The sequence below is a fragment of the Papaver somniferum genome, chromosome 7 (assembly GCF_003573695.1).
Source record: "Papaver somniferum cultivar HN1 chromosome 7, ASM357369v1, whole genome shotgun sequence".
Lineage (NCBI taxonomy): Eukaryota > Viridiplantae > Streptophyta > Magnoliopsida > Ranunculales > Papaveraceae > Papaver > Papaver somniferum.
In genome coordinates this window covers 100,314,671-100,386,759 of record NC_039364.1, presented here as the reverse complement: position 1 = coordinate 100,386,759, position 72,089 = coordinate 100,314,671, and the positions used below count along the sequence as shown (strand labels likewise).

At 37.4% G+C, this 72,089-nt stretch overlaps 4 protein-coding genes across 4 annotated transcripts; 3 read left to right on the top strand and 1 right to left on the bottom strand.

Annotated features, from left to right (window-relative positions):
* Positions 1-14,175: 14,175 nt before the first annotated feature.
* On the top strand, positions 14,176-43,042 carry LOC113294986. The gene is made up of 7 exons (XM_026543350.1): positions 14,176-14,676; positions 14,810-15,415; positions 41,390-41,583; positions 41,704-41,828; positions 41,883-42,058; positions 42,321-42,344; positions 42,524-43,042. The coding sequence occupies exons 1-7, from the start codon at positions 14,176-14,178 to the stop codon at positions 43,040-43,042; spliced, it is 2,145 nt and encodes a 714-aa protein (XP_026399135.1).
* Positions 43,043-48,114: 5,072 nt separating this feature from the next.
* Positions 48,115-51,235, top strand: LOC113292849 (succinate dehydrogenase subunit 7B, mitochondrial-like). Its single transcript, XM_026541683.1, has 4 exons — positions 48,115-48,275; positions 48,383-48,454; positions 50,578-50,680; positions 50,837-51,235. The coding sequence occupies exons 1-4, from the start codon at positions 48,216-48,218 to the stop codon at positions 50,869-50,871; spliced, it is 270 nt and encodes an 89-aa protein (XP_026397468.1). The 5' UTR covers positions 48,115-48,215; the 3' UTR covers positions 50,872-51,235.
* A 3,660-nt stretch (positions 51,236-54,895) lies between these two features.
* Positions 54,896-57,425, top strand: LOC113297967 (LIM domain-containing protein WLIM1-like). Its single transcript, XM_026546592.1, has 5 exons — positions 54,896-55,234; positions 55,992-56,088; positions 56,178-56,212; positions 56,320-56,409; positions 56,836-57,425. Exons 1-5 carry the CDS (start codon positions 55,097-55,099, stop codon positions 57,031-57,033), a joined length of 558 nt encoding a protein of 185 aa, XP_026402377.1. The 5' UTR covers positions 54,896-55,096; the 3' UTR covers positions 57,034-57,425.
* Positions 57,426-57,505: 80 nt separating this feature from the next.
* Positions 57,506-58,709, bottom strand: LOC113294985 (probable glutathione S-transferase). Its single transcript, XM_026543349.1, has 3 exons — positions 58,684-58,709; positions 58,068-58,335; positions 57,506-57,968 (listed from the first exon to the last, which is right to left on the bottom strand). The coding sequence occupies exons 1-3, from the start codon at positions 58,707-58,709 to the stop codon at positions 57,591-57,593; spliced, it is 672 nt and encodes a 223-aa protein (XP_026399134.1). The 3' UTR covers positions 57,506-57,590.
* Between the last annotated feature and the right edge of the window lie 13,380 nt (positions 58,710-72,089).

Genomic DNA, 72,089 nt, shown 5'->3' with positions numbered 1-72,089 from the left:
AGAACACTAAATAACGGACAACAACTTGAGAATTTCTCTTGTTTTGATATAGAAGAGAAAATACTATTCTCATGTGATTGATGCCACTGAGAAGTGTGGTAGAGATTTGACCACGTCCCACTAATAGGACTCACGTGCCTGGCAAACAAGAATAACCCTTTGCTCCCTTGAATCACATCTCAGGGCCTCTGGCTGTGTAATGATTTCAATGATGCTGATATATGAAATACCAGGCCAGCCATGTTTTGTTATGTTCGTCACAAACGCCATTTATCTTGTTTACGCTCCGGATGATCAGAATTATTTGTACTTTCTGTAAAAGCACTAAAATGATATTGTTAGCCAAATTATCGAGTCCTAGCTAATATAAATATGGGTATAAAATGAAGCATTTATGTTCTTATCAACACCCCCACACTTATATTTTGCTAGTCCTCGAGCAAAACAAAGAATAGACCCGCTCAACAGCTGATCATGATGATTTTTTCCCTTTCTTTTACCCCGCTCAACATCTGGTCATAAATGAATAAAAAAAAACAAAGAACAGACCCGCTCAATAGTTGATCATGATAAATTTTTTCCCTTCTTTTAGACTCGCTCAACAGCTGGTTAATAAAAAAAAACAGACCCGCTCAACAGCTGGTCATAAGAACCCTACAATAGACCCGCTCAACAGCTGGTCATAATAATTTTTTTTTAGACCCGCTCAACAGCTGATCATAATATGCAAATTTTAAAGCTTGCAGAGCATCCACGAGATGGTGACTTTGCTGCTATTTTGTGGTGTTGAACGGACAAAACTTGGTAACTTCGAGAACCGGTGTACGTGAATGAATATGGGGTGTGTGTGATTTGCGACTTTGTAGGTCGAATGAGCTATAAGAGGGATCTCATAAAACCAGCTGAAGTATACCGGAGGACACACTGAAGATGCACTTCTAGTATTCGTAGAAAGGCCTGAAAGAATATCAGATTTGGTTCATAGAGATGGGTTTTGTGTGTTGACTGGGTTGGATTCAATTGAGAATTGGCAGTGAACAAAGGGACTGGTGTTGGCTAATTTGAATGGAGTGCAGTAAACTGCTATTATTTGTGACTGTGAAGACGAGTTTATGAATCCAGATGAAAGCAAAGAAGATGATGGAGGTTTTAGCTGAATTCTCATGAGGAGTTGAGGCTCGAATGGTTCTGATTTTGGAAGATTATGCCGATTGACGAAACTGAGATGGTCACTGAGTTGTTGTTGTGGCCAAGCTATGGTTGAGCGATGCAGTCGATGGAGTAAGCAACTTTGTAGCGGCAGCTGTGTGCTCGAGTTTATTTGGAGTCTGTGTGGTGAATTCGAATCCGTTCTTGGAGATGATGTTAATGGTTGCAACTACAGAACAGTGGGGCTCCCGAAATTGGTGTCTAGATTGTTTGCAGGGGACGATTGAATTGTAGTTATGATTACAGGAAGTACTGGTGGTAATGGGTTCTGAATTTGTTATGGCAGCAGTGATCGTTGAAGTAAATAAGTGCATGTGAATCTTATCGGCTGGTGGTGTAGCCGAGGGGGAGAGAGTTGGCATTCGGTAGTGGCCAGGATAAGATTAGAGTTGCTGTGTGGAGGCGAGTTTTCAAAGTGTGGATTTGGGCCTGAATTCGGAAATGGATTTTGGTGATTGAAGCGTGCCTCGAGCAAATTATTTTCTAGGTTTTAATGAGTATTCTCACGACTTGAATATATTGGAATGAGAGAAGAATGGACGGAGGAGGACGGACTGGGATTCTTTTGAAGAGGCGCGGCTACACAGCCGTTTAGGGTTTGAGATTTCATTTTCTCTTTTGATTAGCTATTGATTTTACATTTGTTTATAGCTTTCGGGAAATCCATGTCGACCTAATCCATTTAGGGTGAAAGGATGAAGTTGTAGGTTGATTTATTTTGTGTTCTTGAATAAGGTTTCTACAAATTGAACTTAATGATAATGTTTGTGATTCTCTTTCAATGTTTTACCTTCTAGCTACATTTTTCATGTTCTATGCCATGTATAGTCCATAGTTAGATTAGTAGAAGGACTCATCGATTTTTGAATATCTTTTGACTGTTTATGCCATGTATACTTAGTGCTTTGGAATGCTACTTTAAGGTGAGAACAAACTACCGTAACGATAATTCTTGTCGATGATTCTTGATGAAATGTCTTCGTACTAATAGCTAGGTTTGGTATTTTACATGAGTTAATTCGAAACCTTTGTGATTGAATACAAATAACTTACCTACAATGGATTCCCGGATCCTTAACACCTTCACATCTTTGGTTACGTTTTATTATTTTGCTATAATTCCCTAATTGTCTGAAAATATTGAATTTGATCCGTTGTTCTTGGTATTCGTTAGTAGTAGTATTTTCACACTCCTCGTGGGAATGACCTGTACTTGCCATTGTTCTACTAGTTAGACACTGTGCACTTGCAGTATATTTATTGTAGGTTTCCGAACCTACCAGAACTGTTACAACATCCTCCGAGAACTCCTGGAAAGCTAACAATTTTGTCCTCCAAAATTCCTTATACTTGGTGGTTACCGTCGTATTTCTTCCGATGGGAAAGAAAGGAAGGCTCTACACTGACGAAAACGTGTCAGCATTAAGAATATCTGGGAAAAGTTTTTTTGGAGCCTCCAACGGGCGAAGAAATGGAACACCCTGGTCAAATCCCATTTGCCGAGCAGCTCTGTCAATATTGTACGGAGTCACAGTAAATGCTTCGTCAAATAAAGACGGGACATATCCCGGAATGCAGCTTCGCAAGTAAATGAGTTCTCCAAGACTTGCGGTTTCAGCATCAGTACGTAGCACGGCATCAGGAACAGTAGCAAAAGTCTTTGGATGCACAATGAAGGGATGGATCGGTCCCCATAGACGAAAATATATGGAGAGCACATTGTCGAAGACATCCACGAGCTTCACACCGGTTTTGGGACGCCTCTTCTGCCAACGAAGTATTCTCGAACTACCATACAAACTGCTGAGTGAAGTTGCAGGAACAGGAGCATAGCTTTTGAAATGTTCCCACAAAAACGCCTGAAGAAAAGCGATGTGGATATGCGACTCCACCTTCTTATACCCATTGAAAGCATACATATTCGTCGCTAAGGCGTCCAGATGAGAATACAGTGATCCAAGAAACAAGGCACCTAGGGGAAGGACCTCACCTTTTGCTAGCATTATCGCAAACATAACAAGGTCACCTCTTATAGTCTTCCTTCCAGAACCGTCGTCAAATATGTCATTGGATAACCACAAAGACAGGAATGCAATCACGCTGAGCTCGTCTTCCAACTCCTGACCGGGTTTCGGGTCTGCAGGTGACCACTCTGACACCCACCAAGTGTAAAAGCATTTCGTGTCTTTCTTCTCCTTCTCCAGATCATCGAATTCTCCCGTCTTTCGAAGCATAGCATTATAATCACGACGTTTTGCATCAGAAAATTTATAGAAGAAGCTTCCAGCGACAGACAGGTTCATCAATCCAGCTACGCTTTCCAGAGTAATGGTCATCTCTCCCCATCTACATATGGTTGTATGAGTAGAGGGACGCCACCGAGAAATGAAAGTGATCAAGCCTGCAACATCTTTCTTAACTTGAAGAGTGGCGGATGCCATGACCGCATCAAGGATTTGCGCTTTGATCAAATTAGCCTTAATACTTTTATTATTCATCATGCGTCTCATCCATCCTTCATAAGGACCCAGCGGGGTATGACAAATCTTGAAGTCAATAGGTGAAGGTGGATACTCATTTCTCCGAAAACAGAATCTCAGCACAAGTGCTGAAGAAGAGGATGGATCAGCTTCCATATTTTCTGAACAAGAGAGTAGGACTATCTTGTGAGAAGGATGCTTTCTAATGTTTGGAAAAGGCACGGTGAACAACTCATCATCTATGTTTGGCATATCTTTGAAGTTGTCAACACTCCCTGACTTGGCATCAGCATTATCCCCAAAAAGACATCTTAACAGGAGCCCTTTTGTTCATTCTACAATAAAAGGCAGGGGAGTCAGTACTTGCATGAAAACGCATGGGATGTGTAGTCACACACGACAGAACACACATTCACGTTGGAGCACACAAGGATGGGACAATCACACAAGCAAGGCGGGTATTGGGTCCAAACAAGGCTGGTATTGAGCCACATCAGCAAACGAGGCCGGTGTTGGTAATTCCACGAAGCCGGTCGAGATTACAGGGCTAATATCCCCAAGCAAGACTGATATCACGTCAGTCAAACAGGTATTGGGCCACGCAAGCAAGACTGATATCATGACAGTAGGCTGGTGTTGGGTCACGTCAAGCCGGTATTGGTCATCAAGGTCACAAGTCTGGCATTGGGCCACGCAAGTCGGTATTGGTCAGGACTAATCAAGGTCACAAGTCTGGTATTGGGCCACGTCAGCAAGCAAGACTGGTCGAGGTCACGAAGCTGGTATAGGGTCGATGTTCAATCAGGCGTACATAGTAGGACTCACGTTCAACCGAGCATATATGGTGGGGCCCGCATTTGTTCGTATTATAACACGGTTTTCTTTATTCATGGGACTCGTGTCTATGAAATTCAAGCCAAGGGTTTTTCAAGCTATAACCTAAAAATCTAGGTTTTGCATGCAACAATGGAAAAAGAAGCAAAAACAACATATTCATGGATTCACGACTTGTTTTACTAAACAATCCTAGCAATATCAGCGGTTTTGCTATCAATTTCATCAAAAATTAATCATATGAAGAAGTTTCGTCTACGATGAGATGTTTTTATCAAGAGTGGAAGAGGTTTACCTATGAACTAGGGTTTTACCTCTAAAAAAAACAAAAAAAAAAACGTGAAAGCAAGGAAGGACGAAGTACCTACCTCATACATGTGCGGCAGCAGCAACGAAGTACGACAGCAAAGAGCGACGGCGGCAGCAGGTCCGACGACGTCAACAGCGGCGGGAACGGCGGTGGAAGTCGCGGACGGGAGTTGCTAAACAAAAAGAAATATGTGATAAAAGAAAAGGGTCGGTCCCCTTTTATAAACAAATAATTGGAAGAATCCCAATGGAAAAAGGATTCCTCTTTTGATTGGATTCCTCTTTTGATTCAAACGCCCAAAGAAGGAAACCGGTCCCACCAAAAGAGTCCATGCTTGCACGGCGGCGTTAACATGGACAATTACTAACGGTCAAAGTTCGTTCGGGTAAACTTCCTTTATCTTGTCTTTCTAATATATGTATGTCACCATCTCATTCCTACCCCACAATAGTGTAACCATTATGCGCTAGGCAGGGGACTTAATGTTGATGGTGGATTTTTATTTAAGGCTAAAATTATAAAAGCCAAAATTATGCGCTGACATCTTGTAAAGGATAAAGCCATTAATGAGTGATGAATACTTCTTCACTTTACTAATTCACCTAGAATGGAGCATGTAGCAACAAATCCCATATACCCTATGAATTTATAGCATTATCAATAAATGCATGACCATCCTTGTATTTCCTGTGTTGTTCCTGCAGAACTCTCATTATTAGTGCGACATGACGACTGAGTGTTACTCTCAACAGAGTAACACGAATCTCCAAGTATTAATAGTGAGGCATGCACGAAATACGCGTACTGGCTACATCTATCGGTGTGTTATACTAACCCGATTGAGAATATTTGAATCTGAACTGTCCATATCAGTCTCAGAAACAATCATGACCACGCAAGATGGCCGCACGATTTAACCAGCCTAGACGATCCTCAGCAGGAGCAGGCTACTACATTAATGACCACCAGCGGGCCCACTTATGCCCTGGTCGGTCGAATACCTACCATGCCTCCCAAACTACCACCGAACACCAACCTGAAGTTGGATGTACAGACTGGTATGGAGCATCTTGGAGGAGTCGTACAAACAAAGGCCGCTTATGGCAGTCTCAAGTTCATCACGTCCGTCCAACTTCACCGGCGTGGTTGGACGGCGTGGATCAGCCCAAAGTCGGTCGAACAAGCGTCGTAGTGTACACCGACGGACCTTCTTCCTACCTGCATGACCGACTCTTCCTTAACCTGACCATATTGAAATACACGATTGTCCGAAGTTGTGTCAGCGTGAAGAATTGAGGGTCGCAGGAAAGTCCACTAAAAACCTAAAATTGATCACGACCATCCAGCTTCACCAGCACGGTCGGATGGCTTAGATTAACCCTGAGGTGGTCGGACACATACCACCGGCCTAATAAGTGCCCCGCACAATCGGCCTCTCCAGATGAGGTGTATAGCATGTATTTTCGATTGTCCAAACTAGCTAACACGCGGCCGGCAAAAACCCTAATTAGGGTTTATGTCGCAAATCTATCACGAGCGTTCATTTTCTCCTTCTCGGATGAAGGGTCTAGGAATAGACTAAGCAGGTCCGGTGAGTATCAACACGATCACCGTGGGCCCACCTATCTCCACGCCCGATCGGCCAAGGCAAACCATGGTTGGATGCCTTGGTTCGCACGCCCTAAAGATGCCTCTTTAAAAATTCTTTGCGGCACGAGAATTCTGTCGCAAATCGATCTCAAAACTCCTCTGCACCGGTCGAATTGAGTGGACTAGATCGCACTTTCACAGGACAGTGAGGTATGGACATATACACCGGCGTGCCGTCCACACGCATGCCCGGTCGGTCCTGCCAAAAAATGTCCCTAAGCTTGGTTTCGACCAAGCTGAAGAGTGATGCTTGCGCACCTCTGCAAAACCCTAATTCCACTAACGGTCGCAGATGAATGTCACAAGATCATCTCGTCCGTTCAACTTCACCTGCTTGGTTATACAGCCATGGTCAGGAGTTAACTGGTCAATGAGGTGTCATGGTGATTATCATCCGCCACTCTACCACACCATATGGTCGGCCAAGGGAGGACTTGCCTGCGCAGCCTCCAAACCATCACATGAAGATGGCTAGACATGCATCTATTTTAAGACGCTTAAATCGCAACTCACTCCGTTAAGCCTTAAAAACAACGATGCTTTCTCCATATTGAATATATTCAATGTATTACATGCATATAATTCACACGATGTTTCATAAATATCGACTTCCTAAATAACTTAGTTATTTAACCTAACATCACATGCTTTCTGTGGGTCCCACGATCCACACACTCGAGACATTAATCATGCCACAAACTGGGGGATACATAGTGGGGTATTGGTCTGCCGGTTTACACCGTGCAGCGCACAACGCGCCATCACAAGAACGTGTCAGGAAGACATGGACGGTTAGTGATGATGGGAGAAGTGGGCAAGACTGATCGTGTGACACTAACACATGCAACTCCACTACTCCATCACTCCACTTTCTCCACTTCCCACGAGAGACGTGGGTAAGGCTCAATGACTTGTATAAATAGGTTTTCTTCCCTATTTCCAAGAACAAGACAACATAAACCAAGTGTTGATACAACCGTATCCAAACACCAGAATTGATAGCTTACATTCTGCAAGCCAGTTCAGCTTTCTGATATAAGTCATACACAGCCAACACCTCCACAATCTCAACACATTCTTCGCTTCCCTCCCTAAGATCAACCCCATATCCTTCACTTTGTGACCGAAGCAAGTCTGGAACGGCCATTTCTTGGTTTAGGCCGGAGTTGTACAGATTGATTTCTCGAATCACAAGCACTCCCGTGCAGTGCATTTGTTTAGGGTTTAGATTCATTTCTCATCCACACACCCCAAATTACCAAAACCAGCAGAAATAGTTTTCACCCATAAACAACTACGTACTTGATTCCCTTAGCTGATCTCACCCACAACTAAGAGTTGCTACGACCCAAAGTCGAAGATTTTAATAAACAAATCAGTATCATACAGAAAAGTCAACGGTAATAGATAAATCTGTCTCCCACGAATATACCTACGAGTTTTGTTCAGTCTTTTGATAAATTAAGGTGAACATGAACCAATTGATAAACCGGACTTATATTCCCGAAGAACAGCCTAGTATTATCAATCACCTCACGATAATCCTAATCGACGCAACGAAAAAAGATATTATGGAATCACAAACGATGAGACGAAGTGTTTGTGATTTCTTTTATATCTTGCCTATCAGAGATATCAATCTCAAGGCAATTATTACAATTGTACTCGTATGATAGAAACAACAAGATCAGATAACACAACTACGAGAAAGTAGTATCGGTCTGACTTCACAATCCGAATGAAGTCTTTAAGTCGTTAACCTGGTTTAGAAGAAGAAACCAAAGGTTAAAGGAGAATCGACTCTGGCTTAGCACAACTAGTATCACACACAAGGTGTGGGGATTAGGTTTCCCAGTTGTTATTGTTCTCCCTTATATAGTCTTTGAAATCAGGGTTTGCAATCAATGTTAGCTTGGTAACAAAGCATTCAATATTCACCATTAGATGAAAACCTGATTTAGATTCAAGCTAATATCTTTCAACCGTTAGATCAAAAACTAGCTTGTTACACACAAATGAAATGCACGTTTCTAGGCTTGCGTAACCGTACCCAAACTTGTACATTTATTGGTTCAACAATAGTCAACCAAATGGTTAGCCATATGATCACTTTCATATCAACCATATTCTTCTTCACCATAACTAGTTCAAGTGACTCAAATGAACTAGTTAGGGAGTTGTTCAATTGCAAGGAAATCTTATGTAACTACACAAGACACCGGTTTTCATTTGCATCCCTTAGTTTATATAAGAATAAGTTCACAAACATCGTTTTTAGATATAACCTGCTCAAGTTCGCGGACTGGGTTCGCGGACTTAAGTTCCCGGACGAAGTTCACAAACTCCAGCAGAAATTCTCGGGACAAGAACTTCCGCCAATTCGCGGACTTGGCTCACGCCACCATTCCGGTTCTCTTGATCAACAAAGTTCGCAAACTTCGGTTCAAGGAATAAGGACTTATACATATATGTGTTTCCACAACAATGCTTATATCCTCCAATGATTATATAATCTAAACTCTCATTTCAATCATTGGAACATTCTTAGAGGACGTTGATATTCTATAGTTGTTATTCACAAACTATTTTTCGTCAAAGTAAGAAATTTCCAAAGTGATTGAAACTTGTCATGACTTTCGTCACTAGGTAAAGATGAACTTGGTTAAAGCGAAAGCTTACCAACACATATTTCGAGAAATAGATAAGCGAGATAAACTCGGCTCGAAATAGCAAATGTGTATAATCTAAGTCTATATAGCAAAACGACTTTTGTCTCAAGATAGGAGATAGATGGACTTTTGAGTACTTTTGAGTGATAGATAAGTTCAAGTCTCCACATACCTTTTATTCGATGAAAATCCACCGGTTCCTTGAGTAGTCCTTATTCTTGTATGATGATTTCCATGGAGTTCTTGAGCTTAACTACACTTTTTATCCTAGTCAGAGACCTTAGCTATAGTAGACTAGAAATCAAAACTTATAGTTTTGATCACTAACATTGACAAACATGCTTGAGATAGCAACGCATGCGAGTTCGACCGAGAAATGCTCTAACAGTTATGTCCCTAAAATTGACAAAAAGTGATATTATTAGATCACTGCTCGGTCGAACTCGCAAGTATTGTTGTCTCAAGCTTGTTGTCAATGTTAGTTGCACAAAATTATATCTTGATTTATAGTCTACTAAAGTAAAGTCTCGGACTAGGTATAAATGTTGGTAGTTCAGTATCAGTCATCACTGAATAACCCTCGAAGACTGAAGATCGACTAAGAAATTTGGAGAACTTCATCAACAAAAGAGGTATGTTAAGACTGAACTATTATATTTACTCACATGCATTCCATTCTATTTTTCTGACATTATATCATATAAATTCTAGTATATTTAATATTGAAAATAAGAAATGTCGAGTCAAGCTTGTTTTGTTAAACATCTCGAAATATGATTTAAGCAATGGATGTTTATTGGTCCTTAAAAGAAGTAAATATTGACTAAAAGGGAGAACATATCATCGTAGTATTGCGTCAAAGTTGTGGTGCAATTGAACTTTGATGAAGGTTTGCCTAATAGGTAAAACCTATAGATTATAAATCACTCCCTCTTACATAGTGCTTCAAAAATCCATATGTTATAGTAAGATACTACTTACTAATTCTCCCCCTTTTTGTCAACAAAGTTGGCAAAGGCGAAAAACAAAGACCATAATGAATCAAAATTTTTTTTATCAAGACTAGAGAACACAAACCAACTTTTATTTATACGATTTCACTAAGAATACTTGATGTTTCAAGGAGATATATAGGTACAAGTATCTCCTACAATTCCACAACCGCACTCCCTACAAAAATATGACAATTAAACAAGTTCAAGTTGAACTTTCCCCCATTTGATGTCATTCCCGAAAGAACAACATGAGCGGCCTTTCTCTAATCACAAGAGAAGGATTTTCTTGAACATTAACAAATTTACTCTCCAGTTACAAACAAAGTATATTTGTATCCCAATATTTTTATCTCTTCTTGCTAGTTACAAACAAAGAAGTTAAAAATAGTGATCTTAATGTTGAGGCACTAAGATTCAAGATTTTCGTGAGAAAATATAATCATCGACAAAAACTATTCTCTAGGCCAGCTAAGAACAAAGAGGAAAATTTATGTGATATGAATCAACATAAGAATTAATCTTCCCTAGCCATGTAAGAACATAAAGACTAAAGTTCACGAACTTATTCCCTGGAAGTTACGCAATCAAGGAGGAAAGCCTAATACTAGAGAACATCTTATGGAGTCCAGTGCAGTATATTCACAAAGTGTAATCGTGGAGAGATCAATATTGAAATTCTCAAAATAATTTACTCCTCTTTAGCCATCAACGAATAAAAAGAGTTAAGAGATTAACCATTGAGAACAAGTGAGATATCCTTTCTAATCACCATAAATATGATAGCAAAAAACAAATCTCACAAAATAAGCAATACATATATATAATCAATAAAGATTAGGTATTACGAGTCATCTTCCACACTAAACTTAAATTAAATAAATTTTAAGCATGCAAGATTATAGTACTTGGAATAACAAATGTAACACATAAAAACTACTCCAAAAGCTAGTGGTCCTCCTTAAAACAATAAGAATAAAATTCCTACAAGGAGTTAACTAGTAAAAATAAAAGGAAAGAAACATCTAATTAGATATCAGTAGAAACATCATTGGTTTTAAGGCCTTTGAGTTTTTTTTCAACAACATCCACGAAATTTGCAGGGAAAATTTATTCATTGAGAAGATCATTGACATGAGACTTCATGAGATCAAATTCAGAGTAAACCTCTTTCAACTCAGATCTCAACATGTCTTGACTTTTCAAGGCTTCAACAAGTTGAATCTTTGCCTCCTCAATTGTTTTGGAAAATCATAAACAACATTAGCAGAGACCATCTCCTTTTGTTCTACATCTTGATAATCATATGCAAAATAACAATTTGTAGAAGAAAGCTCTGAGGATCGGCGACTAATCTGAGTCAACTCAGTTTTTTTTCTATCACAAAATTTCTTGAAAATTTTCGGTTTTTCTTAGATTTTCATTCATGAACTGAATCTACATGATTAATTTTTAGATATCTTCATTAGATTTATGATTGAAAATCATTTATTTTTCGTTTAAAGCTGAAAATATTTTATTTTGATTTTTTTGGATTATCTTATTAATTGCTAACTAATAATCTTTATCTCCAAATGTGTCTGCAGTTGTAGTTATCCCATATGGTGTTTACCAAGTTTATATTTGTGATTTAAGCGTTTGCAAAAGTTGTTCTGAAGCTTTTTGAAGTTGTTGTGTTCTTCATGTTTTCCATGTTCGTTCGACTGGAAAATCATCTCGGCCGATTCATGCTAGCAACTCAGTGGGTTGTTCAATGTCGCGATTGGGTGAATTTCAAATTTCAAAAATTCCGTTACAAATCTACTCCGTTGATTACTCTAGTTATTATTGGTATTATCTATAACTATCACTTACCTTTCATGGAAACTCCAATAATATTGGTTGAAAATAACCAATTAAGAATATTTTCTCAATTACGGGATACTAGGAATAATATCAACTACAATGTCAATGCTCTCCCAAATTCACTAGGGTTTCGGTTCTATAAATATGGGTATTTAAATGATCTCTTTCATCTCAACATTACACTATTAGCTTTCCAGAATCCTCCTAATAAAATGGCAGAAGATAACACCAATTCAGTTACTGATCTTGCTGCCAAGTTTATGCAAGATGCTTTGGAGCTGGAGATGTTCAAGAAGTTGTTTATCATCAATCTGAAGATAATGAAGACAAAGAAGAAGCTGAAGTTGAATTCAGTTTAGTTGACAAAATCTTTGTTGAAGGAAAGATGGGTTTAAAATCAGTAGAAAAGGTACTTGGTTCCATATGGGAAATTATTCCATCTGGTGATATAAATTTTTTTGAGTTGGATACAAACATTATGGAGTTTCAGTTTAAAGATGAAGATACTCGTAAGAAGGTATTTGATTCTCGACCTTGGAGTATCAATGGGTTTCTAGTTAACCTTTGCTATTACAACTCTGAAATTATTTATCAAGAATTGGATTGGAGTAAACAATGCTTCTGGATTCAAGTTAAGAAAATTCTTCCAGAACATATGAATTTCAAGGCTATTACTAAGGTTGGTAATATTATGGGTTCAGTTCTAGCAATTGAACCTGAAGATGGTGTGTAAGCAGGAAGTGACCCTGTTAAGGTGTGTGTTCAAGTGGATATTAACTATCCTTTGAGAAGAGAAGTAATGGCAATTACTAATGCAAATTCAACTAGATGGATCAAGTTTTTCTATGAGAAGCAGCCACACAAAATATGTCCAAAATGTTATATCATTAATCATATTAATGGTGCTTGTAAGGCTACTGCTGACTTTCTGGCTAAGGCTCATGTTAAGCCACATTTCTTTGGTGAAGCTAGAAAAGGGGAAAGGAAGCAGATTGTGATTGCTAGGGGTTGAGATCAGGTTCCCAATTTTACTAAGAGGTATGATAATAGGGGTAATGCTCTTGTTCCACCTAAGGATGGTTATTCTGTTATCTCAAGTATTGTTGGTTAAAGTGTACAAGATGGTAATGTTGAAGGGGAAAGGTTGGGTAAGAGGCAGAGAAATGATTTTTCAGTTTCTCATGTTTTGGAACATGGATATAATAGTAATGGAAAACTGATGAGCACACAAGCAACACACATGGTCACATAAGGGGGTTCCACAAATTGCAGTACTAAGGAGGCTAAGGTATTTATTCTCAAATCTTACACTTCATTTGATTTAAGTTACCTATTTTTCAAAATGAAAATTATTTCTTGGAATGTACAAGGTATTGCAAATAATTTTACTAAACAACAATTTCAAAACTTAGTCAAAACTCAAAATCCTGACTTTTTTTTTGTGAAACTAAAGTTGATGAACATAGAATGGTGTTAGTTGCTCAATTTGTCCATTACCTAAATTATGTATGCATTGATAAAGTAGGAAGTGCTGGTGGACTTGTGATAATGTGGAAGGATGGTATTGATGTTGAAGTTATTGGTTGTGAAAATAACATTATTCATGCTCTAATCCAATTAGATCCTAGTAAACCTCAAGTGCTTATATCTTTTATGTATGGTTCAACTTACTCTGAACCTAAAAAAACACAATGGGATTTTTTGTCTGAGTTTAGCAAGGATGTGCAACAACCTTGGGTAGTTCTTGGTGATTTGAATTTTCATTTGGATAGTAATAATAATACTTCAGATAAATGGGTTCAAAGTAGAGTTAATGATGCTGGTTTAATGGATATTGGTTTTGAAGGAAAGGATTACACTTGGACTAGTAACTCTTTTGGAACAGGAACTAGGAAATCTAGACGAGATATGGTCCTCTGAAATGTTGATTGGTCTTTAAACTTTTCTTCTGCTAAACTTTTGCATTTGGATTTCATTGCTTCTGATCACTGCCCTGTGCTGCTTATAACTGATCATATTCCCAAGCATTTGTGGAGACCATTTAAATTCTTTAGGACATGGATTGAACATGGTATCTTTAAGAAAAAACTTGAAAATTCCTGAATGTTGATGTCCAAGGTAGCCCTGCTTATAAATTGAATCAGAAACAACATAGTGCTAGAATAGCTTTATCTCAGTGGAATAGGATGGAATTTAGGGACATTAAGTTGAACATTAAAAATCTACAAAAAATGCTTTATGATGCTCAAAATGATACTAGTTCAACTGATCAGCATGTTAGAGTCAAAGCTATTACTAGTGATATGGAAAATTGGTACAAAATTGAGTCTGACTTTTATAAGGAGGAATCTAGGGATAAGTCTATGTTTGATATGGACAATAACACTGGATATTTTCATACCATGGTTAATAAGAGATTGCATACCAATAATATTAGTGCCCTTTGTGATCAAAATAGAAATTGGCTTAGGGATAAGAATGATATTAAAATGATGCTTACTAATTATTTTAGTGTTGTTTCTTGTACTTCAAATCCTGATTTGCCTGATCATTGTTTTGATATTATTCCCAGAATTGTCACAGATGCTGATAATGTTACTTTTTTTGCTATTCCTAATGAATTTGAGATTGAAAATGTTGTTAAAAATATGCATGCTTGGAGTTCTCCAGGTCCAGATGGCTTCCAAGTAGGATTTTACCAATCACAATGGTCAATTGTGGGTAAGGATGTTATAAATGTGGTTCAGAGATTCTTTCAATGTGGTCACATGCCTAGAAAGTCTTAATAGGACATACATTTCCCTAATTCCTATATGCAAGAATCCTAAATTGCCATCTGAATTTAGGCCAATTGGCCTTTGTAATGCCTCTTATAAGATAGTGTCTAAGATCTTAGATAATAGAATCAAGCCACTTCTTAAGAGATTAACATCTCCTTACCAGGATGCTTTTGTACCAGGGAGAGATATTCATGACAATATTATTATTTCCCATGATATGATCCATTCAATGAAACACAAAGAGGGTCTCAGTGGTACAATGGGAATTAAACTAGATCTGTCAAAAGCTTTTGACAGACTAGAATGGTCTTTTCTCGATAAGGTTCTTGAGAGTTTTGGATTTAGCAAAGATTTTTGCAATTTGATCATACAATGTGTTACTACTACTAGTATTAATGTTCTTATTAATGGTTCACCCTGTGATCAGTTTGTACCAACAAGAGGAATTAGACAAGGGTATCCTCTATCCCCTTATCTCTTTATTCTGGCCATGAAATATCTTTCTAGGTCCCTACTTGCTGTTGAAATGAAGAAAGATCTTACTGGTATCAAAGTTTCTAGGAAAGCTCCTCCTATAACCCATTTATTGTTTGCTGATGATATACTTATTTTTGGTCAAGCTAATATGAAGGATGAAAAGGCGAGGGTACCCAAATATACCTCAAGCTAAAACTTTTCCTACCTATAAGTCCTTTCTCCGAAAGTGATTGTCTATAGAATGAGTCGAGACAATGCAACTAATCTGTTCACACTTCGTGTGATCATCTATGGATACGAGATCGAGACAATACAATAACGAAGTATGTTTAATTTATAGAAAAAAGGTCCGGACTTAACCAAACACAATAGGATTGCTTATCAAGTAAATAGGAATTAACGTTTGTGTAATTTAATTTAATTATAATAAAATAATTATAATGCGGAAATATAAAGTACATGACACAACAAGATTTTGTTAACGAGGAAACCGCAAATGCAGAAAAACCCCGGGACCTTGTCCAGAATTGAATACTCTCAGGATTAAGCCGCTACACAAAATTACACCAACTTCGTATAGTTGAGACCAAGCAACTAAACATATAGTTCACCTAGTTCCATCTGTATTCCCACGCCTCCGACCTATGAATAAGTCACGTACTTGGAAGAATTCCTTTGGTTCGTATTCCAAACAGTAAAGGAACAACAAATCTGTTTAGTATCAACTCTCTTCAACCAAGTGATGTGAGTTCGATAAAGGCTCTTCTGTTTATCTCAAATAAACTCCTTCGTCGGGTTCTTAGATCTATCTTATGTTCAACTACCAAAGGTAATTGTTAAGATTTTGCAATCAATACTTTTAATCACAAAGAAATGTATTGATGCCGATCTACAGAACTAATCAATCCAATATACCACAAGGATAAACCTATTATAGTTGGATCCTCTTATACTGAAACAAGTATTGTGCACCAAAGATTATGAACCCCTGTAGATGGGGAAAAACGATTTGCTGGTTTCTAAGGAATTGAGGAGACGACCGTACGGAGGAGACTCCTCGAACCGAGCGAAATGTTAAACCTCACACAGATGCACCGCTGCAAAGGGGGTGCTTTAGATTCGAGAGATCAATCTGTAGTACTCCAGCCTAAATCAAGACAATGACCGTTCCAGAGTAAATTCGGTCACAAGAGAGGATGGGTTGATCTGTAAGAGGGAAGCTGAGAAATGTGTGTAATCAATGGTAATCAAAGACTGTGGGTGTGTGAATTTTGAATATTATAAGCTCTGAGTGATTGAAATTGCTCAATTGAGAGTAGTTGCTCAATTAATGAGTTGATGATCTCGTGTTGTCAGTTTGACGTGAGATTGATGATGCCGATGATTCAATCATGATTCAAAGACTTATTTATATTGTTGGAATTGTAGACACCATGATCCCATGAAGTGTGACAGTTGATGGAATCAAGGAGTGGGAAGTGGAGATCGTGTTTGAAACCAGTTGCTCAACGTATGGAGACTTGGTCGATTTTCCACCCACTACCTCGTGAATTCCTTCAACTGATTGCACGACTTGCTCACATTCCATCGTGTGTTTGAACACACGTGCCGTAGACCGCCAGACCAAAACCCTAAGTGATATCCCCCCAAAGTGACACGATTGACGTCTCGTGGTATGTTAGTCAATTGATGACTTCGTGGTTTGATGGGACGATGAGTCCATGTAGTTGCTGAGTTAAACATGATGTTCTGAAACTCATGAATTGAACATATCATGAGACAGAGGTATAATTCTTACGATGAAGTGAGCAAGTATTGCTCATTCGATGGATCGTTGAATATTGATTGTTGAACCAATATTCCTTGGTTTGAGCAAATATTTATCATCTGAGCAAGTGTTGCTCATGTGATGAATTGTTGAATATTTGATCGTCTGAGCATGTGTTGCTCATCTGATGGCTTATTGGCAGCGTACCAAAAATATTAATTAAAATATTGGTTGTTAAACCGAGCATAATTAATAAAATTAATGACCATGAGGCCGTCGTAAAATTATTAAGGTTAGAATCTGGAATGATGATCCTTGGATTCAGAAACCCTAATTTGATCAATTGATGATCAATTCATGGTTCGTCAGAAGTTTAACCATGAGACAAAGGAGGGAGCGACTACATGGGACCGTGGATCAACCATGTAGTTTCCATATGCTCAAAGTGAGCAAATACAAAGAACTCCTGAAGAGTTGACGATTTGTTGGTGAAAGAATGATTAAATGCTGGCTTAATCATTTATTCAAAAATGCTCGTCTGAGCCTTAGGCGAGAAAACCTAATTAATTATGACGAGGCGAGGGACCGACCATGGAGTCATGAAATGTCATGTGACCGCCTGACGATCACTTCATGAAAATCCAAAGTGTTTGGAAGAGTTTTGGACCTAATACGAGCAATTGTGCAAATTAGGTCAAAACTGTGAAAATTGATGGGACCGGCTTCCGTGAGCCAAAGAGCCAATCTTGGTCGGTCAAGATAGCGTGCTTGTGTCCCCAAGGCGTCCGCGTCTCAGTCCTGAGAATTTTGATATTTTTTGGCGTGCAATTGAGCATCCATTCGAGAAAATATGCCAAAATTAGGGTTTCGACGAAACTGAGGAAAACACCATGAGATGATGAAAAATAATTATAAAATAAGGAATGAGGAGGCGTGGGACCGCCGTGGTCAAGGCATGGTCGGCCGGTCGTGACCACGGTCCCGTGGTGCCTTTTCCTTAATTTTAATTGAAGGAGTTTTCATGAGTTCAGGGAAGCAAAAAATATTAAAATAATAAAAACAAGGGCGTGTGGGACCGTGGAAGGCATGGTCTACCGGCTTGGGCCCGATCCCACGAGTTTCCCTAATTTTTGTGTATTTTTTATGTATTTTTGATGAATTGAGGGAATTTTTCCTAATTTGGGAGAAATACCATGAAATCAAGGAATTTGATGAATTCAAGGAAAACTAATAATAAAATAGTAAAACAAAGGGGCGTGTGGGACCGGCTAGGGCATGGCCGGCCGGCCAAGACCCGGTCCCACAAGTTTTCATAATTTATTTTATTTTATTATTATTTGATGATTTGTGCAAAAATACCATGAAATCAAGGAGTTTTTTCATGAAATTAGAGAAATAATAATAATAATAAAATAATAAGGAGTCGTGGGGTGTGGGGCCGGTTGGGACCAAGGCATGGCCGGTTGGCCAATGGTCACGCCCCACACTCCTTTCCTTAATTTTATATTATTTTTTATGGATTTATGGAAGTACCATGAAACCGAGGAGTTTCCTCGAGACGAAGGAGATTTGATAAAATGAGAGAATTTTCATCAAATCATGGAAAATAATATAAATGCATTAAAAATTTAAAACTGGCGTGGGATTGACCACGACACGGTCGGTTGGTCGTGTGTCCGTGTTCCCAACACCCTGGTCAATATTTTTAATTATTTATTATTTTCTTCTCTATTTTGCATAGGTTCATCGTTTCGTTGTATTTTTGAAATACTCGTTCGTGCGGTGACTGTTAGTGTATCGTCGTTGAATACACCTTCACCATTTGAATCGGGGCTTACTTAGAGGTAGCTCAGACACCCGGTTGTTGATTATTTATTACTAACTGTGGAATCCAGTGGAGAATAATTCACAAGACTGAGTAATAAGATGTTTATTATTAATTCATAGGATCAGCTGAGGATTCGACTACGAATTCAGAATAATAAAGTGAGCATTACCATTCCATGGGATCGTAGATTCGACCATAGAATCGGAGTAATTAAGATTTATCTATTACCATTTATGAGAGCAGTTGTGGATTCGATCATGAAATCGGAGTAATGAGATAATATAGTTATTGCTATTCTATGAGATCAAGCCGTGGATTCGATCATAGAATCAGAACAATTGTTATTGCCATTCCATGGGACCAGTCGTGGATTCGACCATGGAATAGGAGCAATTGTAATTAGGAATAATTAACTTTGTGGCTCTATATTAGCAGAGCAAGCTGTCTAGGAGCATTAATTATCCTGATACGAGCTTGTCGGTAAGTCATATCATTTATATAGTCAGGGTAAACTCGTTGTTTGTTTCTGAAGACGTTATCGCTCTATACTATCAGAGCAAGCTGTCTAGGAGCCGTCCATCTCGTGATACTATATAGAAATAATCACTGAAAGTGTTCAGTGTTCATGAGATATGACGTTGTCCAGTCGTGAGACTACATATCTACATGTACTCTGAGAGAAAGTACTCTCCGTTGAGAATTCGATGAGAGACCCGTGTTTCAATACTCACGTCTGATTGCTGGATCAGAGCTTCGTATAATTATGAGTTTACGATTTTAGCCCTTGTCGAAAATCCACCATCTACATTAAGTCCCCTGCTTACTGAGGAAAGCTGTGTTCCTCAGTCAGCATTAAATGGTGATTTTCCAGCCATAAATAATAATACCAGCAATTGAACTTAGTCGTAACTTGAGACGTTACCGGATTTAGAGAGCATGAGCAAACCACGACTTGATGAAGGCTTCAATGTCATGATTGGAGCGTCGTTTGATGAGCATAAATTGGTGTTGAACCGCTGGTTTGGACGACGAGTCCGTGGTCGGTTAGGATTCGCGGGCCTGTCCCATGAAAACAAGTCCTTGTTTTATGAATAGACGCTCGTTCGTTCGTTAGTTTAAGGAACAAACAAAATAGACCTTAGTCTAATGATATAAAATTCGTCTATGAGCTTTCACGAAAACCAGAATTTTATATTTTAAATATGTGAGATTTCACAAAGTGGAATAATCTCTCGTTTCAAAGGTGGATGCTCGTACGAGAGAAAAGTTTTTTTTTTGATAGACGTGCGTCTGTTAGTAATAAAATTTTGTTTATGAGCCTTCATGAAAATTTTTATCTTTGATCTTTCGGAAATCTTTGAAAATATACTCTCGCTTCAAAGACAGATGCTCGTGCGAGGGAGCAAAAATATATAGATATATTTTTCAAATTTACGTGAGTTTCACGTTAAAATATATTTTGTAAAATCAATGTTTTGATTTTGCACAATTGTTGAAAGTAGACAACCATACATGGTGAAAGAATGTCTATATGTGAGTTTTCACAATCGTAGAATAGACGTCTGTCCAAATTTTGAGAAACCAGTGAATGTTCACATTGTAAAATTTACGTGGGTTGTTCACGGTTTTGTGAAAATCATGTCAGAATTTTGCTCGTCTTAGCAGGTTTGAAGGAACGAGCAAGATTTGAAGTATTAACTCGTGTACTGTTAGTGGAATCGTAAACAAGTAATAGTTGAAAGTTACCATTTTTGCAGACGCTGATGTGAGCATCTTTATTCCATGATTCGTTGTTTTGCCGAATCCTGCGCTTTGTATAAATGATGCGCTGAATGTTATGCATCTGTCACAGCAACTTTGCAAGAATGACTGACTCCCATGATGACACTTTCAAAGACGATGTTTCCAGGGATGACATCTCCGCGGGTGTAACTTCAAGAAATGGTACTTCTGGGACCTCTGAGTGATGGTGAGAGATCCTTCATACTGATTTGTACTCCTGGTTATTTCATCAACTATACCACAGGATGATCATGTAGTGAGGTTTCAGATCAATGTAGACTCCTCGGAAATGGAAGAAAGTCTTCGGGGCGGAGCACCCAGAAGTAAGGACTACAGGATGTTAGCAAATGACGTGCAGTCCCCAGCCGTTTCTTTGGTGAGTTGTTACCGCTCCTTGTGTCATGACTTTTTCCTGCACGTGCAATTAGGATCACGAGACCAAGGTTTTGTTATTTCTTTTCAGACATTTTCTCCATCGATTGACGGTCTTCAACTTGTTCCCAGGCGAACAATTCAGGAATCCAGTACTGATGAAAAAGTCGATATAAATATCTCTTTCGTGCAGGTGATCGCGGCATCTCCTTGAATGAAATAATAATAATTTTCGTTGATGAATCCAGGAAGAAATCATTGTATATAAGAATCATGTTGATGAAGCGCACTCTTCTTTGGGAGATGGGAATATGGAGAATTCCCGAAATCCCGAACCGAATGGAGATAGTGGTGTTGTCAACGGAGATTCTGGCATCGTCGAGCCTTCAAATGATTTAGAGACTCCCTTAGTAAGTATATCTCCTGTAATTTATTCAAAGAATTATGATATCGCTGATTCGTGAATGAATGAATGAAAATCCATGTGAATTTATGGATAACTTTGCCAAAATACGTTATCGGAAAATTTCAGACTTCAGATTTTACTAGAAACGTTGTAGAATCTTCGTCCGAAGTCTGATTTTAGCGGTTTGCATATGTATCTTCAAGCCCAGGAAATTTACAAGCTTTATTAAAGAAGCTCTTTGAAGTTTGAGCATGTTTAGCGCCTGAAAAAGGCGAAATAGTGAACTTCCAGGAGACCTTCAGAACCTTTTCAGATGGCATGTTGCTCCATGTTTTGGCCACAAATCTTTGCTCGTTTCTCTAATTGTTTTGAATTTTGGATATGTTGTATAGGACATTCATACGAAGAGAATGGTATATGACCCATCCCTCGATTCTTCACCAATTGCTCCCAGCTCGTCGGTTTGTACAGGACATTGTAAAATCATCTCAGCCGAGCTTGCTGTAAAACACTCATGTTGTGTTCTTAGACCATTCGCTTGTGTCTTGAACGGTTGGTGAAGGATTTTAATGTCATTTATTCGTTTGATATCAGGACCCCTTGATTGATACATGATCATGGTGCTTGCAGCGCCATCTTGCTTTTGTCAGTCGTAGAAACATTTCTTCTGAAACCCTGGTCATGGGACCATAGCTGAGGTTGCTCTTGAGAGGGGATGATGTAATGACCACGGTTTCATGTACCGATGGTAGAATTACTTTTATGATGAATGATTAGCACATGAGAGTCTGGTGCCACGAGTCTTGGACTGTGAAACTGGTCGTCATGATCAGTGGATCGTCAGTCCCCAGTATTTTGTTAGATATCTCCTTTTCGTCTTCTCTTCTTCTGGAAAGACTTGGATAGAGGACCCAGGTAGAAAAATTGATGTAAATACCTAGGTGGTAGAAGTTGGAGGTACCTTGATGAAGTACTTAGTGGAAAGACCTGGTGAACACCGATCGACTGTGGAAGTCATGAATCCCGTCTAAGAATTTTTGCTTGCATGTTGTTCGCTCTGGAAGCTTTAGGGACCTCATACAAGGTCGGAATTCGATGCTTAACCCCAACTTTCGAAGCTAAGAGGCTTAGTTATCACATTAGAAAAGAATCACTCAATTTGGAGTTGTAGAGGTCAACCAACGAAGCGTGCACATTTGTAATTTGTAATCCCGTACAAATTTTTTCAGATTCCGTAGACCTGACGGTAAAAGCCATATCTTTCAGCTCGTATGTCCTATTGGTGCGCCCTTTTGGTATGTTGTAGAAGAAACATAGACGAACATCTTTTGTTGAGGAAGTATTGTCTCATTCATCACCCGTTGGTACGTTTTTGTAAACCCATGGCCTGGAGCATGTCGTATCTCATTTGTAGAGGCGATGAGAACATCTTGTAAAAGACTTTGACTTGTACCCGTCCGTCGTGCAAGATTTGGGAAGATGTTCATGTTATCATGTCTACATATATTGATATGAATCATTGGTTCTTAGATAAGTCCGCTTCATGTGTAACACTTCAGAGAATGATTAGTTGATGAAGCCCTGAGGATGTTGCTTTTGAGACCGTTGTTGGTGCTGAGACCATGAATGATTACGCTCCAGAGATCCTTGTCGATGATGAAATTAGGGATGGTGTTCCTCTAGAGATTATTGTTGATATTGATACCATGGTTGAAGTTGCTCCAAAGACCGAAAAGGCTAGAACCATGATTACAGATATAATCTTTGCTCCTCCATCCAGTGAGCCTTTTACGAACTAGTTGATGAGTTGAGCGTCCCTAAGATGAAGGTGTACTGAGAGTTCAACCTGAATGCTCCTGAAAGCGTAACTCAGGTTTCCCAGTGTATGTTGAAGGAGTTAGTGCCATCCATGTATGAATGATGTAGCATCTGCTTCGGAAGTCTTATCATGGGATAATGAAGACTTATCGATTGTAGTTTAGTTACACTTTGATCATGTTGGCGTTGAATCAATGTGTCATCGTCGAGATATTTGTGCTGAAGTTGTACTCTTTGATTGGGAGTACAATTTGATGGCTTCTTAGATGCTTGAGCGTTGAAGCGTATATTCCTTAAGCATCGAATGTTTGATCATCTCGGCCCTGGAGTATCTTCCATTGATTCATCATCCCTTTCGTTGCGGTAGTGGGATTCGACACTTGTGCAGACATCAGAGCTTTCTGAGTTTGTGAAACACATGGACTTTCAGGAGAAACACCCGAAGTGTTCTTTTCCATGTTTGGACATCATCTCGGTAATGAATGTTTAAGTGCTTGATTCGGAGGAGCGTCAGATTCAACCACTTGGTAAAATACCAATATGGTGAAGCTACCATTCATAACGTCTTCCAGAGTTGCTAGCAGAATTGAGTCCCATGCTAGGATAGCATGTGAGGAAATAAATGACATAGACATGGGATGAGACTTTCCTGAGTGCGGAACCTCTTGATGGATGTATATGCATCTTTTTCAGGTTCTTTCTTCAACCTCGTCAAAGTTTGAAATTCCTCCAAGTACTCTGATGATGGAATGTCCGTCAAATATTCTGGATCAGAATTTTCTTCGTTGGAGAGACGTGTAACCAAAGGCGCTCTGTAAGTACCCATATTTTCAGCGTGGATCCACGCACGTCTGAAGGACATGTCATATCCTGGATCTTCCTGATTATGTGAAACTTGGTTTCTGTCCAGTGTTGAACTTATGTTCACTTTGAGAATGATGTAGCCATAAGTATTCCGAGCGCTCCTTCAAGGTCTCTGATTGAGATGGGAGCATGAGTAGCTTCTTGTCGACTAATGCCTGCGGCTCTGAGGTTTTCAGTGGAATGATGTTGATGGCGGTGCCGGCATCGATCAACGTTCTTCCAAATTCGTTTCTTCGACTGTGGTAAGCAGTCCCCAGTCGTACATCTCTTGGTTTGTGGCTGGAGTCTCAAGAAATATTTCCGGGATGGACTTCTTGACACGATGTGGTTCAGTGTTGTGAACATGTCTCTCTTTTGTGCCTTCGACAGATAGAGCAATTCACGTTCGACCAAGGATTGAACTGCCTCTTTGATAGGTTGTTCAGAGAGTGTAAAGGTTATGATTGGGAGAGGATTCTTGTGTACTCCTCCAGTGCCCAGTTGAATCTATTGTGGATCAACCTTCTCTTTGGTGACGTGCTTCAAAATATTGCAGTTACTTGTCGAATGATTGATAAATCTATGAAGGTGACAATACCTTGGATTCTTCATATTGGCTCTCTATGATGAGTAACAGTTTGATTGCACCGTCTGGGACCCAGACTTCCAGTAACTCGATCACTCCTTCATGAGAAGTTTGAGTCTGTCCGATCATTTTCCCGTTCGTTGATGCCAGGTCGAGGTTTGTGCAAGATTGGTTATCCTTCCGTGATGCTTTTGTAGGAAGAGGTGTTGGATGTCGCATGTTTGAGAAAAAGCTTTCTTTTTGATCCTTGATCAACAAGGTTCATGGAAGGTTGGACATCGTACTGTTTGTTGATCAGGCGTCGGCTGCTCCGAGGTTCCTCGACCTTGCAGACTTTGCTCAGCAAAGCAGGTGTAATATTCGCTGATCGTTTGGATGCTTCATGAAGTTCTGAGAGAGTCTGGAGTCACAGAGAATGGCTCTGTATATTGGGATAATTTCGTTTTGTTCATGCTCTCCTAGTGCCTCCAGGGATCGAGAGACGTGTTCTCGAGCGCTCTATGTTCCGTTATATAGTGCGAACGTTGGGGAAGTGTATCCCTTTAGGAAAGAAATTATTTGCGTAGCAACAGGTTATGAAGGTTGATAACGATGAACCGATGATGCTTTGTCTTTTCCTCGATCCTCCATGAAGCGTTCCAGGTCCTCACGAGCGATGAAGCCTGCAAGTTCCTTTGTTGTAGAGTCACCTGCAGCTTTGCGGAATTCTTCATCTTGTACAACATGGATAGGAGAGATTTCAGGATCAACAGTTGAAGATGTTTCTTTAGCTTCTCCTTTTTCGCGTTGAGGCTGAGTTCGTTCAGACGCAAACTTGTCTGTGAGAGTTTTGAGATAAGCATACAACTCTTTCTGTGTTGCATCCACGTCAGTCTGAACCTTCATGAGATCAAGATGATTTCCTATGGTTTTTCAGGAGATCAACCAAAGAGTGGATTGTTGATGGCGCCAGTGTCGTCACTTGCAGGGCGATCTCTGGAGCACCAGTGCTTGGAAGAGTGATAGTAACATGTGACGTGATATTGCTGGCCGGAGGAGTGGTGTTAGCGCTACCACTAGAGCCTGCAACGTTAATAGGAGTAGTACTTGCTGGGAGTACCACTAGGACTTGCAATGTTAGAGTTGGGTGTTGAACCCGGATTGATAACTGAACCATACCTAAGACCGACAATCCTGCCAAATTGAGATTGCAACCGAGAGAATGATCTCCCATTGTGGTCGCCAATCTGTAAATGGGGAAAAACGATTTTCAGGTTTCTAAGGAATTGAGGAGACGACCGTACGGAGGAGACTCCTCGAACCGAGCGAAATGTTAAACCTCACACAGATGCACCGCTGCAAAGGGGGTGCTTTAGATTCGAGAGATCAATCTGTAATACTCCGACCTAAATCAAGACAATGACCGTTCCAGAGTAAATTCGGTCACAAGAGAGGATGGGTTGATCTGTAAGAGGGAAGCTGAGAAATGTGTGGAATCAATGGTAATCAAAGACTGTGGGTGTGTGAATTCTGAATATGATAAGCTCTGAGTGATTGAAATTGCTCAATTGATGAGTTGATGATCTCGTGTTGTCAGTTTGACGTGAGATTGATGATACTGATGATGCCGATGATTCAATCATGATTCAGAGACTTATTTATATTGTTGGAATTGTAGACACCATGATCCCATGAAGTGTGACAGTTGATGGAATCAAGGAGTGGGAAGTGGAGATCGTGTTTGAAACCAGTTGCTCAACGTATGGAGACTTGGTCGATTTTCCACCCACTACCTCGTGAATTCCTTCAACTGATTGCAAGACTTGCTCACATTCCATCGTGTGTTTGAACACACGTGCCGTAGACCGCCAGACCAAAACCCTAAGTGATATCCCCCCAAAGTGACATGATTGACGTCTCGTGGTATGTTAGTCAATTGATGACTACGTGGTTTGATGGGACGATGAGTCCATGTAGTTGCTGAGTTGAACATGATGTTCTGAAACTCATGAATTGAACATGTCATGAGACAGAGGTATAATTCTTACGATGAAGTGAGCAAGTATTGCTCATTCGATGGATCGTTGAATATTGATTGTTGAACCAATATTCCTTGGTTTGAGAAAATATTTATCATCTGAGCAAGTGTTGCTCATGTGATAAATTGTTGAATATTTGATCGTCTGAGCATGTGTTACTCATCTGATGGCTTATTGGCAGCGTACCAAAAATATTAATTAAAATACTGGTCGTTGAACCGAGCATAATTAATAAAATTAATGACCATGAGGCCGTCGTAAAATTATTAAGGTTGGAATATGGAATGATGATCCTTGGATTCAGAAACCTAATTTGATCAATTGATGATCAATTCATGGTTCGTCAAAAGTTTAACCATGGGTCGAAGGAAAGAGCGACTAAATAGGACCGTGGATCAACCATGTAGTGTCCATATGCTCACGTGAGCAAATACAAAAAACTCCTGAAGAGTTGATGATTTTTTGGTGAAAGAATGATTCAATGCTGGCTTAATCATTTATTCAAAAATGCTCGTCTGAGCCTTAGACGAGAAAACCTAATTAATTATGACGAGGCGAGGGACCGACCATGGAGTCATGAAACCGGCCCTGGGTTGTCATGTGACCGCCTGACGATCACTTCATGAAAATCCAAAGTGTTTGGAAGAGTTTTGGACCTAATACGAGCAATTGTGCAAATTAGGTCAAAACTGTGAAAATTGATGGGACCGGCTTCCGTGAGCCAAAGAGCCAATCTTGGTCGGTCAAGATAGCGTGCTCGTGTCCCCAAGGCGTCCGCGTCTCAGTCCTGAGAATTTTGATATTTTCTGGCGTGCAATTGAGCATCCATTCGAGAAAATATGCCAAAATTAGGGTTTCGACGAAACTGAGGAAAACACCATGAGATGATGAAAAATAATTATAAAATAAGGAATGAGGAAGCGTGGGACCACCGTGGTCAAGGCATGGTCGGCCGGTCGTTACCACGGTCCCGTGGTGCCTTTTCCTAAATTTTATAATATTTTGATGATTTTATGAAAAATTCATGAATTTTGAGAAATTTGATGAATTTAGGGAGTTTCCATGAATTGAAGGAGTTTTCATGAGTTCAGGGAAGCAAAAAATATTAAAATAATAAATACAAGGGTGTGCGGGACCGTGGAAGGCATGGCCGGCCGGCTTGGACCCGATCCACGAGTTTCCCTAATTTTTGTGTATTTTTTATGTATTTTTGATGAATTGAGGGAATTTTTCCTAATTTGGGAGAAATACCATGAAATCAAGGAATTTGATGGATTCAAGGAAAACTAATAATAAAATAATAAAACAAAGGGACGTGTGGGACCGGCTAGGGCATGGCCGGCCGGCCAAGACCCGGTCCCACAAGTTTTCATAATTTATTTTATTTTATTATTATTTGATGATTTGTGCAAAAATACCATGAAATCAAGGAGTTTTTTCATGAAATTAGAGAAATAATAATAATAATAAAATAATAAGGAACCGTGGGTTGTGGGGCCAGTTGGGACCAAGGCATGGCCGGTTGGCCAATGGTCACGCCCCATACTCCTTTTCTTAATTTTATATTATTTTTTGTGGATTTATGGAAGTACCATGAAACCGAGGAGTTTCCTCGAGACGAAGGAGATTTGATAAAATGAGAGAATTTTCATCAAATCATGGAAAATAATAAAAATGCATTAAAAATATAAAACTGGCGTGGGATTGACCACGACACGGTCAGTTGGTCGTGTGTCTGTGTTCCCAACACCCTGGTCAATATTTTTAATTATGTATTATTTTCTTCTCTATTTTGCATAGGTTCATCGTTTCGTTGTATTTTTGAAATACTCGTTCGTGCGGTGACTGTTAGTGTATCGTCGTTGAATACACCTTCACCATTTGAATCGGGGCTTACTTAGAGGTAGCTCAGACGCCCTGTTGTTGATTATTTATTACTAATTGTGGAATCTAGTGGAGAATAATTCACAAGACTGAGTAATAGGATGTTTATTATTACTTCATAGGATCAGCTGAGGATTCGACTACGAATTCAGAATAATAAAGTGAGCATTACCATTCCATGGGATTTTAGATTCGACCATAGAATCGGAGTAATTAAGATTTATCTATTACCATTTATGAGACTAGTTGTGGATTCGATCATGAAACCGGAGTAATGAGATAATATAGTTATTACTATTCTATGAGATCAAGCCGTGGATTCGATCATAGAATCAGAAAAATTGTTATTGCCATTCCATGGGACCAGTCGTGGATTCGACCATGGAATAGGAGCGATTGTAATTAGGAATAATTAACTTTGTGGCTCTATACTAGCAGAGCAAGCTGTCTAGGAGCATTAATTATCCTGATACGAGCTTGTCGGTAAGTCATATCCTTTATATAGTCAGGGTAAACTCGTTGTTTGTTCCTGAAGACGTTATCGCTCTATGTACTAGCAGAGCAAGTTTTCTAGGAGCCGTCCATCTCGTGATACTATATAGAAATAATCACTGAAAGTGTTCAGTATTCATGAGATATGCCGTTGTCCAGTCGTGAGACTACATATCTACATGTACTCTGAGAGAAAGTACTCTTCGTTGAGAATTCGATGAGAGACCCGTGTATCAATACTCACGTCTGATTTCTGGATCAGAGTTTCGTATAATTATGAGTTTACGATTTTAGCCCTTGTCGAAAATCCACCATCTACAACCCCAAATCAGAAATATTCAATATCTTCTTTTCTGCAAATTTTCTTAGATCTTCAATAGACACCTGCACACAACAAATTGAATCTCTTGTGATCAATCATGCACAGAACGGAGTCTGTTAACAATGGATTATCACAAGATCGTCTTTAGCACTAACAACAGTCTAAAGATCCCTGTCGAAACTTCAATCTAGTTTGAGTGAATCTTATATTAGAAGATAAGATTCTCAAGCATAAACAAACTAGGTGCAATCAAAGTTCAACCACCGTTAGTCAATCAAATCAATCGAAAACACAAGATAAACCGCAATTATCTAGTTTCCTACCAACAGTACTGTTGTAGTTTTGAAAGTGGTAGTAAAAGTTCGTTGCTCGGACTTGTAAAGATTTAAAAATACAAATATATACAAAAATATTGACAAATTCGTAGAGAGGTAATGGGACTAATGATTCGTCCAATCTTCATAACATAGGGTTCAATGATTTATTCTCAATAATAATCGCTCAATACATATATGGACTCTTATTTTGCCAAAGTAGATTCTCAAAACATTGGTTGTAAGTGTTAAGCATGGAACATCAAATCACCTAAGCTAAGCATGACCCATCTAATCAAATAACACCCAATTTGATCAAATCATGTTTCAATTAATTTTTAATGCAAAAGTCTTAAAAAAGAATTAATAAAATTACCCATGTATGAAGCTCGACCTCCTCCGTCGTCCCAGTGTTGGGGTTTAAGTCATCATAGTAAAAATGCTCTCAAAATAATTATTTATTGCTCAAAAAGTGGTTTACAAATGATGAAAAGGTGTAAAACAATTGAACAGAAAAATCGCAACAGAAATAACTGTTGCAAAGGCACTGTTCAGCTGTTACAAGAAGAACGATAAATGATAACTGCTGTTGTACGGCGAACTACGACCTGAGGACGTGCGTATTAAACACTGTTGAAGAACGACGGTCTTTGGCTGTCTGTTCTTCGTGTTCTTCATCTTCATCAATGGCAGCAGCAGCAGCAGAGAGAAATCATGGTTCTCGATTCTGCAGCGTTCCTTCTCTCCTCCCAACTCTCGACAACCATTCTATTCAACCCCATAGACATATTTATACTCAAAAGCACCGAGATAATCCGAGTTAAATGCAAATAATTCTCCCTTAATGATTTTTATGTTCACGGGAATATTTTCTTTCCCTGTTCACCTTTCACGCGTCTTCTGTTAGCTACTTTCCTGTTCTCTTCTCACACGTTTGTTCTGAGCTGGATTTCCTTGTTTATCCTGGCTTGATTGGTCGAATCTTGTTGAATAAAGAAGAAAATATTCTCCCATGCAGTTACGTATCATCCAATATCACGTGATAATCTCTCTTCCCTGTTTAACCAAGACTCGATGTTTTAGCCCAACTGGATCGAATCCATTAACCATACAATCCCTGTTTAGCCCAAGCAGGTCAATCAAAACAAAATCCAGTGATTGAATCTCGCTCAAATCCCACACAAGATCGAACCCAAATTTCTTCCGTGAACTGCATGAACTTTCCCGCCATTTTGAATTTTCAAATCGTGAAGAAGGGTGTCCCCCTAACCGTCTGTGGAGTGAAAGTAGCAAATGCCCAACTGAGGGCCCCTTAGTAATTGGGTTTCCCCTTAACCAAAATGAGAGTCCGAATAACAAATTTCCACCGGGGATGCTCCGCATAATTTTTCGAGCCGATTTTTCCAAAATTATTTATTTCCAAAAAATACCTACAAACACGCAAAATACCATAATAAGGACGAAAACAAGTAATAACAATACAGAGAATTGAGAACAAAATAGACACATATATGCGTCTATCAAATACCCCCAAACTTATTATTTGCTAGTCCTCGAGCAAAATTTATTCTTGAAAAGTGACCGAGTTAATCTCGGGTGGGTTTATCAGAGGTGTACCCACAAAAACCAATATTCCAGACCCTAGCTATCTACGAAAAATCTTGGAAAGCACTAAAGAACCTCCTTGGTTGGCATACTTATTAATTACAGGAGGAAGTACCCTGACGCGAAATTCCAATTGTTGTATACGAGTTTGCACTCAAGCATACTAAAATTCATATAAGTGACAGAGCTCTACTAAGATAGTTTCACGATGGACATCATACTCGGAGTCAGACTAATCACATGAAAAGATTAAGAAGATGGAAAAAGAAAAATGTAGATGGTTGAAAAGCGAACGGTGTTTCCCATATCTGTCTGAAGGCCTCTGCCAAGATGAACCTAACCTAAATGACTGAGATACCGGTCTGACTAATATTAACGCACTGGCATATACAAGGGAACCAGAGGTCAATAACTTAAATCTAGATCAACAAACTGGCAAATACAAGGGAACCAGCAGTTGACTACACAGAACAATAACCCTTTTTCTTTTCTTTTTTAACTTAACGGCATGAATAGATCTTTTTGATCCAAGCGCATGCTTCTTGTCAGCTGATTACACGATAGTTCTCACGGGTCCTGCATTCCACGCTTGCTTAGGCGACGGAAACAGGGAGAACACACGCATATTGCTATCCAAGTGTTAATACTTATTCCGATTGGTCTAACTGGTCCTGTTTCTTTTTCTTTTTTTTTTTGAAAAGGTAACTCAGTCCCTCTATTTCACCCTAGCAAAGGTAACAACTTGAATCGTGTGCCCCACCAAATCACTTGAAATAAAAGAAAACTAAAAATAGAAAGTGAAAAGGACTCGACGAGATATGGCGAAACTATCATGTTATTTCTAACACCTGAGCTCTGTGCTTTTATGAATAGACTCTATAGATGTTTCCATCTAGTCAGATTGGTTCCTCAGCTCCTAAAACAAAAATGTTTCCATCCACTTAGATTGGTTAGTGCTATCCTTAATAGGCGTAAATTTCTAGGCTCTGGAGTTTATTTATTGCAACTTAAAACTAACAAAAAGTTTCTTCCCCACCCCCAAACTTAAATCTAACATTGTCCTCAATGTTCTAAAGATAAAATTAAAAGCATGAACAAGGAGAAACTGTTACCACTTGAAGAAAAATAGTTAAGGAAAGATATTACCATGTTGCATGAGATTGGGTTACCTCCCAAGAAGTGCTAAGTTTAAATTCTCCAGCCATACTTAGAAAAGGATTGGTCAACTCGAACCATAAAGTAACAGTCGAAATAACTGTGGGTCTTCAAAACCAAAAAGAGCTGACCATAGGAAACTGCAGTGAACCAAGAAAATGGACAAGAAAAGCATGCCCTTACCTAGTTTCCTGAAAACTATCGCTAATTGCGGTTCAGGTTCAGGTTCTATGAAAGGGTCTAAATAGAATATTTTCATTGGCTGCGTTTCTTCATAGGATGGATCCAAATTATTAGGTCCTAGAGTCTGGAAAAACTCAAATAAGAACTTGGAATCACAAAGTAATAACCTAAATAATTGCGGATCCTCTAAGTCAATCAGACATGACTTACAAAATTGACCACAATGAGAATAGTGGTCATTCTTAAGCAAATGTGTCGATTCTAATTTCCTAAGGCATTTAGGTTTAGTCTCACAACTTAATATTCGACACATTTGGAATATAAACGTTCCCACAGTTGGAAGAAAACTATTTGGTGGGAAAACAAAGTCAATCTGGGGATCATAGCCTGGGCAAACCACATCAACCAGAGGATGGGTTTCTAACGACTGAACTTCTTCCTGGATATCATTAGGTTCGGGAAAACGAGTATGAAGGTAATCTTGTAAAATTGTCGAGGCAGAGATATCAAGTCCTAAGTGAAGGGACTTTCTGAGAGTTTAAGGTAAGGCACTATGAAGGTGATAATCACCCCCAAACTTAGAGTTTTTAGTGTCTCTAGATAGACTAGTAACAATCTCCCTAATTTCTGGATCATTAGATTCTTGAAAATGGTCAATTGATTCTTCTAATTTATTATCAGGTAGTTCATCTTTACTCATCTCTACGGGTCTATCTTCTTCTTCCAAGACTATTGTTTCTAAGTCGCTAGACTCTAAAACAGTATTTTCGAAATGAACCCGTTCCTCTAAACCACTATCGGCTCCGTAATCAAAAGGAAAAACTACATCGTCTAAAACGGTGGTATCCCTAATCAAATCCTCGTCCTTTTGAATAGGTGAATAATCATAAAAATTATTTGGATTTGAACTAGAAATAATATAATCATTATAAAGCTCAATTGGATTAATAGATTCCTGATCACTATGCCTACATATTTCAGATTCTTCATTACTACTATCCTCATCATCATAATAGTACAAAGATGATTGAACCTTATCTAAATAAGTAGTGTCTTTTATTCTAACCTCGTCCTCTAGATTGGGAAAATATTCACTATTGATATCAAGGGTAGAATTGGAAACACTATTTTGGAAATTTAGATTATTTCGAGCAGCATTAGCTAACTGTTCATTTTCTGCCTCTAAACGTGCTTGAATTTCACTGAGTGTAACACTTATACGTTCACAAGTCTCATTGAATATCTTAGACCGTTGTGTACTCTCTTCTCTTGAACTAACTGCACGTTCATACTCCCTTCGAATTTGTTGGTAGGTTTCTTCTAGAGATTGAACAGGTTTAGAAATGTCATAATCAGGACTAGTTTTTAAGTAATTTTCCAAAAACGCATGACTAGTACTATAATATTCCTGATTTTCTTGCTCGTAAGACCAATTCGTGTGTGGATAGTAATTGGGCTCACTATGATATGAACCATAACCTTGAAAAGTTTGGCGTTCCCAACTACTATTCCCACCATGGTCATAAAACTGATGATGTCCATATTCAAATTCAGGTCGATACTCATTGTATTGGCTTCTATCATACCAGTTCGACATTCTTAATTGCAAGGGAATTCTACACAACCACAAACAAGGCCGACTCGACTCCACCAAAACAAGCCTAAAGATTTCTAGCAAACAAAAAGCATGATGGCTCCACTTAGATTGTTTTTAGACCAGCTTCTATCTTTCGAAAGGGAATTCGTTGCAATTTGAGAAAACCCCTCTGGAATCAATCTGAGTCAAAGTAAGTTGAATTGAGGCGAGGGAAGCTCAGTGGAGCTTTGATACCCAAGGCCTCACCGCTATCACAAGGCGGCGCAGTCACGCATTCAACTCAAAGAAACCATCATGAACTTTGAAGTGTGCTTAAAGAGCAACCAATATTTTTCGAACGAGTTTCCTATTAAGCTCGTTACCCTATCGGTCTCGTTCTATTCTGGTGGGCCCGGAGATGCGTGAAAATTAAGCGAAATGAAAACGCGGGCCTACAGTAATACCGCAAGTGCACGGTCGTCAGTTGTAGCTCGTGCAAGTACGGGTCGATCCACAGAGACTGGGTGTGTTTGGAGTTCTCTAGCTATCTTGGGCTCTAATTTGCTATTGGGCTATGAATAATCAATGGGCTTTTGAGTGCTAATGGGTTATGATTACCCTTGGAATGAGTTGGGCTTTCAGTGGTTTTGATGGGCTGAACTTGGGTTCAGTTGGTTTCTGATGTGAATTGAACTGGGCTTGATCTTTGGATTGAACTGGGTCTTTGCCTTAGTGAACTGGGCTTCAGTTTGTACAAACAATGGACAGTGGGCTTAGAGAGTTTTTGGTCAAGAAGAAAAGAAGTGACCAGGAGAGACAGGTAACAGTGAGCAACAATGGCTCTAGGCCAAAACAGCAAAGATAGAGGAAAAAGGCAGTGAGGCAATAATACAAAGGCAGTTAGCCTAAGGCAAAGACAATGAAGAAAATTAAACAAGACAATGACTAAACAGCAAAGAACTAAACAACAATGCACTAAACAAAGCAGTGACAAAAGATTGTGAAAGTGATGAACATAGTAGTGAAATAATGAGGCAATGGATGATAAAACAATAAACACAAGGTAATAGTGAAGTAAATGTGACAGTACAATGAAACTACAAGCAGAGAACAATGGAACCAAGGCCTAAGCCAAGGGCAGGGGAGATGGTGAAGGTGAAATGGTGAAGGTGAGCCTAGGAATACTACTAGAGTGGGAAGAGAACCAGCTTGCTCACAGTCACTAGTGAGCACTAGTTTCTCCCCACTGCTCAATCAATCCAATGTTTCACAGGCTTTAGCCTAACATTCACACAAAACAGTAAACAAGAGTGATGAAAGAACACTAGGATGTTGAATCCACCATTAACCTAAGGGATATTCTACTCACAGCTAAGAGAATTACCAAAGTGCTAATTGTCTGATTAAAGCACAACTAGTCTAAGGGCTTAGCAACACTGAACATGAGCTGCACATGATGAAGACTATCTTATTGATTCATGGTTTCATCTAGTCCTAGCATTTGAGATTCAGAACATACATAACAGAAACAGTACAGAACATTACATCAAATGGAGAAACATGGATAGCAAAACATGAATTGAAACAAGATAAACTAAAACTGAATTTGGAATTAAAATTGCAAATTAAAATTAAATCTACAAATACACAACAGGGAAGAAAAATCTACCCAAGAGGAACTGGCTAGTCCAGCCCTCATGGGGATACACTGGCTAGTCCAGAGACAAAACCTCACACACAAACCCACAGTTCCCTTTTATACCCAATACCCAATTTAGGGTTTATAGAAAAATACCCAAATTCAAACAGTGAAATTAGGTATATGATTTACCTAATTTTTGACAGTACAAATTGAACCCATAACTAATTCATTGCTTCTCCTAACAGAAATTAGGGTTTTCTATAAAAATCCCAAAAATTGAGAAATTAGGGTTTCGTAAAATCTTACTTTGATGGCGCAATTTCTTCAATCAATCGCTGACCCATCCTTCCTCTGACTTCAATGCTCCTTCCCATGCCTTTTCTAGCTTCGATTGATAACATGCAATCATTCTCATCAATTCCACACGTCACTGAAATCGTGTGATGTTGATGAAGTTGATTGAAAGTTACCATGTGCGGTAGGTGGTGGTGATGATAAAGAAGGTGGTGTGGTTGTGGCAGAGGTATGGTGGCGGAATGGGTGTTGCAGTTGCAGCTCTGCAACTGTCGGGTGGAGGAGAAGAAGAAAGAAAGAGGAGAAGAATGGGTCGACAGTTTAGGGTATAGGGTATCCGTTTTTAGGGTGTTGAGCGGGCGCATCAAAGTTAGATGTTGGCGAAGCTGAGCCACTGGAATCGAAGCTGGTGGTGAATCGGACGGCTCCGCTTGAAGAGGCTGGTATCGACCGTCGGATGTCTTGATACAACGAAGTTAACGGCTCTAGATGGGGTTAGGTGTTGAAGTGTTAAGCGGAAGTATCGAGATTTGATGCGCAGGCAAAGAAGCGACCGTAGGATCTAAATGTGATCTAATCTGAAGGCTTGGAATTTAGGCACTATGGTGTTTTGCAGGGACTTCAGATTTTGATAAACGATGAAGAAGCGACCATTGGATGATGAGATGGATCCGATCTAACGGCTGAGAATGGAGGCGGGTATGGATATAGAAAATGGGTTTGGGTAAGGGTTTTGGGCCTTGGGTATGCCAAGCCCATATCTTCTTTAAAAACAATTCTTCCTTCTTGAGCCCATTCCTAGCTTTTTGGTCTTGCGCTCCATTCTTTGCGGCTTCCTTGCGTAATTCTTCCGGCTTTTCACCACTCTTCAGCTCTTTTCCGCTCCGCAAGTCATCCAGACTTTATTTATTACCTAAAAATGCAAAATTAATTAAGAAAAATATTTATTCTTGAAAACAATGAAAATACAGAATATGGGATAAAATGTAGAATTAATGCACAAAAGATGAGTTAAATGCCAACAAAAAGGGATAAATATATACATTATTTGGCACTCATCATATTCCAAATTTTAAAGCTTGGGTTCGCGTTAGGTTTCGTTTTCCTAAGGTGGGCAAGAAGGGAGCGGTGATGAAATCCGAACCCTTATCTTGTTTAGGCCAGGCCTTGCCCTTTACTAGGAAAATAAAGACAGTCTGGTTCGTCCTCAAACAATTATCACCTTAAGGCATACAGTAACCCGCTTGCAGGAGATTCGCGGGTGTTTCGATTGGACTTACCTCTCGTACCAGACGGGCGATGAACCGTTGTCGTCGAATCGAGCCACGACTCATATGCCGTGTGCGAACCCGAGGCGCCGAGACGATATAGTAATCGTCGTCCTTCCCTGCACACAGTTTATATAATAATTTTTTTTTTAATAATAATACCCTTCCGTAGGGTTTAAAAAAAACAAAGTCCAATTGTTTAAAGTCCAAAGTCCAAAATAAATAAATAAAAAATTACAGTTTTCCTCACACACTCTAAAAAAATTAAAAATTAAAAATTAAATCCTAAAATTGTCCTTTTTTTCTTCTCTTTTCGCTTTAATATTTTTCCTCTCCAAGTCCTTAGTTTTCACTTTGAACCTGCAAAATAAAGACAAAAAGAAACGTAAAAAGGAACAAAAAATTCTAAAAAAAATAATAAACCTAAAAAAAAAAATCAATCTATATACAAGTCCGCGTCGGCGGCGCCATTTTGTTGTAGTTTTGAAAGTGGTAGTAAAAGTTCGTTGCTCGGACTTGTAAAGATTTAAAAATACAAATATATACAAAAATATTGACAAATTGGTAGAGAGGTAATGGGACTAATGATTCGGACAATCTTCATAACATAGGGTTCAATGATTTATTCTCAACAATAATCGCTCAAAACATATATGGACTCTTATTTTGCCAAAGTAGATTCTCAAAACATTGGTTGTAAGTGTTAAGCATGGAACATCAAATCACCTAATCTAAGCATGACCCATCTAATCAAATAACACCCAATTTAATCAAATCATATTTCAATTAATTTTTAATGCAAAAGTCTTAAAAAAGAATTAATAAAATTACCCATGTATGAAGCTCGACCTCCTCCATCGTCCCAGTGTTGGGGTTTAACTCATCATAGTAAAAATGCTCTCAAAATAATTATTTATTGCTCAAAAAGTGGTTTACAAATGATGAAAAGGTGTAAAACAATTGAACAGAAAAATCGCAACATAAATAACTGTTGCAAAGGCGATGTTCAGCTGTTACAAGAAGAACGATAAATGATAACTGATGTTGTACGACGAACTACGACCCGCGGACGTGCGTCTTAGACACTGTTGAAGAACGACGGCCTTTGGCTGTCTGTTCTTCGTGTTCTTCATCTTCATCAATGGCAGCAGCAGCAGCAGAGAGAAATCATGGTTCTCGATTCTGCAGCGTTCCTTCTCTCCTCCCAACTCTCGACAACCATTCTATTCAACCCCATAGACATATTTATACTCAAAAGCACCGAGATAATCCGATTTAAATGCAAATAATTCTCCCTTAATGATTTTTATGTTCACGGGAATATTTTCTTTCCCTGTTCACCTTTCACGCGTCTTCTGTTAGCTACTTTCCTGTTCTCTTCTCACACGTTTGTTCTGAGCTGGATTTCCTTGTTTATCCTGGCTTGATTGGTCGAATCTTGTTGAATAAAGAAGAAAATATTCTCCCATGCAGTTACGTATCATCCAATATCCCGTGATAATCTCTCTTCCCTGTTTAACCAAGACTCGATGTTTTAGCCCAACTGGATCGAATCCATTAACCATACAATCCCTGTTTAGCCCAAGCAGGTCAATCAAAACAAAATCCAGTGATTGAATCTCGCTCAAAGCCCACACAAGATCGAACCCAAATTTCTTCCGTGAACTGCATGAACTTTCCCGCCATTTTGAATTTTCAAATCGTGAAGAAGGGTGTCCCCCTAACCGTCTGTGGAGTGAAAGTAGCAAATGCCCAACTGAGGGCCCCTTAGTAATTGGGTTGCCCCTTAACCAAAATGAGAGTTTGAATAACAAATTTCCACCGGGGATGCTCCGCATAATTTTTCGAGCCGATTTTTCCAAAATTATTTATTTCCAAAAAATACCTACAAACACGCAAAATACCATAATAAGGACGAAAACAAGTACTAACAATACAGAGAATTGAGAAAAAAATAGACACATATATGCGTCTATCAAGTACCAGTAGAGCTTCTCAATCCCAAAGAAGACTTTAAAATGAGCGGCCGTAAGAGATTTCGCCTAATTAGGTTTTACTCTCCTCTCCGAATAGGCGGCTTCACCAGTAACAACACAACCGTGGAAGTTTGCTGGCATGAAGGATTAGTTTGCTAGAAATGAAAACTTCAAGTATTTATAGACAAGGAAGTTTGGACACCAAGGAATTTCCAAAACCGAAAATATTCTCAAGATATTCATTAAAGCATAAATTCGAATTCCATAATTCCTGGAAATGCTCTGTCCAAAATAATGACCGAAAATCTCTTTGGAAAATCTTTAACTAGTAAATGCACATTATTAATTCTTAATTTCCTAAAATAAAATTAAGACCTTAATTAAAAGATTATTAACTTATTTATGTTTCGATCCAGGGATTTTCTTCCTTTAGCTATTAAGGAATAACTTTGAACAATTAAAGATAAACATTACTGCATGTGTTCAAAGTGTGTCGACATCCTTACTTTGTAAGTCCTCTTTCATACTTACAACCTTGAAACCGATTTTCCACACTTCCAGACAAGTTTAGAATTGGTTCATCTGACTTTCAAGAACTATGTGATTGATCAAGAACACTCAATCACAAATCATGGGTTTAACGGTTCTACCAAAACAAGTTTCGGTTCTACCTCCATGTGAGTATTGTGCATAGTCACACTAGATTTCCAAAATTCGATTGACTAGGTACTAGGATCAGTTCCCCACATATATATGGTATCTAACTTATATGTGTTGCACATGTCCATAGGATCGGTTCCCCTTTCTTCTACAAACTTGTTGCACCTCATACAAAGATCGATTCCCCTTTGTGATGTGTTGCACCTCTTACTAGGATCGTTCCCATTTACCCAGATTCGGTCATACAGAAATCACAAACTCGATCATACCATCTCAGGTGATTACTTAAGATCGATTTCACTAATAAAAGTCATACCAATACATAAGTCAGGCCTTTGTGAATAGTTTGACCAAGAACACAAACAAATCATGAGCGGTTATACTAAATCACACATATTGGATGTTCACAAGATATGCAATGAATAACAATCCCAATAACGCCTGGTGATTTCCTTTTCGATTCATAAACAAGTTTATGAACTAACTTCCTTAAAACACATGTAAAACATTGTTTCCTAGGATGAAATCCTCACCTCATACCCATACATAATCACAATAGCATTTAAACGATTATGTCGATGTCTCTAAAAAGTTTAATGGTTAAGCAATAAACCTCGTATTGTATTCCTTAATACTATGTCTATCTAGAGTGTTCATGCTTCGCAGTTTTGTTTTCAATATGCACGACTTGAAAGATACGTTAGGGAATGAAACATTTCAAGTCAAATATCACTAACCTCAAGCGGAAGGATGATGTTGTCGTTGTAGCTTCTTACTTCTTCACTTCTTCAAGTCTTCGCAATACTTGTAATGTCTCATATCCTGATACTTTCAAGCTAACCTATACGAAGTTGACTCTAGTACATAATCAAGCGAATCTTAAATGACTTTTGATTCACTAAAATATGACAACCAAACTTGACATACCAATGCTTGGTGGGTTCAACCGAGCTATGCTCTAACAAAGCACATTGATAATATTTTGCAAATTCTCCAAGATTTTGGTAAGTTGTCAGGTCAAATGCTTAACTTTTATAAATCCTGTGTTTATTTTAGTAAGAATCTTAATCCTGTAACTTGTGTTGATCTTGCAAGTGCTCTCAATATGTCTTTTTTTACCGATTCAAAAAAATATCTTGGAGCTCTTTTACTTCTTGGTCATTCTAAGGTGAAATCTTTTGAACCCATGGCACAATCTTTTGAAGCTAGGCTCAAGAATTATATTGGAACCACTTTAAATCAAGCTGGTAGGTCTACATTGATTAAGTTTGTTTTAAATTCTTTGCTTACTTACCAAATGAGCTGTTTTAAAATCCCATCTACTTTAATCATCCAACTTGATTCTTTGTAGAGGAATTTTTGGTGGGGACATAAATCTGGTGAAGGAATTAAATTTATCTCCTGGGATAGTATTAATGTTTCTAAGGAAATGGGGGGACTAGGTTTTAGAGATTTAGAGATATTTAATGAAGCTCTTATTTGCAAGTTGGTTTGGAAAATTATAACTGAACAAGATCTATTGTGGGTTCAGATTTTGAGTGCTAGGTACTTTAATCATTGTAGTATACTTCATCAGCAAAAACTGAATGAGAATTGTTCTTGGATTTGAAGGGGAATATATAGGTGTATTGTTACAATTAAGAACAATAGTTTTTGGGATGTAAGGTGTGGCACTAAGATAAATATTTGGCTAGATAGTTGGGTTATAGGGTTGGATCACCCTCCTATTCCTGCTGAAGGGCTAGTGAACACTAATGCTTATACTTATGTGTCTGATATTTTCCACGAAGGTACTAGGAGCTGGATTGTACCCCTGATTCATTATTTATTTGAACCGGTTTCAGCCAATAGAATTCTTGGAATGGATGTGCCTGCAATAGGAACTGATACCCTAATTTGGTTACCAGATAGGAAAGGCATTTTTTCAGTTAAAAGTGTTTATAATGTCTTATTTAGGCAAACTAATTTCAATGCAGGGGATACTTCTGTTCCCTCTCAAGTCTGGAAATCTCTTTGGAAGGTTAAATTGTCTCACAAGGTTAAACTATTTGTGTGGAAATGTATCAAAAATATTGTGCCAACTAGAGATAAGCTTTCTAGATACAAAAATGGAATATAACTACATTTTAGTCTTTGTAATCACCCTAGTGAATCCAGTGATCATTTATTCATCAGTTGTCTCTATGCTAGATCAGTGTGGTTAGCTTTAAACATTTATGTTGGAAATATTTTAACTCAGCATGGCTCCTTCAGAAATTGGGTAATCTCATGGTTTTCTGCAGGTAATAACAGAATTTTTGGTGCAGGTATAAATAGGCAGGACATCAATAAACTCCTAATGGTTTCAGTCTGAACTATCTGGAAAGATAGGTGTACAAAAGTCTTTCAGAATCATAATCCAAATAGACTTTTTTCCTTGGATAACATCAATAAGCTTGTTTAATTGAATGTTGACAATACTGTGATTGTTAATGGTCCAATGCAGCTTCAGAATTGGAGTTCACCAGATTTTGGTCGTCTGAAAATCAATATTGATGTTTCATTTGTTAAGGAAACTTTTCAGGGAGGAATTGGACCGATTATAAGAGATTTTGAAGGTACCTGCCTTGGTGTGCAAGGGGAATATTTTAATGGAGGAATGGAGCAAGGAATAAAAGTGGAGGAGCTGGAATCCAGAGCTATGAAGAAAGTTGTCACTCTGGCAATCTCAAGGAATTTAACTAATGTCACTTTTGAGTCTGATAGTGAAATGCTAGTCAAGTCCATCAATGGTTTTGATTTCTGTATACATTGGATGAACCAAGGTTTAATCCTAGATATTAGGTTTATGTTGAATAAAATTAGTAACTGGAAATGTGTTTCAGTTAAAAGAGAACCAAATAGTGTAGCAAACAAGATTGCTAAAAAGGCTAGGATCACAAAGTCTAATTTTGGTTTTTTGGGTTCTTACCCTCTTGACATTCAAGACTGGGTTACCCATGATGCTCATGTAATTTCTATCTGATAAGCAATGGTTTTTGAATTAAAAATAAATAAATAACAATTTGCAACAATGATCCTCAGTAGCATTAGAGTTTTCAACATCATATTCTACCAGAGTTTTTTTCTTCTTCCCCTTTGACCAAATACCACTGGTTGTTATCGAGAGCTTCGTCCATATTTTCTTGAGATAGAATACTTAACCTGCATGGGAGACATGCTTTATTATAGGAAAGACTATAATGGTAATTATCAACCCAAGTGTATGGTATTTATATAATACGAACTAAGGCTTATTCCTATAGTGCTTCAACATTCAACATGGTTCCACGTCACTTTGAATCACCTGTCAGCCCCTACGGTGATTCAAGATTCACATAAGAAGCTACCAACCATTTGGTGCTAGTTGGAATATTTTCCCAGAATATTCTTTAGATAACGACCAACCATTTGATGTTTTTATTTGTGGGTCCTACCGTATGAGATATTTTTTCTAGAAATATTGGCATATTTTGTAGGAATATTCTCTAGAACGCAAAATCATTGGATGCTAAAGCAATTTTTGGAGCGCTAAATCATTGCCCGCTCCTGTGTTGATTCAAGATTGCACTCAAGCAAATGCTTGAACCTTATGTTCAAGGCTATGATGGCGCTTTTGTAACAATTTTGAAATTGAATGTTGAAGGTCCATAAGGGAAAGCCTAAGAGGTATTTCCATAAATAAGGTCGGTTACGTGACCCCAATCCTCCAGTTTATGTTTGTGCCCCAACAAAGATGAGGTCCTCACTTACTAACGTCTGTTACTAGGCCAAAATGAACGTAGGTATAGATATTGGAAAAAAAAATGGCCCCTCTGATTGTTGAGACTAGCGCGGTCAACACTTTAGCTCCAACAAAAGATTACCCTGACCAGGACTACTGTTTAGGGATATCGAACTCATGTTGTTATTATTCTGATTATTTTTACAAAAGAGGAATATATTAAACATTAAGTAACAGATACATCATTAGCCAATGATACAGAGATTTCAGTTGGTGGTACATTCCACCATTTTCCTATGTTACAAAACTTGCAGACTGATTTGGCTAAACAGTCGGCAACTTTATTACACACTCTAGGTACGTAGACACATTTCCAGTTGTTGTTTATTTTACAGAAGTCTACACACAAAGATAAAAGAGAAGAAGATTTCCATGGAGGTAAAGGAAAGCCAACATTTATAGACGATATTAAACTCTTATTATCAGATTGAAAGATAACAACATTCCATTCTTTAGATTTATCCCATTGCATTGCCTCTAACAGATCCCATGTCTCAGCTTGGAAAACATTGGCTACTCTTCTAAGAACTCCTCTGGAAGCAACATGTCTCCCAGCAAAATTTCTAACTATCACACCAATACCACATAGATAAAAGCTTTTATTTTTAAAATGTCTGGTGGAGGAGGTTTCCGATGATGTGAATGTCCTACAATATGTCTATGATGAGATGTATGCTGATGAGGCACTAATGAAGAAGCAATATTAGTAAGATACTTAAACAGAGGCAATTAAACAGAGTTAAGATTAATCTGAACATGCTGAAAGGTAACTTGACATCTGTATCTCCATATGTGCCACATTGTTGCAATGATTCCATATATAGAAGGAGAATCTGAATCAAAATTGATCACTGCATTAGCTGAAGACCAAGTAAAAATCCAATCAGTAAGAGTATTGCACTGTTGTAAAGATGAAAATGCTGAGGAAGAGAAGCTTCCCATATGGCAGTAACAAAGGGGCAGATAAACAAAAGATATTTAATGTCTTCTATATTGGTCATACTGCAGAGAGGACAAGAGAAATCACTTATATCAGGAACATGTCTCAGATTACTCTTAACTGGGAGAGCATTGTTAATAACCTTCTATAAAAAGATGAACAAGAATCAGTAACTTACAAGGTATCTTTAGTTTCCAAAATTACAACCAGAAAGTTGTATTGAAGGAAGATGAACAAGAATCATGCAAATCCATTTCACAGAGATGATGATAAGTTGATTTTGTTGTAAAAACTCCAGTTGATGTAAGTGGCCATATGAGAGTATCTTGAGTCTGTAATACTAGAGGAATGGTTAAAACCGAATCTACCTTTGTGGAGTAAACAGATTTCTCAAAAGAGCAACATTTCATTCACCTATCTCAAAATGTATAAGATCAGAAACCCATTGATGTTCATTTATATTTAAGTCATTCCATTGATATAAAGCATCTTTCTCAGAGGGTATCCAGTTATGTTTCTAAATGTTTATTGTAGAACCATTTCCTATTTTCCATTTACCAAACTTATAAATAATTTGTAACCCATGTTGTATACTTTGCCATATCCAACTAGTGTTTTCACAAAAAGGGGGAGGCACACGCTTCAAATCATATAAAGAAAAATATTTACTATTAAGAAGTTGAACCCACAATTCTGTAGAAGAATGAATCATATCCCATGCTAGCTTTGCTAAAAAAGAAGAATTATAATGAGACAAGTGTTTTAAACCCAAACCTCCATGTCTTTTTGGCAAACGAACCTTATTCCAGCCAATGAAATGCCTTTTTTTTCCCCACCAGTAGTTCCGCTGTATTTGATCCATTTGTTGAATTGTGCTAGCTGGCAACTTGAGAACCTGCATATGATACATACCCATCGTGCTTAGAACTGAATTTAATTGTGTAGTTTTACCAGTCTGGTTAATTAATTTACTTGCCCAACCTTGCAATTTGAGATTCATATTGTCCAGAATTGGATGACAATTTTTATTCCTTGATCTGGCATCAACAAAGGTATACCCAGATATTTCTCTCCCAAGCCCATAACCTTCATTTGCAGGATATTTGCAATGTTGTTTTTGGTAGAAGGAGAAACATTAGTGCTGAAGAATAATGTTGACTTCTGTAAGTTGATAACTTGGCCCGAAGCAGTACTAAATTGATGAAGAATAGCTTGAAGTTGTCGAAGATGATGAGGAGAAGCTTCTAAAAACAACAAGCAGTCGTCTGCGAAGAATAATGACTGATTTCAGGACTGTTTTTAGCAATTTTGAAACCCTTTAGCTTACCTGTGTGAAGATGATTCTGAATTATCCTAGAAAAAGCTTCCATGACTATGAGAAAAAGATAAGGCGATAATGGATCACCTTGTCGAATCCCTCTAGTAGGAATGAAAGAGGCAGAAGGACTTCAATTTATTAAGAGTGACACCTCTGTAGTAGTTATACATTATTGAACAAGCTGTATCCAGTCATGATGGAAACCAAGGCGACGAAGAATATCAAACAAAAAAGACCATTCTAGGCGGTCGAATGCCTTAGACATGTCTAATTTCAGACCAACGTAAGAGACTTTACCTTTTCTTTTCTGTTTCATTGAATGAAGTAACTCATGTGCTATAATGATATTATTTTGGATATGTCTACCAGGGACATAAGCACACTGAGTAGGAGCAATAAGTTTAGATAACAAAGGTTTAAGTCTATTTACAATGAACTTAGATATAATCTTGTAACTTACGTTACAAAGACTTATGGGTCTGTAGTCATTAGGAGTCTGAGGATGTAAAATTTTGGGCATAAAAACCTGGTAAGTATGATTGATGGATTTAAGCATGAATTTATGATTAAAAAAGTGTTGAACCATAGATGTTACCTTTTTACCAACTGTAGACCAACATTGTTGGTAAAAGGCTGCCTGAAAACCATCACTTGCAGGTGATGACCATGGCTTGATTTGAAAGACCACCTCTTTAATTTCTTGTTCCGATGGAAGCTGCAAAAGCACACTATTTTCTTCTTCTGAAATACAACTTTCAAATTCTGACAAAATAGAAATATCTAAAACTGGATTAGTCGATTTCGTAATTGCAGAAAAATGATGAAGTAAAGTGTTCTCAATATCAGTTTTTGAATCATGCCAAATACCAAGAGAATCCTGAATATCAAAAATACGACTTCTTTTCTTGTTAAAGTTGGCTTTGGAGTGAAAGTAAGAAGTATTTTTGTCTTCGTCATAAGAGTGAGCCCCCGATTTCTGCATGTAGAAGTCTTTTTGAATTGATAGCCATTTTTGAAGAGATTGAGTTGAAGAGATTGAGTTAAAGAGATGACAAGAGGATCAAAAGTTGGTATGTTAGTGTTGCAGCAGTGATCAAGATGACTTTGAATAGATTGAATTTGAGTTTCTATGCTACCAAAAGTTGCTTTCTTCCAAAGTTGAAGTTGATGTTTCGTATAGTTTAGTTTAGAAGAAAGTTGATAAGGAGGAGAACCTAAAACTTGATGAGACCAGCTTGTGTTGATGATGTCAGAACAAGAAGCAATGGAAAAACAATATCTTTGAAGCCGAAAAGGAAGGTGTTTCTTTTCTATACGTGTTGATGTAGCTAAAAGGATGGGAGAATAATCTGATGCCACCGGAGGTATATGAAGAACATGTGCCTTAGAGTAACTGTTCAACCAGGAAACATTTGCAAGTGCTTTATCAAGTCTAACAGTTGTATAATCATCTCCAGATCTATGATTAGACCAAGTTGTTGCAGACCCAGAAAAACTCATGTTGCTATTGCTTAGAACTTTGTCTTTTTTGTCATTTTTGCTCTTGGATTATTCATTTTAATTTTTTTTTGAGAAAGATGGGTTTAATTGAAAGATTTTAGAGAAAAAATATGAAAATGGAGGACATGCGAAGAAATAAGAGAAAAATATGTCTATTATAAGCGTTAAAAACCGACTGTTTGAAATTAAAATTTTGATCATTCGCCATAAAATATATTCGGGCAATAAAATCCCAATCGCTGGATCCAGATTCAGTCGCTAAGTCATTTTCTCATATTGGCGAGACAAGTTTGCCAGACCACCTGGCATGACAAAGTTGGACAATTTTGATAAAACCACCCGCAAGACACCTATGTGTACAAATGTCGTCTACATCAGCCTAGAGCTTTACACACGGATACGGGTGGGTACGGTTTATTTGTTCTTGCGGGCTATCAAACCCCACTCTCAATTTTTGCACCACCACTAAAAGGACGGTCTGGATTAAAAAACATCTAGATGTACTTTCGATGTACTGAATGGTGGCGTTTAGTCTTTGATATGCAAGCTGAATAATCCACTCCTATCTCTTTCATTTTCTTTCTCTCTTTCAGAAATCTAAATCAGTGTATTTCGTTATGGCGTTTCTACTTAATAAAGCCTCCACGATTTCTCGATTCGCTTCTTCTTCTGCTCAGGTGGGACTTTTGGTTTAGTTATCGATTAATATTTAGATCAGTTTTACATATATCTTGAACGATTCTATTGATTTTTTCTTCTTTTTTTTTTTGATGTTTTTATGTAGAAAGTGAATCCATCGTTTCTTCAATCGTCTCGCCGTGGATTTCATATTGAACTTGGTGCTCGTGAGAAAGCTGTAAGTACTTCGATTTTATATCTTTTTAGGGTTCTAGGAACGATTTTTTGTTAGATTAGAATTGCAAAGATATTCTGGATCGGGTTAAGGTTTTTGATCTACCTTAGATAAGTGAACAGTCTTCTTGGTGAGGACACGAAAATGGATAGTGGAAATGCTTAGGAAGTGCTGATTTTTCATCCTACAAAGATATTGTGGTTAAAAAGGTGTCTGATTTCCCAACTATTTATTAGTTTTTTGTTTTCGTGTTTATCGAATTCTGAAAAATGGCAATACTACTAAGAAAACACTCCTTAAGAACTGTACATGGTTTGCATAGATACTAACACTCCTTAAGAACTGTACATGGTTTGCACAGATACTGGTACGGGTGTCCGATACCGGAGAATCCAATTTGGCATTTTCAAAAATGGCCCATACAGATGTTGGCCGATATGGCATACACATAATTTTGTTAGTGTAATTTTATAGCAACCAATAATGTATTAGAGCACATAAATTCAATGTAATCCCAAAAACACTCTTCGTACATCTCTATCACAGAACATTTCAGTCCCACAATGCCAGCAAACTTGGAACTTCCTATCTCAACCCTCTTTATGAGGGGAGTAAACTCCTTCATTTTCTCTTTTAAGTATTTCTCCACTTCACATGTACAAAGCACGTGAAAAGCAAGACACCTTCAAAAAAGAATTTAACGAAAAAACTTGAAGTATATTTAGACTAACATGATTCGAAAAATTAACAGGCAATCCACAAATAGATACTACAGACTCGTATTTGTTGTTTTAACTCGTTTGGTCGACAAGGACTTCTTTACAAGGAAAAAGAGTATCTACATTCTAGAGCTAAGCTAAATGTTTATCGTACGTAGTGGGGTTCCCATACATTTTGTATCCATTGGTTTCAGCGAACTCCATAGTGGCTTAGTGAATGATTTTCTTGCCAATCCCTTTTCACGAGTTGTCTGGCCATATTTACTGATCAGTTTTTGACCCTGATACGATATAGATATAGAAGTAGCTACCAAAAGAATAAAAACACAAGTATTTTGCAATAGAATGTTCTGATTTTATTGCTTTAGAGTAAGAATTTACAACGTTTACCTTTAGGTTTATTTTCTGCCCTAGGTATTGCTTCTTCCTCTTGGTTTGTTTTCTGTTCGTATTCCTCTAGCTTTCTGCCATATCCTCTACAAGCACTCTAGGTGCCTATTTATAGGTTTAAGCCTACGCTAAAACTAGTAATACACAGATTAGGAAAGACCCTCCTATTTTTGTAACCTTCTAGAAATAAAAAGTCTACTGTTCCTTCTAAGAATAGAACTTTTCTTCTAGAATTACTTGGAGAGTGATTCAGTGGTTTTGGACCTAGGAATAGGGTATTCTAATGGGCCTATACCTAAAAACGGATCATTTTCTATCAAATCTCTATTTTATGATTTTTTTATTTATAGCGGATCTTCCTTTTTGAACACCTTTTTACATTTATTGGTTTCATTCCAATTTACGAACTAGATGGAACTTTTGGATGATTCATATTTTTAAGGCCAAAGCCCTGTGTTACAACAACGCGGATACGGTATCGGTGTCCTGTGTCCAGTATGTCATGTTGACACGGCAACTTACATACTCTAGAAAACGGGGATACAGCGTACATTAGGTAGACAAGTAGATTAGCATAGATAGCGAAAATAAATATCTAGAGAGTATCTTTGTATTACTAAAGATAAAGCTTCCAAAATATCTTTTTAACCAGAGATAAAAGCTTCCAAGGGAGCTAATAATGTATATTCTATTTCTCAGAGCATATTGATAATCAAATTTTAGAGTAATTAAGGTATTTTAGATTTTCAGTTATATTTCTTGGTAATTGGGCCGTATCCGACGTTTCGGACACGCGTATCCGTGTCAATACGTATCAACACGACTCAATTTCTTTTTGGGAGTGTCGTTGTAACACAGTAAAACCCATCATTTGAAAACAACTAATTCCTTGAATGTTTGTGAGCTTTATTCTTTCTCATTTGGGTTATTGGCTTATTGCCTTAATGTTTGTCAACTTTATTTGATTTGTTTGTTTCCTATGTCCAAATTTCATGACCTTAAGCTTTTTTTTTGTAGCTTTTGGAACCACACCCAGCGCTGATACGTTTCAAGTCTACTAAAAAAACTGAGCACCTAGTCAGAAGATTTGGAGATGTCCTCGCCCTTGTTGTCATTTCTGGTATGCTATAGTATAATCTAATATGATCCCTTGCTGTCCTTTGTTTGGTCAGTTCATGATTTTCTTTCCTGCAACGGTGCAACTATATATATATATATTCTGTATTGTAAATGAAATGCTTGGCAAAATAAGTTCTTTTTTGTTAACTTGTTACAGGAGGTTGTTATGAGGCGTATGTCAGAAAAACATGAAGGAAAGAAGCTTGTAAGGAGGCAAATTGACGGGAGGTCATAATGTAGGGTATTCTCCTTGTAAGCTTTGCTTTGTTCTGCTCTTTTCCTTCCTTCCTCATTAAAATCATTAAGTCTTTTCAATCACTCCTCTAAGATCTTTTTCCGGTTTTTTGAATAAATAAAGAAAGTTTTGTAGCTTATTGCTTTGAGATTAAGCTTGTAAAGAAAGAGTGATTAACAGTGGGTGGTTTGTCTAAAAATAACTAAATAAGGATTCTTCAGTGAGATACTTCCTGCCTTTCTTGCAGTGAAATATTTCATAATTACTAAAATCACGAACATTCTGGTGTTTCAGAATGTAATTGTCTGTTTTTTCGGTTAAGTTCCAATTGGTATCATAACCATACATCATGATTACATTTCATTTAGTAGCTACCCTAATGCATGTAACTGCCTTCACTTTCCCCTGGAACTTGATTTTGTTTATGGATCTTTCTTAATGCTGAAAAGAAAGTTCATCTCAACTTGCTTTGATACTAAACTGTTAATATGATTACAAGACCTTATGCTAGAAAAGAAAATGTGGTCCGACTTTTTTTCTTTTCTTTTCTTTTTGTGTGGAAAAAAAAAGTTACAGTTGCATATAACTTATTCGGTCCCGTGACTGAGTCTGCTATTGCAGCTGTTGTTGTCTAGGTATCGATAAGCTGAGGAATGGGGTCCCATACAAACAAAAGAGTTAGTAAAGACAATTTAAACGAAGATTAAAAGTGATTGTTAGCACGGTTGTTGGTTTGAGTTTTTCTAGATTTATGAATTTGTCATTGATGATGAGACCAAGTATGTGGGATAACAACCCATCTTCTTGGTGGTATTATTGGTGGCCTGAAAATCATACCCCAGAACCCAGTCATTACAAATCGTGTGTATACGTGCAATTTCGTCGACATATCTGATTTACAAATCAAATGTGACAAGGATGCACACTTCAGCCAAGTAAGTCTTAACATTTACTGTGGCCAATTGGTCATAGCAAATTTGATGCGAGTATTTTCCTTTGAAATTGGACAACAGGGTAGGTTACTTGCATGAGGTAAAACCAACAATTTTCAGTATGGCAGTATCTAACAACTTCCCGGGAGGGGTTCACCGTTCACTGACCTAACCTCTGTATGTCTCTAAACCAGACAATGATGAGCAGTGACTGTGTAATCAAGAACAGACAAAGGAGTGAAACAGAAAATGGGTGCATGATAACTTGAATACCCTAGGTTAAAACCAAAATCAAAACACCCGAAATCCAACAAACAAAAGGTAATGAAGCTAAAGGTGGCAGGGAGGAAGTGAAAGTGTGTCCACCTTTAATCCTTGTTGCTGTCCAAGTGTCTTAATCCTTGTTGCTGTCCAAGTGTCTCATGCATTTATTCCTCTTACCTTCTTTTGAAATAATTGGAGACAAAGAAGAACAAACAACTCCATCGCATTTTACACCACACCCCCTTTATTCATTACTTGCTCCTCCTAATTCCTAAAACAGATTGTATGGAGCTGTTTATACCATTATAATGACCTGTTCATTCAACATGACAATGAACTGTTTAATGTAATATTAAAATATAAAAGCAATCGGCAATACTTTAAGAAGGCTATTATTGGTACGTCATATTCCATTAGAGGGGCGTTACTTAATAGGACAAAAACGGGTCACTCGTAAGTAATATCAAAAACCCCTTATCTAAAATAATTTTGTAATGACTAAACAACCCTTATATAGTTAATTTTAATTTAATTTAATTAGATAAAAATTAAATTAATGAATTTTGTTGTACACTTGATGAATTCTGGGACAAAGTTTTTGTGGGAAGAAAAACTGGCCGTAAAATAAACTTCTACGGTTGGAAATAATCCAAACCTGGACGTAAAATCACTTTTACGGTTGGAAATAATCCAAATCTGGACGTAAAATCACTTTTACGGTTGGAATTAAAAGAAAACTAGACATAAAATCAGATTCTATGGTTGGAATTAAAAAGAACCTGGATGTAAAATGAGCTTCTACGGTTGGAACTAATTCAAACCTGGACGTAAAGCTACATGCAAATAAAATTCTACGGTTGGAATTAATCCAAACCTGGACGTAAAATCACTTCTACGATTGGAAATAATTCAAACCTGGAGTAAAATCACTTCTACGGTTGGAATTAAAAGAAAACTGGACGTAAAATCGGATTCTACGGTTGGAATTAAAAGAAAACTGGACGTAAAATGAGCTTCTACGGTTGGAACTAATCCAAACCTGGACGTAAAACTACATGCGAATAAAATTCAACGGTTGGAATTAATCCAAACCTGAACGTAAAATCACTTCTAAGGTTTTTAAGTTTTTATTTTAGTTAAAAGGTAATCTAGACATTTTGTATATGTGTTAGGATATCCCATAACCATTTTTTTAGACATTAAGAATCAAAGTGAAGCCCCTCTATTGGAGTGTGACGCCCCAATAATAGCCTTCTGCTTTAATGATCAAAGTTCAAAACCAGCTTATTTCACTGTATGACTTCCTCCTAGTTTCTACTAATAGATAAAAAATTTTTAATAGATAAAGCAGGTATTAACCTGAAATTACAGGACACAACAAATTAAGAACAACAACAGGACCGACTGCAAGTAACTTTCAAACATGACCAAGTGACGAATCTTCAATAATAGAGTCTCAGTTAACAGAATCACGGTACTAGAAACCAGTGACAGTAGTAACGCCCGATTAGACATGGGAGAAACCAGTAATAATAGTAATCGTATCACCCGCTTACATACGGGAGAGCTTGGATCATTGAGACACGATCCACAACCCAAGAACAAGTTTTAATTTTCGTCTCAAACCCAAGACCTTCCAAGGGTGGTTTATCAGAAACTTTGCCTGTCGGAACATAGATAGCTCTCCGGAAAAATTGTCGGAGCTGCAGTTCCTGCGTGCAGAGATCATCACCACTCTTGGGGCAAGTAACAAACAGACAATGATCCGAACATAAGAACCTTCTACTAATCCTAGTTAGTAAGTTCGTGAATGATTCACGAATCGTTCGTGAATGATTCACGAGTCATTCGCGAATTTTTCCGTATCACGAATTTTACCGTCTTATTCGCGTACGTTTGCAACTCCGAATCCAAGTCGCGTATTATGTGGCATTCCCTGATTATTCGCGAATCGTTCACGAATTTTACGTATCCCGAATGATACGTCCGTTTAATTCTCCATAAATTCTTTAGATTTTACTTTTCAAAGACCTCACTTTTTGGGCTTTACTGCCTCCCGAGCATACACGACCGAATATTAGACGTGTTGTAATTTTTATGAAACAAAAACGACTGAAGAGATTTGAAGGTGAAGGTGAGAGAGATCTCAAACTCACTAACCAAGCATCTAAACCACCATACGACGTCCTCTTGGATAACTAATGTTGTATATATTATTAATATCATCATATTAAGTTTATTTTTTTCTTTAAATAACTCACACATATGCATAAAAATTGGTCTATGACCTTATAAATACAAATTATTTGTTATATATAGATACCGAATTTTCAGAACCGAACTCACATTTATAAATCGAATTATACACGTACGTATGCCGTTCCGAATTACTAACGAATCACGTCCCGTTGACCGAATTTTGGACCAAATCTGGATTTTACAAAACCGTATAATACTCGTACGTTTGTGGTTCCGTACGTTTGCCGAATCCCGAATTGCTAACTAGGCTACTAATAGATAGTAACAGGATATTATGCAGTCTCCACAAACTCATAGCCACCACTGCAACTCCACTTGATCCATGTATATTAGATTGGGATTGAATTAGTAGCATTTTTGAATTTAGTCCACTCATCAATGGTGTATTAAATTGAGATATGCGACTTAATCAATTTTGTAAAAAAAAAAAAAAAGATTTCGAACTAGTCACTGTAAAAAATTGATTTTACAGTGTATGAGTTATTTTCTTATTTTAATTTTCAAAACTAGGATTCCCTTTTGTTGATTATAAAAGGTCAGTAGACTGCCCTTATGTCTGACCATCATCTTCTGAGCTGGGATTTTTCATAGACAGACAGATTCTCATCTACTTTCTCTTACATATTCCCACTAATCTCTTGATTCTCTTCTCTTCAACTTCTTCATTCTTATCAAAACAGAAATAAATTAAAAAGAGTGATTTATTTTTTAAAGAGAAAGAAGAGAAATGGCAACTTTTGTAGGAACAACCCAGAAATGTAAAGCCTGTGAGAAAACAGTCTACCTGGTTGATCAACTCACTGCTGATAACAAAGTTTATCACAAAGCTTGTTTTCGTTGTCATCACTGCAAGGGTACTCTCAAGGTATATATATATAAAACTATTGTACTCTGCTCTGGTATTTTTATCTGCAGCCTTTCCATGTCAATGATTGATTTTAGATCGTCTATGTTGTTTAAATTATGATAACTTGATTTGGGTTTCTTGTTTTGGAGATCTGTCTCCTCGTTGCTTTATTGTTTTGTATGGATTGAACTTGATCACTTCTGAGTATTGGTTATGATCTGCTTTATTATGCTTGAACTAGTACTTATTCTTCTTTAATTTCAAAAAAAAAAAAAAAAATCCTGATTGGGGTTAATATGATCTTATTGATTGTAATTTTGGGATTGTTGCTCACTTGATCAATGAAGGGTAATATAGAATGTTATCTGAAAGGCTGTGCTTCTTTTTGTCTTCCCAAATTAACTTTCAAAACTTTCTTATTCGATCAAGAATTATGATTTTGTCTGCCCTATAACAGTGTTGTGTTTTGTTAATTAATTTTTGGTTGTCTGTTCTTGTTTTCTCTCTTTGCTATGTTGCATTTGGTAATGCTCATTAGTGAACTGTGAATTAGATTTGATGTTCTTTTGTGATGAGCCATAAGTTAATTCGAATTTGGACAAATGGTTGATCTCTTGGCCAAGTTGAGTAAGAGTAGTAAATTCATCATTATCTACTTTTAGGGGTTCATGGTTGCCTTATTGAAGCATCACATGTTGATTGTTCATTTTGTGTCTGTTTTTCCTGCGTTTCTATCTATTTTCACTTGTTTTTAATATTCAATTTTCGTTTACAGCTTAGCAACTACAACTCTTTCGAAGGTGTTCTGTACTGCAGGCCTCATTTCGACCAGCTGTTTAAGATGACTGGGAGTTTGGATAAAAGTTTCGAAAGTAGGCGGCAATTTCTCAGTAGCTTTTCACAAAATCTCTTTTTCTTCTTTTCTTATGTTAATATAAATCTACTCTATTTTCTTTTCTAGGTGTTCCTAAAGTTCATACCAGGTCAGCTGATCAGGTATTCCACGGATAACTTTGATGAATCCCTCGCATTTATATGTAGAAGTTACATGGTGATCAATGTTTCTCAGTTATTAATTTTATCGCTTGGTTGAAATTTCATAGGGCAATTCCAGCAGCAAAGCTTCAAGTATGTTTGCTGGAACTCAAGATAAGTGTGTTGCTTGCAAGAAGACCGTGTACCCTATTGAGAAGGTAAAATTTCTCTCTTTTTTTTTAATTTTACTTGTTACTCTGGACATCTTTGAACACATATCAATAACGAATCCAGTGAAAAGGCTTGTAGGATAGGCCATGTGTAAAACAATCTCTACACGTATCCTAACTGCAACAGTCTGCAATGAACTATAGTGAAGTATGCTAACCTTTCATATGAGAGACTTAGTTCTTTTCGATCCATTACTGTGGAGCACTGGAGCTTGAGTTCTGATTTCCCAATACTTCAAAGACAACATGTCAAATTTCTATGTATATCTGAATCAGTTTGTTACCAAATACCATGCCTGTTGGTGTTTTTTTTTTTTTGACCTCTGTAACTTCAGAACAACAAAAATCAAGTATTACTTGAACCATTCTCTAACGCAGCCATTGATCAATTTCTCAATTATGTTGCTTTTGCAGGTAACAGCAGATGGAGTCTCATACCACAGGCCTTGCTTCAGGTGTTCATATGGAGGTTGTGTGATCAGCACATCCAATTACATTGCTCACGAGCACAAACTTTACTGTAAGCACCACCACACTCAACTCTTCAAGGAGAAGGGCAACTTTAGCCAGCTTGGCAACCAAGGAGTACCTGAGAACACAGTAACCATATAAACCACTTCAAAATATGCGTCCTCATGGAATGTTGATCACATTGAAGCACTCTGAACCGACAATGTGTGATCCCAATACCTAAAGCGGGTTGATTAAGCTTGAGTTTAAGAGGCAACATACGGCTTAAGTGTATACAGTACTAGAGTCTTTTTTTATATGTTAAAAAGTTTTTATGAAGAGATTGCTACTCAGACTTTCAAGTTTCAACCAAGGAGAGCTAGATTTGTTGTGTTTGTTTCTAATTTCTAAATTCTTTAGAATGCTAGGTGTTTGGATAAATAAATCAAGTGATTTTGTGTAAACGTTCTTCTGTACTCCTGAGCTTTCTACAGCTGAAAAATACAATGTTGTGCTGTTGAATATTTTGCAATAATTCTTGTAGTGCTGGTCAATATGTTGGTCTGGTCAATATTTTCGATGCACGCAATAAAACTTCAAAATGCTCTCTATTTTCATTCAAATATAAAGGCATACACACTAAATTCAAAATGCAACTAGTTAAGGAAAGCAAGAAGCCAGTAGATGCAGTTTCTCAACCGAGATTTAAGAAAGATAACTTATTGAGGTGGTGGTGGTGGTGTCAGGTACCCGTACTCTTTTACACCTTTGAAAAAACCCACCAATTCGTTAGTGTCTGGGAGATTATTTTTTACCACAGAATTTTGTTTGAATCTTTCAGTCCAGGCATGCAGTTTAGGGAATTTATGAGCTTCAAGAAGCTTCACTCCTGCTACTTCTTCCATAGGTTCAAACCAGTGAGCTACAAATGCAAATGCCAAGTCAACAGCATTAATCTTATCACCACCAAAAAACTTGTTATCATTTCCAATTGCACTTTGTTCTTCTATGGTTTTCAGTATTTCCATAATGTCTCCTTTGGTCTTCTCATGTTCTTCACCAGATGGTGTTTTGAAAAAAGTTCTAAAGATCATACCCTGCAAACAAACGAAAACCACAATGAGAAATGGAGTTATTATGAGATAATAAAGTAAACACTTTTGAACTTAAATCAAGTATTTGACTACAATTTATACCTTTTCATCACTGAACTTAATCCAAAACCTTGCAATCGATTTCTCGTATGGATCTTTCGGTAGTAACGGATAATCGTTCGGCCAAGTCTCTTCGATGTATTCACGGATAACCATGGACTCTAAAATTGGCTTTTCACCATGAACAAAAACCGGTATCTTTTTATAAACAGGGTTATACTTCAATAACATTTCGCTCTTGTTCATCAAATCTTCTTTTATGTATTCATATTTGATACCTTTTAATTCTAAACCACATTTAACCTTGAAACTGAAAGAACTGAACCAAGCTCCAATCAACTACTGATGATTCTTCTCCCGTAGAGTGAGATATTGTTGTTATTGCTCATATGATGGTTAGCCTTTCTATAACGGACACACTTCACAGTTTTTGGTCAACTTTTTTCTTCCAGAGAGTTGTGTTCAGGTCCCGGTCAACAAATTGATTAACCCTGACTGGCTTAATTTAACCATCCAACAACTTAATCATTAAACCGATTCGATTTGAGTTTGATCTTTTCTTTTTTACTTAAAAGTGCTTGAGCACTATTAAAGGGTCTTTTATATGGAAGTTTGCGTGCACAATCACAATACTTCATAAAAATGTTCTACCTATTACAATGCACCATTCAAAGATGAAGTCATGTCTTCTTCTACTTATGTTCTACCTATGACAATGCACCATTCAAAGATGAAGTCATGCCTTCTTCTACTTCCTCGGTCCCAGTTTAGATAAAGGTGTGGGTATTTTTACGCAATTAAGGAAATGGAAAGAAATTAAATATTTTCCATATCTATCCTCAGTAATACCTCATAAAATATTTAAATCTCATAGTTTTTAATTCCTAGATTCTAGTGTAAATTTGCAACCTAATGGATTCTTTAAGAATTTTATTTTGGAAGTTGAGCCTGTATTATTTTAAGTTTGTGTATGATTTCAAAGCAAGGAGAGAGTTTTGGAAAAAAATATGAAAACCTTTAAGTAATATGTGACTTGTAAAAAAGTCTAAACCTTCATCTAAAATGGGACGAAGGAAATACGTTTTAAGGCGACATATTGACTTCAGAGTGTGAAATGTCCGGAAGAAAATTTGTCGAAACATTCATTTTCCCCTAAAACTTGAATGTTCAGGGAGCGTAATCCACTTGTTAGAATATAATGAGTCAATAACTTCTACAATGATATGTTGTAATTAAAAGCACGCCTCAACTTTTGTGGAAATAAACTCATAAAAGTTTCCATGAGTCAGAAATGACTTTCCACTTTTATTATAATTTTGTGCTACGTTGATGATATTAATGAACCAATATAGTTTAGCGTGTGACAAAAGAGATTCACAGTCTTCAATAAGCTATTTTTTTTTTGAAGCATTCAATAAGCTATTCAACCTACAGTAGTTGGTGGATATGTATAATTTTATTCTTTTTAACAACAATGTCACACCTATTGGGATAAAGAAACTTCTCGACATAAGCTAGTATGACAATGTTAGCAATGGAAGGGTCCCTGATGAAAAGAGGGTTAGACGTGTTGATATTATACCCACATTGGTATACTGGAACATGTGAAAGAAAAGACATAAATTATGGTAGAAGATATGTTTTTTTTGTCTTTTCTAGAATAGAGTCAGAGATGTAATTCTGACTCCAGTAGCAATGATACATTGTAAATGTATCTACCGTACATGGGACAGAGATGTAATTCTGACTCCTCTAAATGAGAATTGGAAACCTTGGTATAAGCATATCATGAGAATGGTACAAGAACTGTAATGGTGAGTATCATATATTAGTAGACAATTACAAGAGGTATAGGGAGATTAAAAAAGAAAAAACTCATTATATTCTTGGAGAATCTCATACCCTAGACGTCAACTTTAATGGAAATAAGAATTTTACCCAGTTAATACACTTACTCAATTCAGTTGTTATGCTATCTTCATTTAATCAAATTTTGTATGGTTTTTTTTCTAGATTCTGTATGATGTGATCCTAGAATATTGGTTACATGATAATTTAACTGATACTTCGTTATCGGCAAAAAAAAAATATCGAAGAATTATACCCATTGTCTGCTCTTATGTATGGAATGAAAGAAGTATATTATTTCCATGAGATTGGAATACTCTAACGAACTCGAGAAATACTCTAAAGTATTTGAGATATAAGGATCATCTGTATAATCAGAATGAAAAGTGCATCAACTTCATTAACTGTAACAGTCTAAAGCAAATGAGATATATCTTTTTTTGTTACGTAATAAGGCCACACCACTTATTACGTGAAGCTCATAAGAAAATATAAACAACTTGTTGAATTATTTTTTTATATAGTACCATGCGATGATTGGATCATCACAAGTAGTAATCGATCGAAGCAATGCACAATCTTTGTTTCCTAACTAGTATAAAGATTAAAAGTTACATGAAATCTGTAAGAACCAAGAGATAATTACACTTTGTTAAGTTCCTACGAAATATGTGCAGACGATTATCATACGGAAACTCACAGTAAGAATGGAAATGCATATATAAATTGCCTCTATTGAATGTGAAAGGAATAACATGTTAGAGAAAATAACGAGCCAATTAGTTTCTTGAACTGTAAATCACGAATACTTGGATAATTGAATCCATATCGTCGCCCACAATGTAGTGTTGGAGATTAACTCATTCAGGATTTGATATAACCATTAAGACACTTTGGTTGTGGCATTATATTATATATGTTTTGAAAGAACTCAAATGGACATCATTCTTTTATTTGAGTGAAAAAGAAAATGGGAATTACAAAGATTGAAAGAGTCCAAAGTGATTGCATCTCTCATAATCATCGCTTTCTAAAGTACTAGATGCACCACCACCCCTCCCATTATGCTTTTAAAGTACTAAAGCATGTTATTCATTTCACAAAGTCCTTCTTTAGTCTATAGGATTGAGACCATCCTAAGACGCAAATGGTAAACAACCCATTCTTTCAAAAGAAACAATGTGATATTTATGAACATATCCATTTTGTGATTGATGAAAATGAAAGTACGGCATGAGCCTGATTGATGCACCCTTGACACGAGCAAGATCAGTGCATGCTTTCAGCAGTGCCGAAGCTAAGTAAAGAAGTGAAAATAGGCTGCAATGGCCTATGCGCAAGTCCAAGCCATTTTCTAGGATTCGTAAAACAGTGGTTTCAAAACGAGACAAACCCATAAGAAGCCCAAGTTTTGAAGATAAACAGAAAGATCAAGGACCTTCTAAAATCAAGACATGTGAAGAAACCCTAGTGAATTTAGAATTGATTCTTTTGTCAGAGCAAGAAGCTATAAATATACCATTTGATGAAGATGAAGATAAATAAGAAGCTACTTCAACTGAGGGAGAAGAATTCAAGGAACATAAGAAGAACAAGAGGAAATGTTAGAAACGTATTTATTCGAAGAAGACTAAAGATAAGTTGGATATAGAGACGATAAAGAGAAAACAAAGAGCAACTGATACCGGTGATAGGTTCCATTTGGAAAATTATTTTGTCACCATTGCTTTATAACTAGGTCATATTAGTCATGGTTACTTGGTGAGTTGATCAATTTGCTTCAAGCATGTTAATTAATTTGGCATCAATATATCCTTTAAATTAAATGGTAGTAATTGATCAAGGTCGATAACAGTTAGTGCTTACTTATGATACTTGTGCATCCAATACCCGCTTCCCATAAACACTTGCATAACCCCAAAAAGAAAATGAGAGCTCAAGTTGTGGGTAGTAGAGAATATTGGCTTCTCAACTTCCCGAAGAATCTAGAAAGAAGGATATCTGGTGGAGTTGCATTATTTCTGAAAGATAATAAATTTGTTGCTGGAGATATTATAATCATGGAGCTAATGGAGGATATTACGTCCATATACCCTTGAATACCCTATGGACCACAAAAATATTCTTGGTTATTCTTATATGGAGGTATACCTTGAATAGACAATTCTTTTTTCTCCGGTATACTTAGGGAAAATACATACATATTCACATTCAAAAATGTACTAGGTAAATATATATACTATTAAAATGTGGGTTTTATTTTACATGCATGAATATATGAAATTTATTGTAACATAATTTGTTAAAATCTCAACTATAACACCGAAAATTGACAAATGAAACCATATAATCAAAAAATATTTGTATATTAAGTTATGCAAAAAAAAAAGGGGCAAGACTTATATTATTTATATAATTATAATAATCAATTATTCTTATATATGGAGGTAAGTTCCTTAAGATGAGACAAGAAAAAATTATGGCTTGTATTTTAATATGAAGTTTTTTCTTAAATATAACTGGCCTCAATCGGGACTAGAAACTTTTATTCTTGTATGGATTTTATTCCTATATGGAGTATTCTTATGTAGATGTTTTACTGTATACCCTACATTTAAAGAAATGGTTGAAAAATAAATTCTTTTTTATTTGAGGAGTTTATATATAATTATCAAGATCATGTATGGCTGATACTCAACGGTTGTAGATTGGAATTAGACTTTGATTATGGAACTAATTATTGCTAATATAAGAGATTATGTGATAATAGGTACCAAATTATAAGAGATATGGCGACGAAAACAACATGTCTTAGAAGGAGATAATAGGTGGAGCTAAGGACCCACTATGAATACACTAACGTATCTACAATTACATCCTCGAGCGGCAGTCAAACGGGGGCGTGAATGTGAGATGCCAGCGGAATGATCGGCCGGACTTCATACCATTCAGAAGTCAATTCCCTATTGAAAATGCAGGGACACCAAGTACACCACCAACTTTTTCATTCGGAAACCTGTATGGACAAAACCTAATACTATTGCAAGTAGACCAAGTGAATAATCCCTGACAATATGTATATAAAGTTTATATCTCTACCTCTTCTCAATCAGTATGTGTATAGACAAGAGTCCATGAACCTGATTGTTAAGAAGATTACGGACGATCTCAAAAAACCAATATCCAAGATCATCTAGTCATATCCAAATAGTCCAACCGGAATCCCGCCAAGTAATTAAACTTGTTATCTATCTTTCAAGATACGAATTCTACAAGAAACGAGTTTCGTAATCGATCACAATTAGATGGACATATCTACTAAGACTGAATACGAACAATTTGCGTAAATTCAATTACAAAGATAAAAAAATATAATGCGGAAAAGGAAAACCATACGACACCAAAAGTTTTATTAACGAGGAAACCACAATAGCAGAAAAACTCAGGGACCTCGTCAAAATTTGAACACAAACTATATTAATCCTCTACAAACACTAGCCTACTATCAGACTTGGACTGGAACGTAGTTGAGACTGAATCCCCTCTCCACGTCATTTTGTAACAGTCGCGCTCCTTATATCTCTTGAACCTCGCAAGGCTCTATGCAATTAATTTCCTTAGCTGTCGTCTTTTACAGCCTAAGAGTTGCTTTAACTGGAATGAAGACTTTTTATACCAATCTTCCTCTAACATATAAGCCTATTTGATTTCCGTTTTGATCAAAGATTAAGGTGGGGAAATCTGTTTGCAATGGTCAAAGCTAGCAAACCTCACAAATACGGAACTTATGACTCCCGAAGAGTAGATTCTTAACTACCTCTAAAGAACAATCTTCAAAAGATCAATTAAGATCAATTTTGAGATATTTATCTTGAGGAATCGCAAAGTCTAAGACGAAAAGAACTTTGCGATTATTATCTATCTTGCCTGAAAAAGATTACGAAAACCTCGATAACAGAAAAACAAGATCAAGATACACAAATATCAAGGTAAAAATAATCAAACCTGGTTTCACGAATCCCCGAAGTGAAGTCTTTTAGTCGTAGACCTAATTATGTTTCTCAAAGGAAACTTAGATATATAGAGGACGACTCTAGAATCAATTAGGACACAAAAGGGATTGAATTTATCAATTGAAAAAGCGTCTCTATTTATAGGTTTCAAAGACCAAGGGTTGATTAGAATTCAAGCTACGATAACTGGGGAATTAAGCAAAAACTTTTAGGTCTTGAAAATACAATGGAAGAATATACATTATGAATCGTATCTGGAACCGTTTATAATGATTGTTCGGTTCGGAAAGTATGCCAAAGAACTAACAACAATTTGATGTTCATTTAAACACCTAAGAATTTAATCATGATGCACACACATAAATTTTTGAGTGATCAATGAAGTCTCAGAAGTGTTTGAGAGAGTTCTTGCAATGTTAAACATATTTAAAAAAAATAAATCTTTGAGCATCTGCTAAAAACTGCTGGGACAGTTGACACGACTGTTAATGAACCTTAAAGCTTGTTCACGAGTCAGGGTGCAAAGGTTTTTGATACGGGTTTGCTAACCTTACAAGACTACTAAAGTCAGTTGACCACGATTCGTGAACCGAGTTAGAAACTGCTAGCCTAAAATACCAACTCCAAGAATTCAGTTCAAAACGATTCGTGAACTGTTCCCAATTGAACTCATGGTTTGCGAACTGGTTCGCCAACCTTCTTATATTATAGAAACTCAGATGTATATGGTTTACGAACTGGTTCGCCAACCTACCCTGAGCGAAAATTCAGCAGTTTCTCTCATTTGATGTTTGAAACATTCCCAAGTGATAAAATCATTTGCATGGGAAATTTTCAATTGATCCACAAATTAATGCTAATGATTTTCTTAAAACTAATATTGTTATGGACCGTTGAATGTCTTTGCTAAAATCATATTTCGAGATTTTTAACAAGACAAGCTTGACTCAAAACTTCTTCTTTGTAAATCTACTAGAAGTCATACAACATCGTCGCAACAGATATAATAGTAGGATAGTGAGTAAAATAGAATGGTTCAGTCTTCACATACCTGATACAGAAGTTCTCCAAATGTATTCGTCCATCTTCAGTCTTCGAGGGTGATGTCTGATACTCAACTACCAAATTCTAACCTAGCCCGAGACTTGACTTAGTAGACTAGAAATCAAGATATAATTTTGATCATCTAATATTGAAAACAAGCTTGAGATAGAAAAACTTGTATGTTCAAACACGCTAGCTTCTTTGAGGTTGCGTTTGGCACCACTAGAATTCAATTCCTAGGTAGTTCCAAGTACCTAGAATTTGAACTCTAGTGAATTCCAACTACCTTCAGTCAAAAAATTTGTATTTGGCATGAAAGTTACAAGTGCTTTCATTATGCTGCTTCTTCAATTGCGGAATCAAAGAAAACCCAAGACAACATCTAAACTGATAAGCAACAACAATGGCATAAACAACGTGAGTTCTAGCAGAAGTAGCAGAGATTTCATCACCATCATCATTATAATTTATAAAACTCTCTTTCAAAATACCTTTCAATTCAGGAAACACTTTAACAATTAATCTCGTCACTAATTTCTTCAACCCTAATTCATCTCCCAGTTGCCTTTCATTCAACTCCGAGAATTGAATTACGGAAGTTCTAGTAAGAAAAATATCTGTACTTATATATAATGTAGAAACCCAATTGATCAGTACCCTTTTATGTAGAAACCCAAAAAGTATATAATATTTGCTAGTCCTGATTTTTTTGCTTCAAAAATTAATTAGGGTTGGTAAATCCATCAAAGGATGTTGAATCAAACTCCATCAAAAGATGATGAATCGACTTTATGAAAGAAAAGATCGTTATTAATTAAAATTCATGATAAAAACATGAGAAAACTGCGATATTTACCCGGATTAGGTTTGGGAATGGGGTTTCATGGCGAAGATTTTCACAAAGATGAGAAAAAATTAAAAGAAAAAAAAAAGGAAGGAAAACAAAGGTAGAATCAAACTCCTATAGAGCATGGCGTCAACTTCTTTTCCATTAAAAGAATGAAAATAAAATGACGGGAATCTGAAATTCCCTCTAAAAAAGTTGCCAAATACCCTTAAACTGTACTACCTCGTCCAATTACCTCCTCCCAACTCAACTCTTCCCTCAACGACGCTAGTGCCAAACGCAACCTTCTCTATAATAAATTCAAACACGCTAGCTTTTTTAAGTTTTTTCACTCTTTTCCTACCAACTCTTTATTAAAAAAATGTTTGGTATTTGTTTTATTGATTTTTTTTTCTCCCGATCTGGGTGTTTTCTCTTTCATCCCTTATGATGATTTTTTTCTTTCCCAACTAGGTGATTTATCTATCGCTATTGGTGATTTTATTATCTGATCTAGTCTACTTTCCTTCCTCCTCTCCGTGCTTTTGTGATTTTACCCTCTTTCTTTTTTGTTCTCTTTTCTCCCCGTTGTCTGTTAGATTTAATGGCTTCATCATCAAATAATTCATCTGAGTTTGAAGAGATACTACAAAGAATGAATACTCTCTTAGAAGAACTGAAAACTCATGCTTATGAAGATTTTGATGATGATCTAGAAATGACAAAGGCAGTTACTAAAAGTATTATATTCAAGTTTAACTTGAACGCGCGATTGGGGGATATGGAAACTAATTGGGGGATATAGCTACATGACAAAAACTGGATCCAGATATCAAATCTGGGTCACCCCTTATGTAATTATCTTTTTAATTCCTAATGTAACCCTCACTAATCAGGTTTAGTGGTTAATAATAATTAGTAAAATCTTAAGTATTTGGGGTAGATTAGGGTGTATTTTTATTTGAATTTGTGAGAGTAGAAGGAGGGAAAAATATTTTTGAGTGGAAATTTTTGTGTGCAAATGAAAGATGATTGTGAGGAGAGAATTGTTGTTGTTGAATCTTTAACTCAACTACAACAACAATTATATCTTCAATCTTCGGTTAATGATAACAACTCACAATTGGACTTATATGATGAACCAACACCCTTGGAATATGATTTTCGTGAGCATGAAGTGTTTTTTGAAGAACCAACCCAAGAAAGTAAACAAGTTCAACATACAAGCATCCCCAACACACAGGTAATGCTGCTAAGAGGTCGAAAATTTGACTTTTTTTTTTTTGAAACCGTCATTTTTTCTCTGAAAAAGCTTGGTGCCGGCATACTCATAGTATGAATACCACGACGGCACCACCAGAACCGGTACAGTATTCATACTACTTTCATGCCGGCAAAAAATATCCCCCATTTTGAAACAATTGCCGTCGTGGTCTTCAACCAAAAAATCCATGTCGGTACGCAGTTAACTTTTTACCTACCACCGAATATTCCATAGAATATCCAAACCGGCATGGTTCACTCCTAACTTTACCATGACGGTACCACAAGAAAAACATCCAGGAGTTAAAGATTTTTGAACTTAAATACCGGCGTGGTATATAAATTATCGAGCACGCCGGCACCTATTACCGGCGTGGTTTATAAATTACGGACAAAGCCGGCTTGGAACCTTACATATCGAGCATGCCGGTATTGAGAATCCCGGCATTAATGTTCAAGAAAATACAATGCCGGTACTGTTTAAAATTAGGAAGTGCAATTCCGGAATGCCGGAACATTATTCGAGAATGTCGGCACATGTTTCCGGCTTTGGTTGTTTTGGCGGTACTGTCGTCGAGCATGCCGGAACTAGTACCCGGCATAGTAATTTAATTTTATTTGGAACTAATTCAATTTTCTTTTCATTCATTCCTTAGATTGTGACATACATTGATCCAACAAATTCCAAACCGCTTGGTCCGGATACGTCCGAATACTATAAAATGCCTCTGGTATGTTACCAAACAATACTTTCACCTAGTTTTTAGAACTTTATGTGGGGATTGCTTGTAATTAACCTTATAATCTCCCATTGTTGTCCTTATGTAGGGAATAAAATCTCCAGAGGAAGCAATTGCTTGGGAAAAAGAGACGGCTCTTAAGAACATGTGTGTGTTGGTGAGGAATACCCAACGTTCAGATAATCGTTTTGAGATGGTTTGTGAGAGAAGTGGGTAATACAAGAAGAAGGATAGCCATAAGAGAAAGGGTTATGTATATCCAAAGAATACTAATAGGGTATACAATACTCGTACGAGGAAGGATAATTGCCCCTTTAAGCTTGTAATATATATAAGAGACAAAGAAAAAGGAATGGGATTGTACGGTGTGGTTTGGCCGTCATAACCACCGGGATCCGAAAGATTTTGTTGGTCACTCCCTAGTTGCGAAGCTAAAACCTCATGAATTCGAGGATGTAAAGATAATGACAAAATCATGTATCAAACCAAGAGTGATTCTCAAAGGCTTCACGAAAAAGGATAATCAGAACGTTTCTTCCCTAAGTACAATTTATAGCGCACAAGCAACCATTAGAAGGGTGGAATGGGATGAGAGGACCGTTATGCAAGAATTTGAGAAGATAGTTTGGGATCACAACTACACGTGTATCATTAAAAGAGGGCCGGACGAAAAGCCCCTTCAAATATTCATTGCGCATCATTTGCTTTCACAATTGGCTCATACATGTTGTGGTGTTCTTATGATGGATTGCACCTACAAGACAAACAAATACAACATGTCGTTGTTCAACATCGTAGGGAAAACATCGGACAAGGTATCATTCACATTGGCTTAGTTTTTAATGGAAAACGAGAGGGATCACAATTATCATTGGGCATTACGACAATTGGAATTATTGTTCCGGGAAAATCAATTTTTGAGGGTCATCATAACCGATCAAGATGACGCAGCACTAATGAATGCTATATCCGACGTATTTCCGGATGCACAAAATTTCCTATGTGCATATCATATAGGTCAAAATATGATAAAACATTGTCATGCTTTGTTTGAAACCTCTAAGGCGGATATTAAGAAGAGAATGGTTTCTCAACTAGAGGAAGATGTTCGCAAAAAGAAACTATCACCCGAAGAAGAAGAAGATGAAAGAGGAAAGATTAAAGAGCGAGTGGACAAAGAACACGATGAAAAACAAAAAAAGGTGGTTGGAATTTCTAAAGGATTGGGAGAAAGTTTATTGGTCTCTTACCGAGGATATATATGAAAAGAGATTGAACATGTTTATTGCCAAATATAACGAAGTGTATCCAAGTGCCGTCTCATATTGTTGGGATAAATTGTTGGATAAGTTCAAGGAAAAATTTGTCCGTGCGTGGACAAATCGGTATAGACACTACGGGAATGAAGCAACTAGTATAGCGGAGTCCGCTCATGGGAGATTTAAATATCTCATCCAGTCCAGCCAAGGAAACGTGGTTACGGTCACCGAGGCAATGTAGTAATACTTTAAGGCTAATATCGATAGGATCAAGAAGGCATTTGAGAAAAGCTCAATGGAAAGGATGACATCACATTTTCGATATGGTAATTTGCTCCAAGGAATAGAATTCAACGTATCGCATTGGGCAATAAAACATATGATTAGAGAAATGGAAAAAGAGACAAACTACGGCAAACCGGTTGATGTGTGTATTTTTCCCGACATGTCTTCACTGGGGATTCCGTGTCATCATATGGTTGTGAAGTATGAATAAGGTATACCTATTAAGGTTATTGATCCATTTTGGAAGCAACTATCTTTCGACCCTCCCCCTTCGGAAGCTCCCGGAAAATCACCATGGGATACAAAGGAGGCCAAGGAATTATATGAAGCTTACTCACGTGGTAACTCGGCTAGACAACAAGTATTGTTGAGCCATGTAAGGCTAACTACACGCCCATAGATAGCACAAAGTTAAGAGCCAAGAAAGGGAGATCCGCCCGGTAGACCACAAACTAAAACGACTAGGAGAAAACAAAGGAAAGAATTGAAAGCAATGAGTCAACGCGAATGTGAATACGAGGAAAGTAAGAAACGAGACCCAACTGGATGTGAGCTTTTAGAAGAAAGGTTCGCGGATGCACCGATTCCAAGGAAAATGGGTAGGCCGAGGAAGGAACGACCACCAAGTCAACAACAAACGAGGAATTCCTTATCCACACCACAAGCCGATGAAGTGCCGGTTCCAAAGAAAAGGGGTAGGCCGACGAAGGTACCTGCATCGATGGAACAAGAACAACAAGCCGAGGAAGCGGATGCCACGCATAGAGTCGAGGTTACAAAGAAAAGGGGTAGGCCTAGGAAGGTACCAACAATGATTAAACAGGGGGAGCATTCCGAAGTCACACCCATAGGTGAAGGGGCGGCTTTGCATCTCAAAACTGAAAGGCCGAATAAGGAACCTACACCAAGTCAAGTACATCAAGGTGAAAATTCTGAAGCCACGCCAAAGATAAGTGATAGCAAAGCTAAGAGACCAATGCCTAGTCATCAACAACACGATGGTGATGTAGTCTCTTTTAAAAGGCGAAGGGGTAGGCCAAGGAACTACGAAATCCCATCACATACTGAAGACGTTGGAAATGTAGAGATTGCAGAGGATGGATTGGATATACTTAAGCTAAAAGTTGGTAACATGAAGATGTTTAAGGATTCCCAAACAAGTAAGACTTATAGACATTGTCATACCAAAATAGAGTCATATGTACTACAACTTCCAGAGGTTATTCGCGAGTATATTGTATATACAGATGTCCCCAGTGTTTTCCATCATTGCGTTCTGGAAGCATGTCATATGGTTTTGGGAGGTTCTTTGGTGGGTCCTTTTCCTTTTTCTCACCGGCTTCAACTTCAGGTTTTCCTAAGCCATGTGAGGATGAGCCACCTGCGGGATCAGGAGGTACAAATTTCTCCCACTCAGCATCATCATCGCAGCTTGTGTCTCCCTCCGGGGGAATCTCCCGAATCATGACCTTACCACGTTCCGGATCATCTCGACTACGTCGAAAATAACGATTCTTCCGGCACACGTTCCGGCATTGTGGTCCAAAGAAATTCTACGCCGGTTTAAAGGTACCGACATTGTATGTAAATAAAATCCTATGCCAGTAATGTGGGAATTGTCTACAGAGATTTAACAAAGTAAGGTAATCAAAACCGACATGGCAGGTGAACATAACGATACTGCCGGCATATGTACCGGCATTGTACTCTAAATAACTTCCAAGCCGGTTTAGCGGTAACGACACTGTATATAAATAAAATTCCATGCCAGTAATATGGGAATTCTCTACAGAGATTTAACAAAATAAGGTAACCAAAACCGGCATGGCTAGTGAACATTACGCTACTGCCGGCAGGAGTGCCAGCGTTTAAACTTAGAGGGTTTCTATGCCAGTATTCTAATAACTTGCATGCAATAAAAGGGGGATACATGACATATAAACCGGCATTGTATTGTAATTTAATTGTACGCCGAAACTAAATTGGAATTTCAATTCACTAAATTCAATTTCAAATTCACTAAATTCAATTTCAAATTTCCTTTTACCTAGTACAAACAATAATCATGCAAGTTTCAATTTTTGTTTTTTATATTATGAAATAAACCCTAACAATGCTTCAATAAACATAGACATCACTTACCTCATCATCTCTGTTATTTCCTCATCATCATCTTGTTCAATAGATGCTTCTGATTTCGATTTACCACCAGGAATAGGTTTTGGTTTTTCAGGAGGTTTGCGAGGACCCATTCTTCTTTAGGTTTGAAGAATTGAATGAATTTGGTTTAGAGGATGGAGTTTAGTGGTTTTGGAAGTTCTTTTGGAATTGCGAAGTGAAAACAAAGAAATAGAAAGATGGAACCGTTCCCATTCTATAACCGTCAATTTTATGTAATTATGGAGTTTGTATCCGTCACATAAATGGAATGGGGGAGTTTGTAACGGTTACAATGGGGGATAATTGGTGCGACAGTTACAATGGTAACAAACCTTCATAGGTGTTGTCGAACTATCACAATCTATGCCGGAAGTCTGACGAATTTAACTGAATTTATTTATACTGTGCCGGCGTTGATTTGTTATTAACAACCTATGCCAGTAGTGATTCTTAATTCATTATTAACGCACCACCAAAAGGTGTAAGCAAGCAAACTGACCCAAATTGGACTTCAAATTAATACTAAGGAAATAAACTAAAAAACATTAAACACATACACAACGTTCCACATAAAATGAAAGGTCTTAAGTTAATTGCAACTAACATTATTTCTTGTAACGAGATTC

Coding starts and splice junctions, on each gene's coding strand:
- LOC113294986 (XM_026543350.1), top strand. CDS start 14,176: ATGGAATTTAGGGACATTAAGTTGAACATTAAAAATCTACAAAAAATG. Junction 41,584..41,703: donor GTTCAGATTTTGAGTGCTAG/GTACTTTAATCA, acceptor TTGGGATGTAAG/GTGTGGCACTAAGATAAATA. Junction 42,345..42,523: donor TAACAGAATTTTTGGTGCAG/GTATAAATAGGC, acceptor GGTCCAATGCAG/CTTCAGAATTGGAGTTCACC.
- LOC113292849 (XM_026541683.1), top strand. CDS start 48,216: ATGGCGTTTCTACTTAATAAAGCCTCCACGATTTCTCGATTCGCTTCT. Junction 48,276..48,382: donor TCGCTTCTTCTTCTGCTCAG/GTGGGACTTTTG, acceptor GTTTTTATGTAG/AAAGTGAATCCATCGTTTCT. Junction 50,681..50,836: donor CGCCCTTGTTGTCATTTCTG/GTATGCTATAGT, acceptor AACTTGTTACAG/GAGGTTGTTATGAGGCGTAT.
- LOC113297967 (XM_026546592.1), top strand. CDS start 55,097: ATGGCAACTTTTGTAGGAACAACCCAGAAATGTAAAGCCTGTGAGAAA. Junction 56,213..56,319: donor ATACCAGGTCAGCTGATCAG/GTATTCCACGGA, acceptor GAAATTTCATAG/GGCAATTCCAGCAGCAAAGC. Junction 56,410..56,835: donor CCGTGTACCCTATTGAGAAG/GTAAAATTTCTC, acceptor TTGCTTTTGCAG/GTAACAGCAGATGGAGTCTC.
- LOC113294985 (XM_026543349.1), bottom strand. CDS start 58,709: ATGACTTCATCTTTGAATGGTGCATT. Junction 58,336..58,683: donor TCATCTTTGAATGGTGCATT/GTAATAGGTAGA, acceptor CAGTTCTTTCAG/TTTCAAGGTTAAATGTGGTT. Junction 57,969..58,067: donor TTAAGTTCAGTGATGAAAAG/GTATAAATTGTA, acceptor GTTTGTTTGCAG/GGTATGATCTTTAGAACTTT.